We start from the raw sequence: 64,171 nt of genomic DNA, 5'->3' as shown, positions 1-64,171 counted from the left end.
ATATATACACCGTGGATTGCTATGCCCACACAGATAAACAGAAACAAAATAACATCTGCATCTAAAAGTGAGGCTATACATAAATATAAATTAGTATAAAGTAATACATTAGCAATTTAGATTAGAGATACACAGTAAAAAGTATAATAAAGCATGAAAATAAAGCTTCCCCACAGATCACCAGTGCTCTGTTCACTAATATAGGCTCTTTAGGATCTTGTACAGTATATCAAGGGTTTAAAACCGAATTTGCTCTATTTACCCCACTTCAAAATATGCTCCTAAGGGAACAGAGAACTGGAGATTTCCTTTCTGGCGAACTAAGGTAAATTCTATTTAATCTTTTAATCTTTGATAATATATAACTATAATGTGTTTTTTCTTTTAGTTTAGGGCCAAATAGAATTCACCACAGTGCACCAGAAAGTAACTTCCCAGCTTTATATTTACCTATTTAAGATTATGAAATATGTTCTATTTTAAACCTATGATAAATATGCCCATAAAAGTCCCAACAAGTGAATAAATAACTTGTGATCTGCTGAGCTCTGCCTTTAATCTTTGACAGAGGTTCCCAGTTTTATGTCAGCAAACAAAAGGTTATTTTTCACTTCATTTGGTGTTTGTACATTTGGTCATTAGTTTCAAAAGAAGATACATTGAACCATCAAAATGCAGGCAATTAAGGTCCGATTCACAGAAATGGCTGGTACAGCACTATGGCCCTTGGCATCTGCTCTCAGGGGGAAAACTCTGGTAGAAAAAAATGCCCCTCTTACCTGTCACTGCTACTTAAATGAAGGACAGGCCTGTGATTGAACACAGATGAGATGGAACAGTGACAGGTGGGCCTCCCCACCAAAACACTGACTTGACAGCTTCAGCACTGAGCTCTCTCTCTGCAACTGTTCTGTATGCATTCAATAGTAAACTAGTCCATCATTAGTATAATGAGCATGAAGTAGTCATAACTCACAAGTGGAGAAGGGCATTGCTCTCTGCCTCAGTTGCAAACAAAATGTCCTGTGTGCCAGGGGCCTAATGTGTAGGTACCTTAAATAGCCATTGATGCTGCCACTGATGCTTTGGGACCTGAAAACATTTTTAACAATTCCTACGTACCTGTCTGGGGCTTTGTCCTTTTCTTCTTGAATGAACCAGTCTTTCCTAGCCAAGCTTTGTTCAGCAGCAGCTGTAGGGGTAAAAAAAAAAAATTAGCACAAAAAATAAATATTATGGTAGAGGGGATTAACTATAAAAAAAGCATCACTGCATATTACAAATGGCAACCAATCAAAATGTTCCTTGTACTACACTGAACAGAACTATTTGCTTATTTTTCTCTATTGGTAACTGAACTTATGTTTATGCCACCCCCCTATATTCAGTGAACATACCATTTCCCCTAAAGAAACAAATGAAAAACAGGTGGAAACGTGCTGTACAGAGCAGACACACAAGAACTAGCTTTTATATACCTGACAGATTTTATAATTTATAAAACGTGACAGAGTTAAAAAAATGTCTTTTTCTGAAAGATGTGTGCTTTTCTTTAAAAGAAGACAAACGATACAATTATAACAACCAATCGCCACTTGCTGTTCCAAGTACAAAGCCCACCATCAACACATACCTACTGCTCTTAAAATAACCCAGCCATTTCTCATCTACTGTATATCATGCTATCTGAGTTTATTGGATTAAATGAAGTGCTATGACGGTAAAAGCTCATGAGATAAACTGACAGTAATAGGGATATTCATAACTATGTAAATATTTAAGCAATAAGGTAAACTGTTTTTGCCAACCCTTGCGGTTAAATAATTATGATAAGATAGTATATCACATTTCTGTCAGAATCAGGACACAGCCTAATGTCTGCTGGATACGAATAAGACCCCAGACTAATGATTCCTCCTTCCAATGCAAATAACTGCCATCACTATCTACACCTTGGCACCCTATAGATATCCCAGTTCACATATGCAGCAAGTAGCTTTACCAGTAACACATATTCACACACACAAGGAGAAATTTACCAACCTGACATATTCCCGTATCTCACTTTCCTGCCATTACTGGGTAGGTACTGTCTTATGCTGGATACTAGCCAGACCGCACAACCAGCAGCAATCCATCCTATTAATTCCTCCTTCCAACGAACTGTCATCATTAACTGCTAGGCAGTTCATCCCAGAATTCGGCACGATTTAGTTAAACTAAAAATTAGCCTTCTTGGTTATGTATCTGCTGCATACTAGCCAGACCTCACAACCTGCAGTCCTTCCAACTGATTTCCCCTTCCAACCGAATTAACTGTCACCAATATCACAAACAAAAACCTGGTGCTCTGAAACCTTGCAAAGTATTTTTATTGTTAGCCAATATAAGTATCACTTCTCCAATACTTTTTCTATATGTTTGTTTTTTATTTGTTATTTTTACTATGTGCTAAAAAGCATCTCACCTCCCTGCCAGTATTGGGGTCCAATCTGCCATCTGCTGGAACTGCAAAAACTCAGAAGCAAAAGTCTATCCTTCTTACTCCTCATTTCAACTGAAATAACTGTCATATTGATCAGCCAATAGAAATATGTGGGCGTGGCTTCAAGAGGGCTATGCCCATTGTTCAGTGTACTGCACGTGGGCAGAGACAGTTACTACCTTGTAAAAACCGGCACTCGCATTACTTACACCTCATGCCAACTGAAATAATTGTAAACACTAGCACCCAGCATTAATCCTTGGTCCCCATGTGCAGCAATACAAGTGAAGCACATTCACACATGGGGAGAAATGACTTGCCTGACATATTCGGCCCATCTCCGACACACACACCTCTACAGCTGTTATAAACACCCCAACAACCCGGCAATTTCTAACCCATAACCTGCAGCCCGACTGTGGATTATGGGATCAGATTTAGTATCAGATTTAGTCGCCTCAACTAAATGCAATGAACAGAGCAGTGCAACAGTAATATGCAAAGATATCAGCTGCCTGTCCGTATCAGTGGCTGCAACACATTATTACTCACCTCTGCAGAGAAGCCATCAGGGCGTTTGGTGCTACAGTTAGAAGGGACCCTGCTATGAAGCTTCACTTTCGAAGGTTCTGTATGTGGGAGGAGCACAAATGGACAGCTGTACTGTACCCCAAAACTGCCTCCTCTTTTCAGCAAACCCGGCTCAGCAACATTCTCACACACCTGCTTCATTCGTTGCTTGCTCCGCGAGCCAATAGAAAACAGGGGGCGTGGCTTCACATGCGGCAGGACCGTCCCCATAGGCAGGTACTGAAGCCGCTGTCCATGGTCCCTAAGTTACTCCTTCACTAGCAGCACTTTTCAACTACAACTTCCAGCTCTAATTAATTTGCTCTTTTACCCCCCCCCCCATGGGAATAGTGTCTGAGGTCTGCAAAACTATAGAGCGATCCGATCCATAGGGGAGCGCTATAAAGTGAATGGGAACTCCAGCCCAGCCCCAATGTCTCCTTGCTCAACTGTATAAAGCAGTACAGAGTCCTGCATGATATCTCCCTCTGTCAAAACTCCAGCGCTCTCATTCAGTTATCCAAACAGACTCACTTGCTCCATCCCTTCTTTTCACTCTCCGCCCTGAGCCCTCCCCTAACCCAGCCCTCCTCTATCTGCCCTCTCCACATGCTCCATACGCCTCCTCTATTCCCCCTTCTAACTCACTTGTCAGTCTTGGGGTCAAGTGTATTTATCCTACCTCCAGTATCCGCTATCAATGCTCCTTAGTGGCTCCTGTCATTTGAGCTGCAAGATAACGCTCCTCCTCTATTCTGTTTCCGGCAAAAAGGGCCAGCCCACCATGCGGCAGCCAATCAGAACTCGTAGAGAGCAATCACTTGTGATTGGCTCTTCTTAATAGCAATCATATAATTCTCGTTTCTGATTGGATTACATACATGTGCCCACCTTCTGTTGGGAAACCATTGGCTGAGACATGCTGGGGTGGGAAATCTGAGTGAAAAATCCCAGAAAGAGGCAGAATGGTGGAGAGCAGATATGATACTGCAATAAAGGTGCAGTGATTTTGAGTTTTGCAAGTAGCATGAGGGCTGACACCTGACTAAGAAGGGGAGATGGAGGACTCATGAAGGGGGAGGGATGGAAGAGGATGGATAGAAAAGGGCTAACAACACGGCAGTGAGTGGAGATAAGGAAATCTGAGAATCTGTGTGTCTCACTGAATGAAATAAAATAAGAAAAGCTTTTATAAATGTGTGTAAATTAGTTTGCTGTGTGTGAAAATAGGGTGTGTGTTAACTGGAGGGCTGCTGGCAGCTGGAGGGAGATCTCTGTAGAATACTTGCAGAGTATATGCAGCTGGAAGTCGTGGGGGTTTAGGGAGCAATTTGGGGGTTAATTGCACAGGCCCCTGGAGTTGTTCCCCAGGCCCCTCTGCTGAGGTAGAATTCCTACCCCCGCCAGCACTGATACCCCCACTGCCCAATTATCCTCTCCACACACCTCAAGTTTCCCAACACTCTCTCTTCAGCCTGAACTTGTACTATAATCCCCTCTGCACACCTCAAGTTTCCCCAACACCCCCCTTCCCCAGACTTGTACAACATTTCCCTCCCTAGCACTCCCCAAACTTGTACAGTTATCCCCGATGTGCAACTAAGTTTCCCCAGCAGCCCTGCTCTGTCTCTGTACCTTCTGCACCGCTCAAGGTTCTTCCCCCTCTCAACTTGACTCTTCCCTGCAGCCCAAACTTGTAACATTGTCTCTCTCTGCAGTTTCCCCAGCACATTGCTTGCACCCCCTAAACATGTTACATTAGGGCTATTTACATACACATTAAAGGGGTGGGTCACCTTTATAGTATGTTATAGAATTATCATTTTTAAGCAACTTTTCCATTGGTCATTTTGCTTCATTATTTTTTTATATTTTTCTTTTAAATTATTTGCCCATTTTATCTCTTTCCAGCTTTCAAATAGTGGTCACAGCTAAAAACAAATGCTCTGTAAACCTACAAATGTATTGTTAATGCTACTTTTTATTACTCATCTTTCTATTCAGATCCTCTGCTATTCATATTCCAGTCTATTATTCAAATCAGTGCATGGTTATTAGGGTAATTTGGACCCTAGCAACCAGATTGCTGAAACTGCAGACTAGAGAGTTGCTGAATAAAAAAATGAATAACTAAAAAGCCACAAATAATAAAAAATGAAAACCAATTGCAAATTTTATCAGAATATCACTCTCTACGTCATACTAAACTTTAATTTAAAGGTGAATAACCATTCAATATTTTTATGTATTTGTTTAAGATACATTATGCTTACTAAATGTAGGGTTGGATCTGTCCATTGTGTCTTTGTGTGGACCAAGATTTTATTAACTCTACGTTAGGTGGAATAAGGCAGAAGGACCCAGCTGAAGCAGGGCTTCCTAGTTATAGTCTGTGCCATAGCAAAGAATGACAAATTTTCAGCATTCCTTGAATGGCCATCTTATTCTGTAGCTTCTACACTTAAAACAAAAAGAGAAGCCTATACAGAAAGTGCATATACAAATATAATTAATGAGTCAATGATGGTGCCACAATCATCTTGCTGGGCCTGCACAAATACTTTTTTCAGTTTATAACCTTTCACTTGATATAACACTTTCTGCCCATATGCTGCTATTGAAGTTTACGTGCCATATACGTTTACCTCTCCCATACAATTATTATATATTTTTTATTTCAGATTTCACAAAGGCGATGCCCTTATTACCATGGCTGCTGGGCTTAAGACTAAAGGAGAAGGAGATAAAAAAGGTTTAGTTCCTCCACGTGCATATGCTATCTTTTACATAAGGGAAAAGTTTTTAGGGCTGCATGTGCCTTTAAGTAGTGCGTATACTCTAGGAAGCCATTGAGAAATACAGGTAGTACAACTATTAGGGGCCCTGCAGAACAATATGATGTACAGTTTAGTGTATCAGAAGGGGCCCCAGGTTTATACTGGGCAATAGAGGGAAAGTGTGTTCAAAATGGTGATTCCACATGCAGTATTTTGAACCAGGCAAGCCAGATACTTTTGTGATGTAGTTAGGTGTACTGTGGTTTGTATTGTAATGCAACCAGGGGTGCTCTGCCAATGAGGCCATTTGAGGCACTCGCCTCAGGCGGCATCGTCCCCCTGGTTTCCAGGGGCGGCAAAAATGCCGCTCCTGGTAACTAAGAGCCGAATTACCGGCAATTGCGCTCTCTGCACTAGTGATGTGGACCCTCCCGACCCCTGGCTGGTGCTGAAGGTGAGTGCCGTGGGGGGGCGGCAAAAATGAAAGCCCTTGGGCGGCATATTGGGCAGGATCGCCCCTGAATGCAACTATATCCTTCAGTGGCCTTTTTTTCTTACTTCAGACTATTTTATGTCTGCCTTTAAGGTTTCTTCAGCTAAAGAACCACTGGATCCATTTACAATGGAAAGGAAGATTCTGTGAGAAAGATGATAGAAGCTGGACTCCAGAATCCTTAAAATGTCAGCAACATAGACTAATTGTCTTTCTGGTTCGTCCATCTTCATATGGGTGCACATGCATAGTAGAGTGAAAAGCCGAACTTTAACAAAAAAGCCAGCTTTGACCATTGACCGTGGGCCATCGAAGAAAGAAGCAGAAGAAGGTAATCGCTTTAGGAGGATATTTGATCTATCTGACTGCTGCTTTTTTACTAGCACTTACCAGTATTGTAACCAGGTGCGAATATATATAGAGCAATGTGTAGTAATGTTTGGAGCAAAGTCACAAATTGTATTTTGCAGATTTTCATATTTTTCAGGATGATTTTGCAGTCGAGAGTCTGTTACATTGTTTTTTCACAAGAATAAAGACCAAAAAGTTTACTACAGCATATTCTCGATTTATTTCATCTTTATAAGGCAATTACACATGTGCCATAATTATAGTGGTTCCCATAAACTTCAAGGGAAAATAACCTAATCATCCTTTAACATCGCTAATAGCTTGTGCTCCGCAACATAGCACTTCTACATAACCTTCACAACTACTTGGTATGGCTCGTTTATAAACATTGGACAAATTTACACCCGGGCAGTAACCCATAGCAACCAATCAGTAACTAGCTATTTTTCAGCCAGCTGCAGGTTGAACGGTGAAAGCAAATATCTGATTGGTTGCTATGGGTTACTGCCGAGGTGTTAATTTGCAGAGTGTTTATAGATGACCCCCACTGATTTACCCTATGTGATGGAATCATGCATACCCATGCATTTACCTTGGTTTCCCAGTATGAGAGGGAGAACACACACCACTCTACACTTAGAGGCACATTTATCAAGGGTTGAATTTTGAATTCAAGTTTTTTAAAACTCCCATGAAATCAAAATTTATTTAAAAAAATCTAATTGAATTAGATTCGAATTTAAAAAACTTGATTCTAGTTTTTTTCTCTAAAAAAAAATCTCAATTGTCAGGAAGGCTGCAAACAACTCAAAATGTATCCCTGGACCACTCCCATTGACTTAAATAGCAATTCGGCAGGTTTTAGGTGGCAAATAGTCGAATTTGAGTTCTTAAAAGGCCAGAGTTTGATAAATCTCGAAAATCAAATTCAAATTTTTTGAAAAACTCGAATCGAATTTGAATAACTCCCTAGTCGAATTTGACAGTTTTGACCATAGAAAACTCGGAAATTAGAATTTTCAATTTCCACCCTTGATAAATCTGCCCCTTAGAGTAAGAGAAATATGAACACTTCTATACTATAGAATGATTACACTTATAAATACTCAGTGTCAGTGCTGCCCAACATCTGTGGTACTGAGGGCCAGATGTTGGCAGCCCCCTCAGTTCATAAAAATAACACTTAAAAATATAAACCATAATATATTCCTTGTTTGACATTCAAAAAGCATTAAAAGTACAAGTATGAATTGAAGCATTTTAAGTATGTATTTCCTGAAGGCTAAAAAGGTAGATTAAAGCATAGTATGTCCCCAGAAATCAAGGTTGATACTATCTAAAGAGATACTGACATCAGAAATTGAACCTTTTTTTTACATCTATCATAAAATTGACTTTGCATGCTTCTTATGATTTTGCCATAAAGTATTTGCCCAATGCTTTTACATTACCTATCTTGACTCCATGTGATCGCCATATTTGTGCAGCAGGAGTCCGTTAGCATTAGAAACTGCCTGCAATACTTCTTTTTTCATTAACTACTTACTGCCTCCTTTCTCCTGAGCTATTTTAACCCTTCCTAGACTTCCTCCTAAGTTTTCCTGGTTTTCAAGTATGTCCTCCTTATTTTATCCTTTTTTTCTATTCCCTGTCATCAGTCCTGGGAGTGTACTCCTGTGTTTCTGCCATTTATTTTTGTGTAAACAAATATTATAAACTATCTATATAAAATATTTTTTCCAGTGCCCAAAATGAATTGTGTGTTTATATATATATATATATATATATATATATTTTTTTTTTTTTTTTTTTGAAACGTAAGTGGGGGCAGTGATCACAGGACTATCTTATTTCAATCCTTTTGAAGTGGTGTCAGTGAGAGCTTATCTTGATTCCTGCCTGTTCAATTGACAGGCTCAGCAGACAAGGCTCTATTTACATTACAGCAGCTTGTATGAGGGAGGGGTAATGACATCACTCCAACTTGCAGTGCAGCAGTAAAGTGTGACTGAAGTATATCAGAGCACAAGTCACATGACCTGAGGGCAGCTGGGAAATGTCAAAATGTCTAGCCCCATAGCAAATTTTAAAATTAGATATAAAAAAATCCATTTCTTGTTTTGAAAAACGGATTTCAATGCAGGATTCTGCAGTAGTAGCACTATTAACTGATACATTTTGTAAAAAACAGTATCCCTTTAACTGACAGGCTGAGATGGGATAGTCAGGTTGGCATAACAGTCAGGTTTAGGAACTTCAACTAACAATTACTTACAAAAAACAAACCTCTAAGCAAAAAACAATCCACATGACCTTTAGGTAACTTTTAATTTACATTCATATTTTAAAAAGTTGTTTTTAGTATCACTTTAAGTAAATATTTTTGACCATTACATTCTCCCTGTAAAGAACGGATGGGGCTTGGGCAGCATGTAAGGCTGTACTGGCACACAGCAACCCATTCGCTGTTTACAGATTTAATTCTGCTGGCAGTGCATTTTAAAGCCTCTGATAGCTTCCATTGGCATATTACAGTTGGGGCAGTCTGAGTTGCCACCTAGGTCCCATGGCTGTGGGAGACCCAAGGCCTCCTGAACTACCTTTAAAGGGGATGTAAAATACTATTTTTTTTAATGAAAAAATTTATCTCCAATATACTTTAATCAAAAAATGTGTACCATTTTTATAATAAACCTGACTGTATTCAGTGAAATTCCCCCTTCGTTTTACTTGCTCTGACTGCTGCAGATAGGAAACTTCAAACAGTCCCTAACTGCTCTGCAGGGAAACTGATCATACTTTCAAAAGGCAGGGGGATCCCCCCAACGTACTTCCCAGAACTCAAGCAGCTTTGTTTGTTTCCCTGTAGAGCAGCCAGCGACCGTGTAGAGATTCGTTTCCACAGACCCAATGCAGTCTGTATATTCTGTAGGGATGCACCAAATCCACTATTTTGGATTTGGCCAAACCTCTGAATCCTTTGTAAAAGATTCAGCCATATACCAAACTGAATCCGAATCCTAATTTACATATGCAAATTAGGGGTGGGAAGGGGAAAACTTTTTTTATTCCCTTGTTTTGTGACAAAAAGTCACACTATTTCCCTCTCCACCCCTAATTTGCATATGCAAATTAGGATTCAACTCGGCCGGGCAGAAGGATTCGGCCAAATCCGAATCCTGCTGAAAAAGGCCGAACCCCGAACCGAATCCTGGATTCAGTGCATCCCTAATATTCTGATTATTAATCAGTCTTGCTGTATCAGCTTCTATGGCAGATATTATTTGACTTGTGCTGTTTTGATAATTTATGATGATCCATAAGCTTAGCCTCCCAACAGAAGCCCAGACTACACTGAGCATGTGCATAGTCTTGGTCTTGCAAAGATGTTTAAAGGAGAATTCATCCCGTAATAAAAAAAACCTCCCCGTTACCCCCTTGGGTAGACCCTTCTTCCCCCAGCCTACCTGCCTCCCCGGGCAAATGCCCCTAATTTTTTACTCACCCCTCCGTGCAGATTCTGGCCTCGGAGTTCAGGGCAGCCATCTTCTTCTTCTCTGGTAATCTTCATGTCTTGGTGGCATTTGCGGTACATGCTCAGTTGGAGTAAATTTCTGGTCCAAAACCAACTGCGCATGCGCCGAAAGTCACAGAATTTTTTCAAAATCTTCGTGACTTTCGGCGCATGCGCAGTTGGAGTAAATTTCCGGTCCCAAACCACTGCGCATGCGCCAAAAAAGACTGAAGAAAGATGAGGGCTGCCGTGACCTCCGAGGCCAGAATCTGCACGGAGGGGTGAGTAAAAAATTAGGGGCATTTGCCCGGGGGGGGGGGCAGGTAGGATGGGGGGAGGAGGGAGGGGATCTACCCAGGGGAGGGGTTTTTTTTTATTACAGGTTGAATTCTCCTTTAACAGTTACAAGATGATGACCACCTGTGGCCAACTTTGAAAGCATAAATTATTTGTTTTATTTGGCTTCTGGTGCAGCAAGTTCATGTTTATATTTTATATACAAAATACAGCATTTCTAGCATTATTCTATTTTAGACTTTAGTTCCCCTTTAATATAATATCTGTTGTATAACATACAGGGGACAAACACAAAAGTTAAAGAACCTAATGCAAGGGTAAGGGTTTATTGGTACAGATTTAAAATACCAAAAAGTAAAAAAGAATGTTGAAACGAGGAGCATTACCATATGGTCACAATTAATCACAGGCATACCAAACAGAAACACAAAACTTGACATTCCAGCAGGGGGGGTTACTACCCCCAGAGTTTACCCTCACCATGTACAGATTTGCCACAAACTTCCAGGTTCTGCCGCTCGCAAGAATGTTAAAATGTGAAGCTTGTTTTGTGCGACAAAAAGAAAAAGACGCACAACAAAAAAAAGGGAGCACACGTAATGGTTTATTCATTTAAATGTGGAATACAAAGCCTCGAAAATTGTTGGTGGTCAGATTTATTATAACTTGATCCTGTGTTTGTAATCTAGTAGTAATATATATATATATATATATATATATATATATATATATATATATATATATATATATATATATATATATATATATATATATGTATATATATATGTATATATAGATGTATATAGATGTATATATATATATATATATATATAGATAGATATATATATAGATATATATATATATAGATAGATATATATAGATATATATATATATAGATATATATATATAGATATAGATATATATATATATATATATATATGTATATACATGTGTAGCAGTATGTTGAGCATAAAATGCATGTGAATTTGCCTTCCAAAAGCATAAACATCAAAAAAAGCCCATAGACTCTAATGTAGTTTGCTACAAAAATGACATGCGTCCACAATTTGTCGCACAACAAAATATTCATGAAACAAAAAAGTTTCACAAATTATTCACAGTTTTGAGAATTTTTTTGCAAAACAGGACAAATTCAGTTATCAGTAGTGATTTTTACTTTGTCTAACCGTACTTTGATATCACCATAGAGGTTGTTGCCTTCCAAAGTGTTTTTTTTTTTTTTACCATACTAACTTATTTGAAGAAATGCAAATTTGAAGTTTACAAATCCACTTGGTTTCTATAACCTAAAGAACAATTTAAAAACGCCCCTGAACCGGTCGTAGCAATATTTTCCCACAAATACATTCATCCTAACCAATACACTTTCCTCTATTGCCACTTTTTCCCAATTATTAAAGCACAATTGCTAAAAATGACACATTCCAATTCAGGGAGGTTTAATTCGTATAGCAAATTATCTAAGCCAGAGTGGACAGCAATACAAACTTTGGATTCTGACAAAAATCTTACCAGAAAGCTTTGTTAAGTTTTAAACTCTTCATTTTGGTATTTACACTGCTAGTTCAGAAAAAAAACTGGTGTAACTATTGTTTATACTGACTGGGTTTGAAGTAGGGTAGTCAAATAAATTTGTCCCTAGTTTTGTGTGTTTTATCCAATACTTGAAATTAACTTTTTTTCTAATCACTTTTAGGGTTATTAGGGTGTTACCTTTTTTGTGCAATTCAGATAAATGTGTCCCTTTTTATATTTTGACAGTTATGTTCAGTTGTAGGTCTCTTACCTGCACATCCGCACTCTTCAGCTTCCTCGATCACACTGACACAACTTAAATCAAAGGGCTTTTTGTATCTGGAGTGAGCATTATGACATCATTGGTCACATGATCCATTAAAGAGTAAGCCAGATGGATAATGAAGGTGTTATCTAACCAGGTTTGGTATTTATAATAATAGTAATAGTGAGCATTATGACATCAGTGGTCATGTGATCAATTACAAAAAAAGACAGTTGGAAAATAATAAGGTTCTTGTGGCATATAAATATTATATATAAACTTACTAGCACAATACATAAATATATTAGACCACTAGGGTTAGTGGCGTAACTTGGGCTCAAAGTGCCCCCCGCAATACAATTTACTAGCAGCCAATATGTGACTTAAAGGAGAACTTTCTCGCTTGTCTTCTTTTCTCTAGGCATAGGCCTCCAAATGCGCACTAGAGTGAAAAGGCTGGCTTTTCCTTTCTAAGTTCAGCTGTTGCTCTGCTGAGCATGTGCTTGCCCCGACCTTGAAAAAAAGAAGATGGTGATAAGGATCTTTGCAGAAATACCCTGGGCTGGAACAATTTTTAACAAACAGGAGCATTGGCCTTGGGTATTAGGCAAACAATTATAATTACATTGGGGCATGCATAATTGTAATTTAAACTTAAGTTTTCCGATAAAATCCATTTATTTAATTCCCCTCTTTAAAATAAAATGCTGAGCTGAACATTGTTTTTATAAGAAAGTGAAATTAAATGTAAGCATGTTTTCAGTAAAATGCTTCTTTGCATTCAATATTATGAGCTTCTCTAATGCAGGCATTGCAGTGTTGGCTTTTAAGTCACTACAGTTTCAACTACAAGAGACCCCGGCCTTCTGGTTTTCAGAAAAAGAGCAATGGTGATTACAGCTAACTCCAATCCCTTTCCCCATTTATATATGCAAGTAATTCCAATCAGTGGTTTACGTTACACTGACACCTTAATGCACAGGCTACCCTAGGCCGTAGGGGCCCAGTGTGATCAGTGGCCAATTTCTATTTTCTTTTATTTTAATATCTATGCATACATAAAAATCCAGATTTTGCACCTGGGAAACTGACAATATGTCTAGCCCCATCTCAGATTACAAAATTAAATCTAAAAAATCAATTTGCACTTGGATAAGAAAAACACTGTTATACTTGTGGGTGGCAAAAGTTAGGCACCCCAAGTGATCCCATTTACTTACCTGACACCAGCGAGCACCATGGAGTGATCGTCTTCCGGCTTCTTCTTTCTTCTCGTGGCTCTCATGCTCAGTATAGCGAAAAGCCAAACTTTAATGGAGATTTCAACCCTAAAGTTAAAAAATCCCGACCCCCCTACCCGACATAGACCCCCCTCCCTCCTCCCCCCATCCTAAGTGTTACCCCGGGCAAATGCCTCTAATGTTTTATTTACCCCTCGGTGCAGATTCAGGCATCAGAGATCACGGGCGCCATCTTCTTCTCTTCAGAAATCTTCAGAATGAGACTGGCGTGTTGGCATTTGGTGCAATTTTCTGTTTCACGACAACTGCACATATGCCGAAACGCAAGAGAATTTTCAAAGCAGTTGAAGATGGCGCCTGTGAACTCCGATGCCTGAATCTATACCGAGGGTTAAAGAGATACTGACACCTGAAATTAAACTTTTTTTTTACATCTATTATAATATTGGCTTTGCAAGCTACTTCTAACTTTGCCATAAAGTATTTGCATGATGCTTTTACATTACCTGTCTGATCCCCCATGTTCCTGTATGAGGGGGCTGCCATATTTGTGCAGCAGGAGTCCGTTAGCATTAGAAACTGTAACTAACAGGCTGAGATGGGACAGTCAGGTTGGCAAAGTCAGAGTGTCAGAGAGTCAGGCTTAGGAACTTCAACTAACAATCATATACAAAAACAAACCTCTCAGCAAAAAATGATCAACATGACCTATAGGTAACATTTAATATACATTCATATGCTAAAATTCATTTTTTAGTGTCAGTATCACTTTAAGTAAAAGGTTAGAGGCATTTGCCCGGGGTAACACTTAGGCTGGGGGGAGGAGGGTCTATAATTTCAGAGTTTAATTCTCCTTTAACGGCTATTTCATTCTACTGCACATGCGTCTACCCCAGGAAATTTGAAGAAAGGAGAAGGTGTAAGACTATAGCTCCATAGTGCTCGCTGGAATAATCCCAGGCCAGTGCAGATTTCTCCTGATAGGTACACCAGCCCAGGGTGTCCGGTATGTAAATGCAATCACTTGGGGGTGCCTAACTTTTGGCACCCAAGTAAAAATGACTTTCCTTCTCCTTTAAAGGATAAGTAAACCTTTAAAATAAATGAATGGAAAAATGATGAGGGCCCTATTCTAAGATATTTTGCAATGTACATTCATTATTTATTTTGCTTTCATTCCAATATATTAAGGGATACATGTACTGATAATATGAATTAATTTTGTAAAACAGCGCCATCTGCTGGTCAATTTCCGACCAGTCTGACAGCACCACCAAGTGGTCAAGCAAGTTGTCAGGAGAAAGAAAGAGGCTGATGTTCTTCTGCTTAGGAAAAAAATAAAAACCTTTCTCAAACCTTTCCTAAGCAGAAGAACTTCAGAGCAGCCTCTTTATTTCTCCTGACAACTTGCTTGACTACTTGGTGGTTCTGTCAGACTGGTTGGAAATTGACCAGGTGGTGCTGTTCTAACAAAATTCATTCATGTTAACAGTACATGTATCCCTTAATATCTAGAAATAAAAAGAAAATACATAATGAATGTACATGCAAAATATCTCAGAAACCTTTTATTTTAAAGGTTTACTTATCCTTTAAGTAAGTGTAAGGTTAGCTAGTGCGGTGGGACGGGCCTCTCCAGCGGAAGATTTATCCAGGCCTGAACAACAGCCTCCCAATAGTGGCCCTGGTTGCAGACATTAATATGCTTATATGCCCTAGCAGCAAGGGCCTGCCCTGACCCAACGATGGTGTGTGCAAGTCGGCTCACCTGGATAAACCTGTGGGTTCCGCACAGTTACAGTTACAGTTGTAGTATTTCTGGTCAGCTGATCTCTGAGGCAGCACAGAGACCATCAGAAAATGGTGGTTCAAGGCAAGAGATGTAAAAGGTCAATATTTACTTAAATATATATATATCAGTATGACAAGATTCTTTAATTTACTGTTGCTCAAGTATTCATTTTGGGGGTATAGTTTTCCTTTAAAGTTTCTAATGTTAACAGACTCCTGCTGCACAAATATGGCAGCCCCCTCATACAGTAACATGGGACATCAGACAGATAATGTAAAAGCATCCTGCAAATACTTTATGGCAAAGGTATAAGTACCTTTCAAATGCAATATTATGATAGATGTAAAAAAGGAGTTTAATTTCTGGTGTCAGTATCTCTTTAATGGATGGAGATTGTGCAGATCATAGTGACTGCAGTGTTGTTAAAACCATATCCTACATAATATGAAGTTAGTTCCAAGGCTGGATTTACTTTGGGTACCATTCTGTGTATGTATTGTTGAATTGTGATTCCTTTACACTCGAAATTGAATTGATGACCTTTTTTTGCAATTTCAGGTTTGTTAGACATTCATTTTCACTTTTTTTCATGTTGCGGAGGAATGTATAATTACTGTTGCTCCAGCTCCTAACTCTACAGTGACTTTACAGACCCCTAACTGGTACGAGGGACTGCCAGAAACTGTATCTGTCTCATGGTGATGCCTTCTAAGCAATTTGGGAAGTTAGCATTTGCAAAAGACAGAATGGCCATTATATGTGAAACTGGACGTGCATTTATTAACATAAAGGAACAGAAGTCTGCTGGGCCAGATATTGTTTTGAAAGATTATGATACCCTTCCCAGCTCCATTAATCTTTTCTATCCTTTCTGGCTTAACATCTCTAACTGTAAGCCTAAGGTCTGGTCCAAGAAGCTTCAGATACAGTTTTCTGTTATGTTTATCCAAACTGAATCAGGTGAGCCATTGTTTAAAGGGAGATCTGGTATCTATTTTGCTGGGTGTGGGCCATTTATTGTTATGTTTTTACATCTATAATGAGCTATCTGCAGAAGTTTTTCCTGCTCAGCTAGAAGCATGTGAATACGTGAAGCTTCTTCCATTGGCAATTTTAAACGTTTTGTGTGGTATGTTGGTGTTATTGTATCTCGTTCTGTATTACAGACCATTGTGCCTTTACAACTAGAAGGAGCGATTATATTCTTAAAGTTGCCTTTCTTCCGAAAACAGGTTCAGCAGACAACAGGGTTAAAGGGTTAGTTCATCTTAAGTAACTTTGAATATCAATTCTTCAGTTGGTCTTCGTTTTCCTTTCTCTGTTGCCTCTTTCTAGCTTGAAATTTAAATAGCAATCTGGTTCTTGGGGGTCACTGACCCTGGCAGCTAAAATTCATTGTTTGTAAGGCTACAATGTTATTAATATTGATAAATTTTTTTACTTTATCTTCAAGACTCTTATTGAAATCAGTTCCTGGTTGCTAAGGTAAATTTGACCAGGACAGCCAAGTCATCTTCAAATTAAAGAGCTGCAAATAAAAAAGTTAAATTCTTCAGAAACCTCAAAAATGAAAACCAACTGCAAATTATTTCAGCATATCACAGTCTACTTCATAGGAAAAGTTAAAGGAGAAATAAAAGTAGGTCCAAAAATCAGCCAGATATCTGTTGGGTGAAGACCACACTGATGTACCTTTAATGTTCCTGTCGCTGGTGTTTCAGGATAGAATATCTGTAATCCAGGTGCAGAATCTGCAAACTGTTACAATTTGATACATTTCTCAGCAGCATCTGTGGAATATTAGAAACTATTGTATCAGTTCTCACAGTTGCCTTTATTTAAACTCAGGGATTCTGCTGAGCATCACCAAAAATAGGAAATGGAGCAACTAAAATTTAGAACAGTTACAGAGTCGGTTACCCCTTCCCCTTGGACTTAAAAATGAAGCATTACAATTGAATATTAGAAAACAGGTAAAAAAAATATAGAACAACGGAAAAAAGTCTTTATTTCTGACCACCTGAAAAGAAAAAAAAAGTGTTTGGAAGGCAAATAGCCCCTTTAAAACATATCTATGTCCAATAGATCATTAAGTTAAATAAAAGACTAAGATCATACAACATAAAAATCAATTATCAAAAATCAAAACTAGATAAAGGTATAACAATAACACAAAAATCTCTCTTTAATCTCGCTTAAAGTAGGAACAAATAGTCAATGAAATAATTTATTTATCACTAATGTAATTGACAATTGTCTTAAGAAACGGAATTATTAGCTGTATCACTTGTGGTATCCAATAATGTATATACCAACTGCCTTTCCTTTTCAACTTCTTAATATTACATTATAAGTAACTGCCTTCTTCCTTTATTTTAGACCTGACAACAATATTAATTGCAGCTTGTTCTGCTATTGCAGCAGTTATTTTCATTATTGGAGTAGCTGTTTACTGTGTCAGAAAAAAGTAAGTAGACGGCTATAACAATTAAAAATCAAAAAATGTCATTTGAAAACTATTGTCATTTATTTATAGATATATCACCAACACTTTCTGGCCTGGCCGCTGATTCCCCCCCCCTGCACATATCTAGCCAACAAAGGGGTGTAAGGATGGGCCATCATTCCTATTTAAAATGTGGAATTTCAGCTCTTAAATGAGAACTAAAGCTTAACAAAGAAGTAAGCTAGAAATGTTGTACATTATGTTTTGGGCTTCTTTACCAGCCCAAGGCAACCACAGCCCTTTAGCAGTAAAGATCGGTGTCTCTGAATATGCCCCAGTAGCTCTCCATCTTCTTTTCTGCTGATTCACTGCACATGCTCTATGCTGATGTCACTTACTGAGCTTCGGGACCAACTCATAATATACAGTACACATAGAATATAAATGTCACAATATAAAGCCGATTAGTAATTAATACAGATAATTACTACATGGCAGCACAGAAACCAGTGCAACTAGTATGGGAATTTAATAATCAGCCTTGTAGCATCAGCTTATATTACAATCCAACCTCGTTTTCTGCTAGATAATTTGCAACGACCCCTAAGCTTAGCTTCTCAACAGCTGCTCAGAGCCCACTGAGCATGTGAGTGTCGCAGACACTTTCCAAGATGGTGACCCCCTGTGACAAGTTTGATGTCCTGGATCATTGTTGAAACTTTAGGCTGGTGCATTAAGTGCGGTATATACAGTGCGGCATTTTTAGCCATATTCATTTTTAGGGTTTAGTTCTCCTTTAAAACTACCAGAAGTGGCTTTTTCTACCCCTGTTAACCTAGTGGATGCTGCTACTTGAGGCAAGAAATTCAACTTGCCCCATGGCAACAGTGTCCCTGAGCACTTACTACTACAATAATATAGCAAATGAAATGTGAAAACAAAAAGGTCAGGGGATGAGACAGGAGGATATGAAGACCCTACAATGTAAAGGTTATAAACATTCTTGCAAAAAGTGACTATGGTTATGCTATACACAGTCTCAAACAGCATAACAATGGCACCTTCCTCAGGAGCCACTCCCCTCTGTTGTAAACTTCTGTACCAGAGGATAGATTTATATAAGCGTGTTTTTGAAAAGCTAGTTTTTAAAATTACAGGTTCTTTCGCTAGCACCTTTTCTACTCGTCAAGCTTTTATTTGATTATGTTTTGATGGCTGCACCAAAGTTAAAGTTGGGTCTTGAAAGTCACGTGAAGAAGTTTGAACCAATGTTAAAAAATGGTGTTAATTTGAATTACATCCATTGAGACACATAGATGTGTGACGTGTGTCTGATTTCCTTGTGACTTTGTACTCAACAACCCCCTACAATTGCAGTTGAATCCAATTCTTTTGCACAATGAACTAAACCCTGATATTCTACATTGAACAAGCTCAGTTAATGAATTAAAATGAGATGTAATACTGTCAGTGAGCGGATCAGTTTGTTTGCTCTGCTTTTGACCATAATTCATTTTATTTGTGACTAATGGAGAAAAAAGCCCCAGTAGGGATATACAACTCTAAACCAAACATAGAAATTTCAAAGCGCCAACAGTTGCAGAGAAAAGGGAGGAAAAACAAAGAGTCCCATGTTTATCAGTGATGAAACAATGGTCTATTGTCATTTGTTAAGAGACACTTCTGGTTTGGCCAGTCCAGAGGCAAATGTGGATGTGTACCAGCCATTTCAAGGCCCTATGGGTGAACCTCCTCCTGTTCCACCACTTAATCGTATCAACAAAGATAAAGGTAATGAGGATCCACTTGCCTCTTCCAAGAGACTTGAATTTTACTCTTTTAATAAATCAGGGTTAAATGAACCTATAGGACACGAAGACACAAGTCTTGATATGGTAAATGGACAGAAAAATGGACCTGTGCCAATGGCATGATAGAGATACGATTAGTTATGGATGTCAGGGCTACAGGGGAGCAAACGAGCAGTATCTGCTTTAAAGGAGGTTCACTTGTAAACAGCATGATTTGTCAGCAATGTCAGTTCCTGTGAGCCACTATCAACACTACTGACCATTTGACAGTAAATAAAGATCAATAGAAAGTTAATTATAATGCAGTATAATAATTGTAATATTTTCAGTACGTTTCATGTTTTCCATATCATGCTTTAGTGAAAGCTTATGTGGCAGTTGTTGTTTGTTACAACTCTTCTTTGTGTCTTTTTTTTTGTTTTGTTTTATTTACTTGCCACTGTTTTTTCTTAAAGGAACAGTAACACCAAAAAATTTAAATGAGTAGTGTTGCCCTGTATTGGTACAACTGATCTTTTTGCTTCAGAAACACTACTATATTTCATATAAACAAGCTGCTTGTGTAGCAATGACAGATATTGAAAAAAGGCTATATGGCACAGGTTAAATAGTGGATTACAGATATACATTGTGTTCTACAGAGCTTATCTGCTGTGTAACCTGAGCCTTTTCTCCTTTGAATGGCTGCCCCCATTGCTACACAGCAGCTTATTTATATAAACAAAAGTAGTGTTTCTGAAGCAAACACAGCAATATTATCAGTGCATGGTAACACTGCATTATATTTTTATTACTTTAAAACATAATTTTTTTTGATGTTACTGTTCCTTTAATTTAGCAGAACATCCAAGACTCAGCAACAAGTATGTGGTGTTAGGATTTTTATTAGTTATACAGGTATGGGACCTGTTATCCAGAATGCTCGGGACTTGGGGTCTTCCGGATAACGGATCTTTCGTAATTTGGGTCTTCATGCCTTAAGTCTACTAGAAATTCATTTAAACATGAAATAAACCCAATAGGTTGATTTTGCTTCCAATAAGGATTAAGTATATCTTAGTTGGGATCAAGAAGAAGCTACTGTTGTATTATTACAGAGAAAAAGGAAATCATTTTTAAAAATTTGGATTATTTGGATAAAATGTAGTCTTTGGGAGACAGCCATTCCGTAATTTGGAGCTTTCTGGATATCGGGTTTCCGGATAAGGGATCCTATACCTTTAGTTCTATAAATACTGTTTAACAGTAGGAAAAGGATTCTTTATTCCTTTGAAGCCCAAAAAAAATAGCCTGTTAATGTTTTTTAAATTGTTTATCCTGGAATAACTAGCAGGACATACATACTGTAAGAGGGGATTTCTTGTTTAAACATAAGTTTGGAGCACTCATACAGGAGTAAATTTTAAATAAAGCCTTGCAGGGTATCACTGAAGAAATGAGAGACTTTGCGTTTTGTGCCAAAATTTACCAAGTGAATTTGCACCAAAGCTAACGTGTAGTAACTAAATGTTACTGAGCTCCACAGCAAATTAATTTTTTTATCCAGAGATTGTCCAGATTTAGCAATATATTTTGAAATTGCACATTATTTGGGCATCATGGGGCCCCTATACCTCCTGGGCCCCCCAGCAGCCGCAGGGTCTGCTTCCTCTGTAGTAATACCCCTGGACTGTTCCTTATGTGAACAGAAGCGAAGGCTACTGCTCTCATAGGGGCTGATTTTCAGCTTGTGCATTTCAGCAGCCTGATTTCAGCCCCTCATGTGGCACTTGCTTAAGTGTTAAAGAATGAATGCCATTATTTTACAGCATTAAAATGACTGTATGGACATTTAGGGGCAGATTTATCAAGGGTCGAGTTGAAAATTCAAATTTCGAGTTTATTTTAGTGTAAGTTGACTAGGGAATAGTCCAAATTCGATTCGAGTTTAAAAAAAAAAACTACATTAGAATTTTGAAATTTATCATGTGCTGTCCCTTTAAGAATTCAAATTCAACTATCCGTCATCTAAAACCTGATTAATTGGTTTTTTAGCCTATGGGGGACCTCCTGCAATCAATTTGTCATTTGGTGGACTTTTGAAAATCAAATTTTTTTTTTTTTTTTTAAAACAAATGAAATTCGATCAAATTCAATTCGATTTCGGGGTTGATCCTATTCACTTAAATTAATAAAATTTGAATTTTTTAATGTTTCGATTGGTCATTTTTTTCAGAATTTCTGAGAGTTTGTGTTTTTAGAAATGTACAATTTTGATAAATCTGCCCCTTAGAGATAGGGACAGCGGACTATAGTTCTTCATAGTTCGCTTCCTTTCTATAGCAATGGGAAGCTCCATGAGTAGCCAGAAATTTGAGCTATCTGAGCTACTCACATTTTGTTAAATTACTTACAGTGATCCATGGGGGTTTGTTTCTGTTACTAGTCTCTATTCACCAGTGTTTTTCATTATCATCCATTGTTCTTTTATGATTTCTGTAACGTTCCAATCACACATGGGCTTGTCTACTTTCTTTATTTTTAGGCAGTGCCTTTTGTCAAAATGTTGAAAATTTTAAAACAAATCAATTCCCCTGTATAATCAGTGGATAGTGACCATAATTAGGACACAACTGAAGGCACTTGGTTATGCTTAATAATGGCACTAGTGTGCTATACTTGTAGCCACTGATTATGCTAAGAATTGTTATAGATTGTTCCCTTGAGATTTTTTTCCTGTGATTATGCCTGCCCAAAGGTCAGATATTTGCTTTAAGCTTTATATGCCCACCACGTGTATGGCTAAATTGGAGAGACATCTAATTGACGGAGATGCATATCATGTGTAAACTTTATTGGAAATACATATTTTCAGTGTTGAAGACTAGGAATCTTATTAATAGATGTATTTGGCCATATTGGCCAATTAAACATGCAGTCTTCAGATATTCTGATTTTGTTTAGTTAATTTATTTACATTTAAACATATGTGATCTAGGTATCTCCAAAAAGTTGACAAAACCACCTAGAGGTAATGTAAAAATACATGCCATGCCAGGAATGAGCTAATATGTATTCCTTTTAGTTTAAAGGCTTGTACTTTGGTGAATTCTCAGAGCTTCACATGGATTCTTATGTAATATATCTTTTTATTGTAATTATTGCAAAATGTGTTTGAGAATAAATATATTTAGATTAATTTTAAAGGCTTTTTTTATATGTAAATTATTTTGACCCTTGACTAGTCGTGGAGCATGCTCCATAGACCCAAATCTAGAAATCCAACCCAGGATCTTTAAGGTTTGAGCAGTAACAAAAGAGATTTATGTGGATATCTTTGGGTAAGTTGAGATGGATAGAGCTTTGATCTGTTTACATAAGATATTGCATACACTCTTCTGTCTAGAATATTGTCTATGAATTTATATGGTGTCGCTAAATAAAGATTTTCACAGCTGTTTTGTACACAAGCTAGTCGTACAGTTGTGTTCAGAATAATAGCAGTGTGTTTAAAAAAGTGACTAAAGCTCAAAATCCTTACAATAGCTTTTATTTCCATACATACAAATTCATTGGGAACACTGTACATTGTATTCCAAATGTGTGTTATTCCTGTACAGAAAGTGAAGAAATGGGGATATCAGGCTGTTCCAAAAAATAGCAGTGTCTGCATTCTTCTTGACAAACTCATTTACTGTAAACTGAAACTGAAAATGTTTCAAGATTTTGCTTTCCTTTGAATCACTGAACTAATATTTAGTTGTATAACCAGTATTTCTGAGAACTGCAGCACATCTGTGTTACATAGAGTCGACTTCTGGCACCTGTTACATTCAGCGCCGGATTTAGTGGAAGGGTGGCCCCAGGCTGCATAGTCCTAGCACCCGCATACCCCCCTCCGGTGCGAGTGCACATGCCCAGCGGAGTTCACGGCAGCCGTCTTATTCTCATCGGTAATCTTCGGAATGAGACTTGCGTATCGGCAAATGCGCAGTTGGAGCAATTTTATGTTCCGCGACAACTGCACATGCGCCGAAACTCACTAAAATTGCCAAATAGTAAAGGCTAAGGTTAAAAATGTCCTGGGATGATTTTCTGGCAGATTAAAAGGTACACACCCATATCTGAATTGTGGACACTGTAATTGTACCATTCCAGGGAGAAATATAACTCATCTTTTGAAAGGTTCCAAACGTTTAAAACGTGGGTGTTTTACTTGTGACAACTCTAATGCCATATGCCACATTAAATGCGGGTGTGGGTTAGCCTATGTAGGGCAGACAAGTAGACCCATAAAGATATGTCTGAATGAACATAAATCTACTATCCATAATTACCAAGCACCCAAGGAAGAAGATAGAATAAAAAGGCACCAGGGCCAGGAACAGTAACAGAAAAGACACTACTCTGGCTATTTATTTCTTTCAAAAGTCATAGGGTGCCTCAATTATGTTGGCATATACTGGAAAAAAATTGGAATAAAAACGGACAGGATAAGAAAAAAACTTTAATACAATGTAAGTCTCTTTGGATTTGGGTTCTTCAAATCAAGGTCTCTGGTGGCCTAAATGAGGAGTTCAACTTGACATGTTATTTGTAACTGTATTGTGAATGTTTTGTACTAATTCCACTTACTTTTTTTTACAGAGTTGAATATTGAATTGAATATACCAGCGACACATTCTCCACCTCCCAACTAGCAGGGTGAAAGCAGGTTTTTTACATGTATGATTTGGTAGCAGGATCATAGCCATTTATTACACTTCAACTGTTACTTCGCTATGTTGCTTTGATATTTTTGTTGTCATTTGAGGCTTACAAACTAATATGGACTTTGGACTCTTCATCAGTGAAGGAGCTCGTTATATACCCCCCTTTGCTAAAGGGTACCCCCTCCACTGATGAGAATAGATACTACACTTGATCTTGGCCAAAAGGCAGAGAAGCAATAGAAATCGGTACACCCAAAAGATCCAACACCTAAGCACATGAAAATGAATGTGGTCTATACTGTCCATTGTAGTGAAGAGTGCTCAGATATATACATTGGGGAGACAAAACAACCATTCAGTAAGAGAATGGCCCAACATAGGACGGCAAACTCCCCAGGACAATACTCAGTAGTCGATCTATATCTAAAGTAAAAGGGACACTCCTTAGAGGACAAATTTTAGACCAAGATGGTTTGAAAGATATATGAATGGGGGCCATTTATGCCAAAGTGGAAAAACCATCCCTGAACAGAGGAAGAGGCCTGAGACAATGCTTGTCATCAACATACAATGTCGCTTTTACATCCTTACCCAGCGGTTTCATAACAATTCACGCCTTCCAGTCATGTACATTGAAAAATTAACACCTGATCAACGTACCATTGTGACTGGATCACACTTTCACACATCTGTGAGTTTCAGCCAACACCATCTAAATAAAGTTCAATGGAAGCATTGTGATTGGATGTCTGTGACATTACTACCCTTAAGGGTTTTTATTTCCCTACAACTTCAGAAACTCAGAAAGTCCAGTTGTTTTAGAGATTACTTTCCTGTAGGGTTATTTAAAAATGTGGTGTGCAAAGTACGTGTGCCATTACCCTTACTAACTAAGGCAAAACCTTCATGAAGAAGGAGTCAGGGATACTTGTGGATAATAAAGTCAGCTGCAGTGAGCAATGTCAGTCTGCAGGAGGAAGAGCAGCCAAGGTATTGGGGGGAAATGTACTGTAATAAAAGTTGCAAAGAGAAAACCAATTTCGCACAAACCAGAATAAAATCTTTGTAATTGATATTTTCCATGAGAATATTATTGCATTGAGAATTTTAATTGTGCATTATGCACATTTAAGAAGTGCTTGAAGGTGGCATACTCTTTTGGAACAAACATAAGTTTTTCAGTAAGAAGTTTTTCTACATACACTGCACACTGGTGCCAACTCACAAATCTGATTTAGTCTCACAAGCTATATTACATTCGTACAGAAGTAAATTTATTCACACAAATGCATACATTGTTGCATTACAAATTACATTTTACTGGCTTTTATCAAAAGCAATGTAGGTTTATGGAAGGGGTTGGTAATTTTTCCCTTCACATAGCAATGGGAAGGCCTTGTTTTAAGGGACAGTTAGTGAGATTCAATACACTCACAGTTTGTAGAGAATACTTTCCTGTTATTTCCTGTTAGCGCTGTCTGCTCCCAATCATGTGACTCAGCATGAACATTATCAAGGACCAGTGAAAAGAAAGACGCGTTCCTACATTCGCTGCGGTGTACCAAAGTACCTCCAAAAAGTTTTAATGTGCAGAGTACAAAAATCAAATGTTTCAGGAGCTTACTGCCGATGCGTTGTGTATGCTATCACTGACAAAGGGGGCAGTAAGCTGCTGAAATGTTTCATTTTTGTACTACGCACATTAAAACTTTTTGGGGGTACTTTAGTACACCAAAAACATTGTATCCAAAGGGTGTGAGGGTCTCCAAAAATAAAGAAACAGATGTAAAAAGTAGAAAAATTTATTAGGACATGAAGACCTAACGCGTTTCATGCCTATAGGGGCACTTACTCATAGGCCTATGAGAATCCCCAGTGACTCTCTGAACCAAATCCGGATCCTTAAAGTTACATGGCTTTCTGTCACACTAACAAGGAAGTAAAAATAATTGATACTTCCTCACACTATAAAGGAACAATAATGCCAAAAAAATTAAAGCGTTTGAAAGTAATGAAAATATATAGTATGTAGTGTTGCCCTGCACTGTTACAACTGGTGTGTTTGCTTCAAAAACTCTACTATACTTTATATAAACAAGCTGCTGTGAAGCCATAGGGCCAGCCATTCGAAGCTGAAAAAGGAGAAAAGGTACAAGATACACAGCAGATAATAGATAAATTCTGAAGAATCCCATTGTATAATATAGAGTTTATCTGTTATCTATTGTGTATCCTGTGCTTGAATGTCTGCCCCCATGGCTACACAGCAGCTTGATTATGTATAGTAGAGTTTCTGAAGCAAACACACAAATTTTACCAGCGCAGAGCAACAGTACATTATATTGTTATTCCTTTAAAAAACTTTTTGGTGTTACTGTTCCTTTAATATTACTGAATACAGAACTGAATTTGTTTTGCTTGTCTAAGCACAATGGGAAATTAAGCTCTTTAAAAACTCTATTATTGTGTCTGTACCCCACGTAATACATCCAGTGCTGCAACTAGGGATGCACCGAATCCAGGATTCCATTCGGGATTTGGCCAGGATTCTGCCTTTTTCAGCAGGATTCGGCCGAATGTATAGTAGAGTTTCTGAAGCAAACTCTAAAACTCAAAAGAGCTTCTGAACCGGAATCCTAATTTGCATATGCAAATTAGGGGCGGGGAGGGAATCCGTGTGGATTCGGTACATCCCTAGCTGCAACCCTTTCTGTATAGTCTGACAGAAGAAATATCATAATCACAGTGGGGCTCATTTATCAACACTGGGCAAATTTACCCATGGGCAGTAACCCATGGCAACCAATCAGATTGTTGCATTTATTGTTCTACATTCAGCTGGCTTTAAAAAGCGAATCACTTTTTGATTAGTGTTCATAAAGGTTCCTAGTGTTTTTTGTTTTTAAGTAGACAGTTATTTCAACATTATATAAACTATGTGCATTTTGATGGTAGAGCCAATCTAAGATATTGATAACTAAATATAATAGCACTTTAAGATCTAACATGACATCATTGCAAGAAGCAAAGAATAACACAATGAAGATTTTTGGTGTCCAAACATTTTAACTGAGATTGTTGGACCGATGCACAGGACTGGCCGCTCCCTGAATATTAGAACTTATTAACAGTGATTCAGCCAGGAGCATTTTCTTTGCAGTGATTCCATACAGAGCTGTGTCTGGGACAGTAATTCATTCTGCTGTTGGGCCTGTACCAGCACAATGTTCTCTCAACTCACCCGAGACAGGGAATGTCATTTCACAACTCGCAGGTACTAGGAAATACCATGTCCTACATTTACTGTAATATTCTCTTTACGGTATAGTTTAACTTACTCTGTGCAGCGAAAGTCCAGCTCTGGCAAAGAAATTTGCAGAACAATTCCAAGAAACTACTGGGAGGACAGTCAACTTGTAGAGTTCCCTGCAAAATTGACATTTTAGTCACTCCTTTCCAAGGGTAAATTATCCTAAAAGAGAATATAATGTTATGTGGCTAAACAGGCATGGCTATATTAAACATTTGTATCATAAGCACTGCTTTGCAATTTCAAATTAGAGCCCATACTGAGAATGGATTTCTTAAATATGTTCACCTGTTTTAAAAACATGGGCACATAACAAAGGATAGCAGATCCTGGGATAACCCACGCAATTAGGGGAAGATTTGTTACAATGTTAGGGCAATGGCACCAAAGTCAATTTAAAACATGAAAAAAGCAACTCTTTTCATTCACCTCTCCCTTTGGTAATGAAATAACACTAAAGCTTTACTGAACGGCCAACTGACTATGTTCCCAAGGAATTTTTCTTATTTGATTTTACCTGATTTAAGAAGCTCCAGCATGAAATAGGGATTTGGAAATAATATATATATGCCAAAATGTGTGATCCAGATTGTTGCAGCAGGAGAAAATATTAATACTAATAATACTAATACATTTTTACATTTTTTTTTATAAATTTTTACTTCAAAAGCTGTGAGAAATAGGAAAGCAAACAGATGTGGTAAATAAGTTGCCAAGTAAAGATTACAACAGAGGTTACGTTTTGCACTCAATGTCCTTTAGAGAACAAAATGAAAGGTCGTACAGGTAAACGCATTGAATTATCCATTATTGTGGAACAGCAGAATGAACCCCTATACTCTCAGTAATTGTATGAATGAGATACTTGCAGAAAGAGTGCTTATTCTCTCTGTGATGTGTAGTCTGGAAATAGAATAGGAGGTAGCAATCCAAATATTTTAAAGTTAAACGCCGATATTACGTTTCTATGGGACCAGAAAAAAATCAGTAGAGTACATAAAATCAAACCAGGTAACCTTTACAGACTTACTATATACTGCACTGTTAACAGAAAATAATTTAAAAAAATAGTAAAATCTGGGATAGATATATATATATATATATATATATATATATATATATATATATATATATATATATATATATATATATATATATAAAGGTTGGAAGGATCAGCACACTCCATTTTGCGATGAACAAAGTGTTTTTTATTAAACACACATAACTCCAACGTTTCGGTTCCGCCTGGGAACCTTTATCAAGGATGGTGTGCAGGATACAAACAGTGATTTATATACCCACCCCCCTAAGTGAATTTGGCGCCTTCATGACGTCACATGTCCATATACAGTCAGTAGTTTCAAAAAAAGTCTTTCTTTTCTGTGCTCATATGTGCCATTTCAACCTTTGACCACACGGTGTCAGTGTTGTGCCTCTCCAGAGGCTCTTATCTCCATATATTGTAACATAACACCCAGTCACATAATACATCCCTTGAAAAAATTGAAACATATTACTTACAAGTAGCGGAGACTAATCACATCAATCATAGCAGTATTAGATTGTTACAATTACCTAAAAAATGGAAAAGAGACTGTTACAACTTGGCACTTGGCATACATTTGTTGCAAATTAGGTTAGGAAACAGCTTAGCTGGAGTTGCCCATTGAGTCCTTTGGGCGATACACAATCCAACTCGTGTATCCAAAACGCTTCTCGTTTCAGCAATAAATTATCAATATCGCCACCTCTTGGTGGTCTTTTAATCTGGTCGATGGGCATACACTTAAACGTTGATGGATCGTGTCTAGCTTCTTTCCAGTGTTTGGCTACTGGTTGCTGGGCAATATCCTGCTTACCTGGTTCAACCTTTCTCTCCGTATCCAGAGCTGCCCTGATGCTTGCCCTGTGCATATTCATCCTTTCTTTCAACTGTCTAGTTGTTTTGCCACAATAAACCAAGCCACATGGGCATTTTATAATGTAGATAACCCCACTGGAAATACATGATAGGTTCTGTTTGAACACGCTGAAAGAAGGGAGAACTTCACATCCGAAGAGATACGTGGCATTTTGTTTAAAGAGACATTCACTGAAACCTTTGGCAGCCTAGGAGCCAAGGAAGCCTACTACGAATTATTGAGGCTTAAGAAAAAAGAGGTAGAGCTATTCCTGCATGGAATATCTCTATCCGACTACTACCACGAACAGAAAATCCCAAGGGGCTTCCGGATAGCTAATGTGCCTACCATTGGTAGGTCGAACCCGGAGTTCTGTAAGCGTTGGTGTAGTATTTTGGACCGTTGCTCCCTGGACCTAATCCTTTTGGTGACTGAAGAAGTTGGTCGGGAGCTCAGAATACTGCGAAGTGACCTGGAGGCATTCGAGCAGGCGCACAGTACAGCGATTGCAGCAGATACAGAGGCAAACTGGCTACATCGGTTACAAGATCAAGTAACAAAGTATAAGTCAGATATACTTGCCTTCAAGAATTCTAAGCGCCTACGAGTTGCACAGGATTACAAGGAGACGAGAGTGTATCGGTGGTTACAAGGTACTGTCCCCTTTAAGAGAAGGGGCGGAGCCAGAAGACCGCAAAGACCAGAGGGATACCACTCCAGCAGTGAAGGCTCGGACAGCGACCGGGGATTCAGCGCGCCAAGAGGAACAGCTACATCCGGTTCAGCACCACGCACGCCAGCACAAGGAGCTTTTTTAGAAGCAGCCGGGACTTCCAAGGACCCAGGAAAGCCGCCCGTAGAGGAGGGAGAAAACACCACAGCGCGCACAAGATCGCGGAAGCAGGACAGGCCTCCCCACAAAAAGAAATGATCTTCAACCTGTCGTCCCATCAACTCACTCCATCTGAGCGATCGCTACTGGAGAAAGGACTGAGTTTCGTTCCGATGGTGAGTAATCACCCTTTCAATCATGTTGTTAATAATTACAAGTTTGCCAGACAGTTGAGATTGAAAGATGCATTTGGTGGGGAGGTGGTGGAGGGATCAGAAGTACAAGAGCAGGCATTAGGAGCTGAAGCTCATATAATGGAAGATCATATGGACGTACACGAACGTGCCTTTAAGCCTAAAAGTACTTATGATCCCCCCAACAGCAATGCCTCAATAAGGATTTTTCATCGGCTTTTGAATAATGACTGTTTATCTATAAATCGCAATATGCGCAAATGGAGGGGCAATTTAACCCCTGCTGAGAAGGATGCCATTAAAAGTTTGAAAGAAAATAACAATATCATCATAAAAAAAGCCGATAAGGGAGGGGCCTTGGTGATCATGGACTATGCCTATTACAGAATGGAGATCATGTTGCAACTATCTAATACAGACAATTATGGGAAACTTACGTTTGACCCTACAGAGAAGTTCAAAATGGAGCTTAAGGCCTTGATTGATAAAGGGGTGTTCGAAGGTTGGCTCTCTAAGCAATTAGGGGACTATTTAATACCCAAATATCCTGTGTTGCCTGTAATCTACACCCTGCCTAAGATTCATAAGCACTCAGAGAGACCACCAGGGAGACCTATCATTTCGTCCACAGGTTCTCTTAACGAAAAAATTGCTCAATATTTGGACGTTCTTTTACAGCCTTGCATAACTACCACAAGTAGCTATTTAAAAGATACTACTGATTTTTTAAATGTAATAGCCAGCATTGATTTACCCATAGAGAGCTTGCTACTTGTTACAATGGACGTGCAAAGCCTTTACACTTGCATACCACACACTATGGGCATTGAAGGTGTGAGAAGGTTGATAACCGAAAATTCATCATACAATGGTCCTGATATAGAGTACATATTACAGCTATTGGAGTTTGTGCTCCGGAAAAACGATTTCAAATTTGAGAACAGTTTTTACATTCAACGCACGGGAACCGCGATGGGTTCGAAGGTCGCTCCAGTATATGCAAATGCGTTTATGTGTTGTTATGAGGATGAATGTATATATGGCCATGAACTGTTTAAACAATATGGGAGTTTCTACAGACGTTACATAGACGATCTGTTTTTTGTATGGTCAGGGACAGCAGATGTCCTAGAAAGCTATGTCAATAGCCTTAATACCTTAGACGCACCGGTTAGATTGACATTGAATTATGATGCCCATCACATTAACTTCTTAGATGTAGAAGTATACAAACATCATGGGAAATTACAGACACGAATCTACACTAAACCTACTGATAGAAACATGCTGCTACACTATAGCAGCCATCATCCCAAGCATTTGCTGGACTCTCTGCCCAAGTCTCAAATGATGCGGGTAGTGAGAATAGACAGTGTCCCTGAGCAGTGTGCAGAAGATTTATCCAAAATGGCGAACAAGTTTTTGGAAAGGGGATATCCCAGCAGTTTGATCCAAAACACTATAGATACAGTCAAACGTATTGAACGAACACAGTTGCTACAAAACAAAGCGCACGAGGCAAAAAACAGTGATACAGGGGACATATACTATGTCAGTAAATATAACCCCCAAAGCAAGGCAACAAAAGACATTGTAATGAAGTATTGGGATATTGTGGCAAAAGATGATGTTCTGGGCTCTAGAGTTTCCAACAGGCCAAAGTTCAGTTATGCAAGAAGCACAAACCTCAAAGAACATCTGAGTCCGTCCGATCCAGTAAGTAAATATACAAAGCCCAAGGTGCAGCATTTTTTAACAGCCAGGCCCCGGTGTCCATAGATGTACAGGCTGTGTAGTGTGTAGTACACTGATCCTGGGGAAAGAGTTTAGGCACCCCAGGACAGGTAAAAAATATGCCATCAAACAGAACCTATCATGTATTTCCAGTGGGGTTATCTACATTATAAAATGCCCATGTGGCTTGGTTTATTGTGGCAAAACAACTAGACAGTTGAAAGAAAGGATGAATATGCACAGGGCAAGCATCAGGGCAGCTCTGGATACGGAGAGAAAGGTTGAACCAGGTAAGCAGGATATTGCCCAGCAACCAGTAGCCAAACACTGGAAAGAAGCTAGACACGATCCATCAACGTTTAAGTGTATGCCCATCGACCAGATTAAAAGACCACCAAGAGGTGGCGATATTGATAATTTATTGCTGAAACGAGAAGCGTTTTGGATACACGAGTTGGATTGTGTATCGCCCAAAGGACTCAATGGGCAACTCCAGCTAAGCTGTTTCCTAACCTAATTTGCAACAAATGTATGCCAAGTGCCAAGTTGTAACAGTCTCTTTTCCATTTTTTAGGTAATTGTAACAATCTAATACTGCTATGATTGATGTGATTAGTCTCCGCTACTTGTAAGTAATATGTTTCCATTTTTTCAAGGGATGTATTATGTGACTGGGTGTTATGTTACAATATATGGAGATAAGAGCCTCTGGAGAGGCACAACACTGACACCGTGTGGTCAAAGTTTGAAATGGCACATATGAGCACAGAAAAGAAAGACTTTTTTTGAAACTACTGACTGTATATGGACATGTGACGTCATGAAGGCGCCAAATTCACTTAGGGGGGTGGGTATATAAATCAATGTTTGTATCCTGCACACCATCCTCGATAAAGGTTCCCAGGCGGAACCGAAACGTTGGAGTTATGTGTGTTTAATAAAAAACACTTTCTTCATCGCAAAATGGAGTGTGCTGATCCTTCCAACCTTTATCTATGATTTATTGATCGTGCACCTCGAACTCACAAGCTAAGGAGTGCGGACACCACAGACAATTTTATATATATATATATATATATATATATTTGGATCTGCATAGTGTTACTTTGTATCAACAGTCAGCTGGCCTTAGCCTGCATCCTCCAAACCCCACAATTCCCTGCACACATGATTTCAATAAAGAACAGTTGCATTGGGGGTTATGTAGTTCCTGCATGTTGTCTGTAAGCGGTGGAGAAGTTGTTACAATTTGTAACATCAGTGTTTTAGTCCCTTCTTCCCTGCCAGGATTTCAAATGATGCAGGAAGAGAAGAACTGTTAACCAGCTACATCTCAGCATAGAAAATTACATTTATTCATACTTTCTTGAAGAAACAGGTAACTGTGATAGGTATATTAGAGGTTTGTATGCTATGTGGGCCTCTTTATCATGTTTTGGTATGGAAGCCAGTTTCCCTTTATGAAACAGTTCTAATTAAACATGTGTCTGGCTATATTTCATTTCTGCTATGAATATTAAAGGGGCTCTCTTCCCAAAACATTTTTCTTTGCAAAATGAAAGAAAACGGAATTCTAATCAGTTTTCTAATATACATTTATTACATTTTTCCCCAATGGATTTATTTGTAAACACACTTGCAATTGAAAGCAGCGTTTCCCTTATATTAGCAGTTGAACCCCTAGCGGCATTAATACGGCAGGACTCTAATATTACGGGAATTTCCATTGGGTCACAAGACCATAAACAGATGTTGTTCTCGGATGATATGCTGGCAATTGTAACTAAACCGTTGTCTTCCTTACCCCACCTGTTTAATATACTTGACAAGTTTGGTGACCTTTCCGGTTTAAGAGTGAACCCGACAAAATCTGGAGCCCTATCATTAGGAATCTCCCAACAGCATAAAAAATTAATACAACTTAATTTTGACTTGCAATGGAATGATAAGTGTCTACACTACTTAGGGGTGAACATAACAACCACACTAGCAGGGTTATACCGAGTGAATTATCCCCAGCTTTGGAAAGAAATTGACTCCACACTTACCAAATGGTCCAAATTACGATTATCATGGTTCGGCAGAATAAATGTGGTTAAAATGGATCTTCTCCCCAAAATGTTATAATATTTTCGTGTGTTACCAATAGAGATTCCAACTCAACATTTAATTATGGTGCAACGGAAACTTATGAAATTTATATGGGGCAATAAGAAGGCTAGGCTGGCCCATAAGACGGTTTCAAATGTGAAAGGGAAAGGAGGCCTTAGTGTTCCTAATATAACATTTTATTATCAAGCAGCCCAGATTATGTCTATAATCCATTTCTACCGCCCCATACTTCCATTATGGGTGCAAATTGAAGCAGAACGTATTAAACCATTGACTCCTGCTGCCTTACCGTGGCTTTCTAAGCAAGAAAGGCCTCTATCTACTACCCCAATAATGAAAATGGCATTAGCAGTGTGGGACCAGGTTCGGAAAAAAATAGTTTTAAATTCCTCTTATTTTCCTGCAATGCCAATATGTGGTAACCCTGCCTTCCCCCCGGGCTTACAAAGATGTGATTTTGAATGGTGGCAAGATCATAACATGAGATTTATATACCAATTTATAGGACTTCAAGGTATTAAAAAATGGGACTCACTTAAGGAACAAAGTAACATTCCGGAAAATGAATATTTTCTGTATAAGCAAATTTACCATTACCTTAAGGAAGTGCTTCGAAACTCTACCAATATAGAAACTTTAACCCCTTGGGAACATGTTTGTTTGAAGTTTCCATGTAGTAATGGAGTGATTTCACTGTTATATAAGGAGATAGTAAAAAAGTCTAATTCTTCCCCTCCTTCCTATACCAAACAATGGGAAAAAGACTTAAATACCACTATAGATGAGGATACATGGCAGGAAATCTGGGTAAACACAGCTAAGAGTTCTATTAACATTTTGGCACAGGAAACGTTATATAAAGTAGTGAGTAGATGGTATTTGGTCCCTACCAAATTGAATACATACTATCCAAACTGTAGCCCTCTCTGTTTCAGGAACTGTGGGAATAGAGGGACAATGTTACATACATGGTGGGAATGTAGGGAAGCTATGAGACTTTTTTCCAGAATATTTACTTTAATAGACTTAATTACAGGGATTAGACTTCGGAAAGATCCCATCCAGGTACTTCTTAAGAAAACGATTCCAGTATCTGATAAATATCTGCGTAAATTGATTCAATGTATTTTCATTGCAGCAAAACAAACCATAGCTTCTTCCTGGAAAAAACGTTCACTCCCCATATCCATGTTTCGTACCAAAATGAACTGGATTATGGTGAATGAACGACTGTTAAGTATTATTTCAGACAAATATAATATTTATATGAAAATCTGGACCCCTTGGATTAGGTATACCAGTCAGTGATGGATATATCTGTTAATTGTGAAAGATGGGAGAACCCTTAACTAGAATAAGGTTGGAACCCTGAGACGATATGACTAAATGTAAGGAGGCATTTATTATTACATGACAAAATACACACGGAGACGAATACAAAGTAACAAATGACATTACAAGTTTATTTGTTTTTTGATATGCAAATGACATTATGTTTATTTACATGTCAATGTGGCAATGTAACTTTATGTAATATGTTTTCATGCAATGTAATAATTCTCCTCTGTGTAGGAGAGCACATACATTTTATAAAGGAAAATTCAAATGGTTTGTTAATATTGATGGATAATAAAAAAAGTTTTGAAAGAAAGCAGCGTTTCCCTTTTTATTCTGTGCACTACTAGTTCTGACTCTTGAAACAGTATAGTAGACAGAAGCTGACTGACAGACCTGAAGAAGAACGGACTTCTGTTGAATCAAAAAAATACAGCAATTACACTCTTCATGCTCGGCATTTGAGACAAAAAAAATGATTTCTCAACAACTCAACACCAGTTCAATACAAAGCTGGCTGTAGGGCTTAAAAGTCAGCCATTCCCTGTTTTGGTGATGTGAAAAAGACTTCAGGGTAGAAAATACATGAAATTATTACTGGGAATTATTGATGTTTTTCTCAACCCACACCCGACCTCTGCCTTTCTTTTATAGAACTGCACCAACACGCCCCACTGATGATTTCACAAAAGGGCGGGATGGACAGGAGCTCGCCTATAAAACCGGAAGCAATGTTAAGTTGAAGACAGAAGAGCTCAATCGATATCCGCCCGCGACCGCTAATGGGGCAGCTAGGTCGGCCCAATCCTGCCTGACCCCGGGTCCCGTGGGTATCGGCCTACCCGCACCTCACTACTGGAAATGAATCAAAGACATAGGGGTGTTGCACACAGTTTTTATTTAAAAGACATAAGACAAAAGCAAAAGGTGTTTTTTAGACATCAACAGGAAAAAAGCAACTAAGACTGGAAGGTGAATGATTATTTACTGCGCAGCAGTAAAGAGACTGAAGTTTATCACAGCACAAGTCACATGACTGGGGCACCTTGGCAATGTCTAGCCCCATGTCAGATTTCAAAATGATATATAAAAAAAATCTATTTGCTCTTTAGAAAAACTGATTTCAGTGCAGATTTCTGCTGGAGCAGCACTACTAACTGATGTGTTTTGTAAAAAAAAAAAAAACATGTTTTCCCGCTACAATATCCCTTTACAAAGAGCAAACTTTCCACCTTTCGCATATCAGCATTACAGTCATGGCTAAAGACTGAGAATCCTGATTTCCCAGCATAATGATTCATAATAGATTCTAGTGCTTTTAAGTAAATATATTTGTAAATGCAATTTGTGATTTGTTTGGCCCTTTCTGCACTGCTGTTTCAGACACTGAAACAACATAGCAATTCTTCTTCTTTACAGGTCTATTAATCAGCTGACTTTCATTAACCAGCAGTGCATGGATTAGAAAGGAAAGGCAAATAATGCTTTACTTTAACAGATAAATTAGTGTTGAGAATTTTTCGATTGAACATTTTACTATTTATTTCTGTGCCAATGAAATGTTTAAGTGGAGCTCTACTTTCGGTACAGGTTATGAACTGATTTAAAGAGCTGTACTATTGCTGCTGCCAGTGTCAGACTGGCCCACTGGGATACCAGGAAAACTCCCAGTGGGCCCAGGTGTCTGGCATTTGGTCTATTTCATGGCCATTCCCTATTTATATGTGAACAAAGAGGCTAAATAGATGGAATAATAGATTATAGTATGTATGAAAAACATTCACAAAATGCAAACATTTTGTGAAAAGGTGCAGAAAACCAATACAGAGTTTCATAACATGCTAGCTGGTTCCTACTAGTATTACTTGGTTGTTATATCTTTTTTGGTGAATGACCTAGAATGTGCAGCCTGAGGGTAATTATTTTTAAGTGAAACCTCAATGAGGTGATGGTGGGAGCAAATGACAAAGGCTAGGACAAATTGTGTTTGAGACTAGGAGAACTAGATAAGTGCTAAATAATCTAAAATAATGAGACAGGGAAGGAACATCTGAATAAATTCCTTCAGCAAAGGGGTCAATGTGATATTCGAATGAACACAAGATATTTGTTTTAACGATATTATTTCCCTGTTCATAGCCCTGCATGTGCACATGCTGCATCCTAATTGTAATATTGTTTTATTGTAATATTTTATTCTCAGTTGTATCTTTTAATGTATTTTTTAATGTGACACCAAACTTTAGCCCTTCTATTGCTAATTTATGTTTTAATGATTTCTTTATCTTTAGGAGAGTCAAAGAATATTAGCAGTTTGGAAGAAAGTATTTGGGAGTTTTACGGTTTTCTCTGGTGTGTTCTAAGTTGGTGAGATGTAGCAAAACATATGCTGTGTTAGCCATTGGTAGAGGCACTATTAAGTGGAATTAAAGTGATACCCTACAAAGAAAAATGTGCAAGGTCTATAAATTGCAGTACATGCAGTCCCTGGGTTAAGTACGAGATAGGGTATGTAGGTTTGTTCTTAAGTTGTATTTGTATGCAAGTTAAAACATTTACATTTACATATCAAATGCAACAAGACAGATGTTTGTCTTAAAATATTGTTTAGTTTTACCTTTCTGTGCATATGTATTTTTACCTTTCTGTGCTCTGCAGTAAACAACACATGCCAGAGGGGATTGGGGCAGGTGGTTTATTAAAACTAAATGCTAATAAAGGCCAAGCAAACCACAGTACATTACTGTAATAGCCTCTGTCTGTAAGTAGGAGTTGTTTGTAAGTCGGATGTATGTAACTCGAGGACTCCCTGTATACCATGTTGCTTAAAGTAGTTGAGAAAGTTTAAAACTGAAATCTAATTGTTAGTCAGTAAAGGGTATCAGTTTAATTTTGCTTATTATAAGATGGTGGAATTTGTTTCCATGAAATAATCAATATAATTGACTTTCACTCCAGCGACTCTCTCCTTAGATCAGAGCCAGGGTCTCACATGAAGACAGGCAGCAGCAACTTGTAGCTTATCCAGGCCCCAAAAAAACAAATTAAATTTACAAGTGGCAACTACTAATGTCTGTGTAATGACCTCAATCTTCTCTCTTGTCCAAGGGATCCAGTGTGAATTGCCAACAACTTTGGTCTGAGGTTAGCAGTTATAATCACTGGCATCAGTGCACTAGAAGTGCTTAAAGGGAGAGTTTTTATTTCTAAATTACATTTTAACTGCAATGTACTTTACCATATAAAATGTTATTCCTGATTATCCTTGTTTCCAAGAAGCCAAATATATACAATTATAGACATGTTGGGGCAGATTTACATAGGGTCAAATATTGAGGGTTAATTAACCCTCGATATTTGACTGGCGAATTGAAATCCTTCAACTTCGAACATCGAAGTCGATGGATTTAGCGCTATTCCTGCGATCGAACGAATATTCGTTTGATCGAACGATTAAATCCTTCGAATTGAACGATTCAAAGGATTTTAATCCATCGATCGAAGGATAGTCCTTCGAAGTATTCGAAATTCAAAGTATTTTTTCTTCTATTCCTTCACTCGAGCTAAGTAAATGGGCCCTGTTATGTTGCAATAAAGTGCTTTGAGAAATTAGTCTCAAATCAGCTCCATTATAGCATCCAATACAGAGCAACTGCATTTTGCATATAGGCCAAACACCTCTAAAGTTTGTTACTGCCTTGCACTTCACATGACTTATCAACTAACTAGGAACTTGTATATGTGTAACTTAATATGAACTAAAAGTTCATTAAAGGGGACCGGTCACCTAGATTCCCAATTCCCAAACTGAAGGAAACAAGATTCAAACAATTTATATAGTGTAATTAAAGTTGACTAATGTGATAAAATAGGATTTTGAACAATTTTTGGGGTGAAGGTTCCCCTTTAATATGTTAAAACTAGAAGTAAGACACCATCAAATGTGACAGATAGAAGCTTATCTCAGGGTGCTGCCTAAAGGTGGCCATACATGTAAATCGCCCAAATGAGCGGATCTCTCCCCAATATGCCCACAATGAGATGGGCGATAGGCTGATCCGATCGTGGGCCCTACGCAACCAATACTGGTGGTTGGATTGCGAGACCGCATCAACGAATAGATGTGGCCGCAATCCAGTGGGATTTTTAACCCTGCATGATCAAGATCTGACTGATTTACGGCCAGATATCAATCGGGGAAGCCCGTCAGAGGGCCCCACACACAGGCCAATAAGCTAACAAGTCTGTCGCCAGCTTAAGCCCAAAACTGTTCTCGGTATATATACGCATGGCCAGGTCCGCCATCAGAAAAAAGAAATTGGCGGTCATGCCCCCCTCCCCTGTACAAGTTAAAAAAAGAAAACATTGGTGGCCAGGGCCCCTACAGATTCAAAAAGACAAAAAAAAATAACTTAAATTCTTAATAACTTAAATTTCGGCAGGAGCCCTTGGTCCTCTTCGGCAAGCAATCTTCTTTGTTCTTTTCCCTTTGCATCTTCTTCATTCTTTTCCATTGCAGCTTCTTCTTTCTTTTCTGTCGCTGCTTCCTCATTCTTTTCTATCACGGCTTTTTCGTTCTTTTCATTTGAGGCTTTTTCGTTCCTTTCCGTTGCAGCTTTTTCGTTCATTTCCGTTGCAGCTTTTTCGCTCTTTTCCGTTGCAACTTTCATTCTTTCTGTTGCGGCTTCTTCATTTTTTTCCCCATTGCGGCTTGTTTGTTCTTTTCCTTCACGGCCTCTTCAATCTTCTACGGAGCGGTCTTCTACTTTCTTTTCCATCACGGCTTCTTCATTGTTTCCCACAGCTTCTTCTGCAACACGGCCAGGCCCCTCTTAGAACCCGAAATCAACCGGGACAACAGTCAACCCTGTGCCTCCCTGATGGCGGCCCTGCACATGCCTGATTACATCTATTTGACAAGTCTTAAATCAAGTTTGCACATGACACTGCAAAACTAGGTCTTAAACAAAGTAATAATAAGACAGTGAAAAATATTATCATGTAAGGAACAACAATAAATTCTTAACACTTTAAGTGCCAGCAGAATTTCACATTTTGGTTACGCGAAATGCCAGTTGTTTTTGAAACATTTGTGCTCTCTCACTTTAGGGGCATTTTCTGAGGGGAAACCTATAGTTTACCTAGGAAAACTATACATTGTTTTTTTCGGAAAAACTGAGCTTTCTAAATCTGCCTGAGTTTTCATGTATTTCCACCTCTGCAAAAAGATTTATAGCTCTAAATACAAAAATAAATGGAAAATTCCTATTTTTCACAATAATATACATTTACACCAGAAAAATATTTTATGCATGAAAATCCAACTGATTTGGAAAGCCTCATGTCTCTCGAACATGCCAATACCAGATATGTATAGTTTTAGGGAGATTTAGAACTTCTGTACAGCAAAAACTCCCGGCAGTATATTACTGCAGAAAATAAGGCAGAAAATGGCATACTTTAGATTCCAAGGCCAAAAAGTCCTGAAACATTAGGTTTACCCCAGAAAACCATATATTTTTGAAAAGTACACATTCTACTGATTCCAAAATGGGTAACTATGTCTCTCTACTCCTAACTACAAAACAGCAAAGCTTGTCTGAACGTAGCGGTTTTTATAAAAATGTATCAAAATTTTGAAAAATCACTTCAAAGGATTTATTTTGCTGGTCCGCATATTCCACACTGTATGAGGTACCAAGAAAAAGCACCCTGAATATGATTGCCAGGAGTCCACTGACCAGTTTGATGCCCATTGTGCATTGGTTTACCAAAATATCTGGCATTTAGAGGCCCCAAAATGAAGTTAGCGCATACAAATAGTCCTGTGGGTAACTTCAGCTAATGAAAAATGAACACATTGACTGCTTTTTTTGTGGGGTAAAAAAGCAAAAATATAGGTTTACCCCCCAAAACCATATATAGTTTTGGAAAGTACACATTCTACCGAATCTAAAATGGGTACCCATGCCCCATGAGTCGCAAGGCTTTCTCAAAATTGTTGGTTTTGGTGAAATATTTGAAAATTGCTTCAAAGCTTTTCAGCATCGTTAATGTCCATGTATCATAACCAGCATAAAGCATCCTAAATAGGAGCACGGGGTCTAATAAACAGTTTGATGTGCAAAATGCATAGATTTACCAAACTGGCATACAGAGACCCCCAAGTACAAATAGTGCATATGAATTTTCATGTATGTCACTCTGGCTACCTCAATTTCAGCACCTGGGTGTGTATTATGTGCCATGAGCCCCCCCCCCCTAACAGTACAGAGACCCTAGAAAACCATATATTTTCAGAAAGTACACATTCTGACGAATCCAATATGGGTAAATATGTGTTTCTACTGCAAACTGTCAAACTGTAAAGCAATGCTGAACGTAATGGTTTTTATCAAAATTTCTGAAAATTTTCACAAAGCTTCAATTTTACCCCATTATATGCCCCCACATTCTTACACGTTTCAGCAATGAAACAATACTAAACTCATGGAAGCACCAGGGTCTACCGAACACTTGATGGCCAATATGCCATATATATACCAAACTACTGTGGCGCACCATGGACAAACGCCCAAAAGACAATCAGTTATATACATTTCTCAACTGCACAGCATGCGCTGAGCCTGCTGCCAATATTAAGCACCTGGCTATACCTGATATACGCAACATAAGGCCCAAACCATAACAAAGATCAGCAGAACCCTAGGAAAAACCATATAATTTTCAGAAGTAACAAATTCTGACGAATCCAATATGGGAAATTATGTTGTTCTACTGCAAACTGCCAACTGCAAAAGCCATGCCTGAACGTCAAAGCCCTTCGAATTACTTACCCAATTATTGCCCACAATTTCGTAACGTATCAGCAACAAAGACAGTAACGCGACAGATGTCTAGCTGAACACTTTGATGGACCCAATATTGCATTAGATGATACCAAACTATGTGGCGACGGAGACACGCCCAACCAATGATATTATAAGTAGTAAAATTTACAAGGCAACCACAAATAGATCAGAAACAAGCTGCTGACAAACCGCTAAAATAAATACCAATAAAACCACAAAACATACAACGTATTTTCAGATAGTCTATCAATCGGCTGTTCGAAGCACCCGTCTTCAATATTTCTAAGTCGGAGACCAAATAGTAACGGACCAGAAAAAGCGAACACAACATATGCAATCCCAATCAAGTCATTCCCAAAAACACCGCACATTCCAAGATCACCAACCACTTCTCCTTCAAAAGCACACGGCACCAAAACAATACAATGTTAGAGGTACCACAGAACAGTTATCATCGAAAAACAAGACACTCATAAGGGTAATTTACAGAGACACCCACACACCAAGGACCACCAGCCACAGGGCACAAACAACAACAAGTTTCCTTGCAACAAAGTGCTGACACAAGAATTCGGAATGGCGCTCCCTACAAGCACTCACTTGAACTGATCCTACAACCGGTGTTAATTTAGGCATTTTAAAGCTCAAGTCATACAACTTATTATTACTATGAAGTTCCAGGAAATGGGGACACATCACGCATGCTCACGATTGTATGCGCAAGTTTACAAGTTTATATCTTCCAACAAGTTCTTGACCTCCATACAATGACATGCTAACCCACCACGGTCAAAGCTTTGGCTGTTAGATAGCACATCTCTGACACGGTTTCTAGGAGTCAGGCAGTCATTATGCCGATTTTACAGAAACTGTGTCTCATACTTGCACCATGAATTTTCAAATGGAATGCATAATAACCGAGTCCTTCACCTCCATTTGGGGGGGCCCCAAAACAGCTCCGCGTTTCACTGGATGGCTTTGTCAGGGCATTGAGCAAGACTTGGCAAGTATAAACTTTTAACTTGCATCTACAATCGGAGCTGCTTGAGTTCCCTCCATTCTGAACTTTGGATAATAAGCACATTGTTCTCTGCAGGAGCATTCCAAAGTCGCTTACTTGTTACTGTCGTAGCCTTGTATCCGCTACCGTGCTTTTATTCTATAATAACAGTACAGTTATGAATCGCCGCTACTGTTGACTTTCTATCCTTTCCTCAAGCTGAAATGGCAGATAAACAGGAACTGTGACTATTCACCAAGCGCTGAAGATTAACCACTAAAATATTGCTTCTTAAATAAAGCGAAAACTGCCTCAAATAACCCAAGCCATACATACCTCTCAGCTCCTTAAAATAATCGCCCTTGCCTTCTAAATTGCTGACTAAGTAATAAACTATCTAAATATATATCTATATTGAATTTGTTAAGTTGAAACTATTGACTGTGGATTTTTGCATTATTATGTCATCTGCCGTAATGAGTTTCTTGCACAAGTTTTTTGATACTTTATGTGAATTAATAAAAAACCTCAATTAATAAAAACTGAACTCAAAATCATTTGTATTAATTATAAATTTATTTCAATTAAGAAGAAATTACAGGAGTGAGACAAAAGGGACCATTTTTTTTAAACTTAATATTCTAAGTGTCTGTTCCCACGCCACCGCCTTAAAAGTCAAGTAATTCCTTCATGAATATTTAGTGAGTGTGCTGCCATTTCTTTCAAATAATTCAGGGGGACGTGTGATCAGAAAATGGCATGGTCAAAAAATTTAACATGTTTTCAAAATTACAAAAATTCAAATGTGTGAAAAAAAAAACTTCAGCAACTATAACTAGATCACTTCTTTTTGTTTCAGAGTTCTACACACTAACTTATAAATGTTTTTAGCTTAACTACAGAGCAGAAAGCCAAATCATCTTAAGTAATGAGGGCAAACATTACACCTTAAATGAACAGGGAGCTCCTTTCTGCAACTGGGGTTTTGCTCTTATATATTCTCCCTTATTACACTAGAAGGTTAACTAAATTCCAATGCATTGAGCCATGCCTGGGAAGCAACTGAAGGCACTAACAGAATTGGATAACGATCTAAAAGGCACCAGCTAACATTAAAAAAAAAAATGTCTTAAAAACAATTCGTTCAGCACCACAACAAAAAATTAACACCAAGCACAAATTGAAACTTTAACTTTAAAATAGCAAAGACTTTATATAAGAAATAACTTACAGAAGTCCCACTTCTGTCCTCTTCAGAAAAGGCGACCATTCCACACTGCAGCGTACCATCGAATTTATCCTGCCCTGGCCATTCCTGACATCTTCTACCCGCGCATCAGCAGCCAGCAGTGTTCTGCTACCAGAGCATCCTCTCTCTCCATTCACCGCTAGATACCGGCTTCCCTCCTCCGCTCTCCTCACCTCCCTCTTACAAAAGACGGTCTCGAAAGACAACATAGAACCATCCGCAGTGCGCATCACCACCTGCCTGCAGGGATCCTTGATCACGGTTAGCAGCGAATAGCGATTACACATCCCAGGCCAGTTCCCACTTGGAGTGCAGAGGGCCACAGACAAGGATCGCTCCACTGCCTCTCCGTGGGCTGCTTCGCTCACATTTGGAATATTCCTGCTGGTATGAAGGCAAATCTTGCTGAATAAGTCTAACCCCGAGTTATAGAACCCACTTGACCCATGTCCACGGAGGAGGGCAAGCTCTGATGCACGGTTAAAGGAGAGCCTCCTGAACCAATGCTGACTGGCTGGACGCCTGCTAAGCCTACCTGCGGCTTTCTGTTCTGCCTATTAACTGGAATGTAACCAGGCGCCGCAATGTCCTTCTCTGAGAGATAGGAGAGCAGGCAGGAGGTGATTGAGAGCGAGAGGGAAGCACCGATCTACGGTGAAGAGAGAGAGAGCACAGTGGACCAGACACTGCATTATGACTGGACGCGGCGAGGAAGAACTGTCCAGTGAATACGCCACGGAGGAAACAACATCCGATCACGTGCAGTGGGATGGTCGCCTTTTCGCCCGCTCTTCATGAAGAGGAACAGGAAGTGGACTTTCGTAAGTTATTTCTTAATTAACACGTCTTCTGCCTATCATTAAAAGTTAATTTGTCTCTGATGTTTCATTTTTGTTGTGCTCTACCACGAATTTTTAAACATCTTTTTTTTTTATTGTTACTGGTCCTTTTTAAAGCGGAAGCGATACGCCTCTATTCAATACTGGTTTCATCAAATAGGGCTTGTGCTTAAACATACCACTATATTAGTTATTCATTTAGTACTATAAGAGATATAGTATACGGTTCTCTGTTATTTTTTGTTACACCAAATAACCAGTGGGCAAATTCGTGACAGTTGTTCATACAAACTGCATCAAAACAACATCACCCAATTCCACTGAGAAACCTTGTCTGTCACAATGAGCGTGCACTTCATTATCTCGAAGCAAAGAAAGCTTAGGCAATGTTTTAGTTGGCAATATTATTTCACATTTGGTCTTACGTGCATAATATACACAGCGAAGTAGACGATTTGACCGGTTGGCAGGCCAAGCTAAAACAGGCACAGCCCCACCCCCCGCATGCACACTCGCCCTGCCAAGGCTGCACCAGGACTGCGGGGCCTGCCGGTCGATGACAATAGCCCATAGGCAGGACAAGCCCACGACAAGGCAATCAGAAGAGTACACACCCAGTACCTGAGCGGATACACTTTTTTCTGCAGAGAGCCCAGACAAATTTAAGCACTTGCACTTAAGATACATTTGTTACGTAATCATTTTAAATAAAACGATAAGCAAGAATACACTGCTAAAAGTAATAAGCAAGGTCTCTTGGGAGAACTGAACACTAGCAACCTCTAAGAGCAGCACACACATCGCTGCTATTTCGGGAGACTTAGAACCGAACAGGACAAAATGATTCTCTTCTTCAGCGCGACTATAATCTTCCCACAATGCCTTCCGGCCGGCTACATGTAAAATTGCCAGTGGGATGGCAATCGGATCAAAGCCATAAGTACAAAGTCCAATATGTGACAAGCCAAGGGATAAACAAGGATCGTGGTCAAGATCAGGCGAAGATTCACAGGCGTAGGCACAATGGACTTGTGGTCAGGTACAAGGCAGAAGGTCCAAAATGTTTCAGTAATTCAGCAAAATACAGAATTTTAGAACACCCAGAAAGACAAAGAAGTGCAAACTATTGTTTGGGCTTAAGAACTCAAGTAAATGTACATTCCTTTTATTTTTGACATCTTCACCTCCGTTTTCAGAAGTGATAATGTCACTTGCAAGGCTAAGCTCGATGACACTGGTGCGTGGCCCTTCCGGGCGACGCATTGCAATTCTGCAGACTCCTGCAACGGAGTGTCCTGACAGGAGGTGATGGCGAAATAAACTCCTGTACTTAGCTCCCTTATATAATATACATAAAACCACTACGGACATATATAGAATACTTTATAAGCAAAACTTAAACTGACATTACAACAGGAGGCACAACAAAAATACTTCTACCAAGGCTGAGAGCCTACGGGCACAGCATGGCTCTGCTGCCTCTGCAGTAGACAGTATTGCAGGTAGTGAACATACTGGGGCGGAGAGAGGTGGCGTTGGCGGGGGCGACGTGTGTGCCTTAGGCATTTGCTTTGCACACAGGTTGCCCCAGGCCCTTTTACTTTGCTCTAGGATCATTTTGGAGCAAGGTGAAGGGACCCGCTGACAATTTTGTTCACTTGTGTCTTGCAATAGTGTTGCACTAGGTCTACAGTCGCACAGTTTTTCAGAAGGCCAAAAATTTTCTAGATTTTCATTATTGTGTTTCCTTTATTGTTTTAGAAATTGCTGTTTTATGTGTTTGCAATTACTAGATTCTTATTTGCCTTGCTATGTTTTCATGTTGTTTTTTCAGAATATTGCTTAAGAACGTTATAGAGTTATAGTCGCTAAGAATGAATTTACATGCATCGGGTGTTTTATTGAGGTTTATATGGTGCTTTATGTTGTTGCGGTGGTCATCTGAAATTGATGCGGTGTGGAATTGGGTGCAGTAGACAGTATTGCAGGTAGTGAACATACTGGGGCGGAGAGAGGTGGCGTTGGCGGGGGCGACGTGTGTGCCTTAGGCATTTGCTTTGCACACAGGTTGCCCCACGGCCCTTTTACTTTGCTCTAGGATCATTTTGGAGCAAGGTGAAGGGACCCGCTGACAATTTTGTTCACTTGTGTCTTGCAATAGTGTTGCACTAGGTCTACAGTCGCACAATTTTTCAGAAGGCCAAAAATTTTCTAGATTTTCATTATTGTGTTTCCTTTATTGTTTTAGAAATTGCTGTTTTATGTGTTTGCAATTACTAGATTCTTATTTGCCTTGCTATGTTTTCATGTTGTTTTTCAGAATATTGCTTAAGAACGTTATAGAGTTATAGTCGCTAAGAATGAATTTACATGCATCGGGTGTTTTATTGAGGTTTATATAGTGCTTTATGTTGTTGCGGTGGTCATCTGAAATTGATGCGGTGTGGAATTGGGTGCAGTAGACAGTATTGCAGGTAGTGAACATACTGGGGCGGAGAGAGGTGGCGTTGGCGGGGGCGACGTGTGTGCCTTAGGCATTTGCTTTGCACACAGGTTGCCCCACGGCCCTTTTACTTTGCTCTAGGATCATTTTGGAGCAAGGTGAAGGGACCCGCTGACAATTTTGTTCACTTGTGTCTTGCAATAGTGTTGCACTAGGTCTACAGTCGCACAATTTTTCAGAAGGCCAAAAAGTTTCTAGATTTTCATTATTGTGTTTCCTTTATTGTTTTAGAAATTGCTGTTTTATGTGTTTGCAATTACTAGATTCTTATTTGCCTTGCTATGTTTTCATGTTGTTTTTCAGAATATTGCTTAAGAACGTTATAGAGTTATAGTCGCTAAGAATGAATTTACATGCATCGGGTGTTTTATTGAGGTTTATATAGTGCTTTATGTTGTTGCGGTGGTCATCTGAAATTGATGCGGTGTGGAATTGGGTGCAGTAGACAGTATTGCAGGTAGTGAACATACTGGGGCGGAGAGAGGTGGCGTTGGCGGGGGCGACGTGTGTGCCTTAGGCATTTGCTTTGCACACAGGTTGCCCCACGCCCTTTTACTTTGCTCTAGGATCATTTTGGAGCAAGGTGAAGGGACCCGCTGACAATTTTGTTCACTTGTGTCTTGCAATAGTGTTGCACTAGGTCTACAGTCGCACAATTTTTCAGAAGGCCAAAAATTTTCTAGATTTTCATTATTGTGTTTCCTTTATTGTTTTAGAAATTGCTGTTTTATGTGTTTGCAATTACTAGATTCTTATTTGCCTTGCTATGTTTTCATGTTGTTTTTCAGAATATTGCTTAAGAACGTTATAGAGTTATAGTCGCTAAGAATGAATTTACATGCATTGGGTGTTTTATTGAGGTTTATATGGTGCTTTATGTTGTTGCGGTGGTCATCTGAAATTGATGCGGTGTGGAATTGGGTGCAGTAGACAGTATTGCAGGTAGTGAACATACTGGGGCGGAGAGAGGTGGCGTTGGCGGGGGCGACGTGTGTGCCTTAGGCATTTGCTTTGCACACAGGTTGCCCCAGGCCCTTTTACTTTGCTCTAGGATCATTTTGGAGCAAGGTGAAGGGACCCGCTGACAATTTTGTTCACTTGTGTCTTGCAATAGTGTTGCACTAGGTCTACAGTCGCACAATTTTTCAGAAGGCCAAAAATTTCTAGATTTTCATTATTGTGTTTCCTTTATTGTTTTAGAAATTGCTGTTTTATGTGTTTGCAATTACTAGATTCTTATTTGCCTTGCTATGTTTTCATGTTGTTTTTCAGAATATTGCTTAAGAACGTTATAGAGTTATAGTCGCTAAGAATGAATTTACATGCATCGGGTGTTTTATTGAGGTTTATATAGTGCTTTATGTGGTTGCGGTGGTCATCTGAAATTGATGCGGTGTGGAATTGGGTGCAGTAGACAGTATTGCAGGTAGTGAACATACTGGGGCGGAGAGAGGTGGCGTTGGCGGGGGCGACGTGTGTGCCTTAGGCATTTGCTTTGCACACAGGTTGCCCCACGCCCTTTTACTTTGCTCTAGGATCATTTTGGAGCAAGGTGAAGGGACCCGCTGACAATTTTGTTCACTTGTGTCTTGCAATAGTGTTGCACTAGGTCTACAGTCGCGCACATTTTTCAGAAGGCCAAAAAGTTTCTAGATTTTCATTATTGTGTTTCCTTTATTGTTTTAGAAATTGCTGTTTTATGTGTTTGCAATTACTAGATTCTTATTTGCCTTGCTATGTTTTCATGTTGTTTTTCAGAATATTGCTTAAGAACGTTATAGAGTTATAGTCGCTAAGAATGAATTTACATGCATCGGGTGTTTTATTGAGGTTTATATAGTGCTTTATGTTGTTGCGGTGGTCATCTGAAATTGATGCGGTGTGGAATTGGGTGCAGTAGACAGTATTGCAGGTAGTGAACATACTGGGGCGGAGAGAGGTGGCGTTGGCGGGGGCGACGTGTGTGCCTTAGGCATTTGCTTTGCACACAGGTTGCCCCACGGCCCTTTTACTTTGCTCTAGGATCATTTTGGAGCAAGGTGAAGGGACCCGCTGACAATTTTGTTCACTTGTGTCTTGCAATAGTGTTGCACTAGGTCTACAGTCGCACAATTTTTCAGAAGGCCAAAAAGTTTCTAGATTTTCATTATTGTGTTTCCTTTATTGTTTTAGAAATTGCTGTTTTATGTGTTTGCAATTACTAGATTCTTATTTGCCTTGCTATGTTTTCATGTTGTTTTTCAGAATATTGCTTAAGAACGTTATAGAGTTATAGTCGCTAAGAATGAATTTACATGCATCGGGTGTTTTATTGAGGTTTATATAGTGCTTTATGTTGTTGCGGTGGTCATCTGAAATTGATGCGGTGTGGAATTGGGTGCAGTAGACAGTATTGCAGGTAGTGAACATACTGGGGCGGAGAGAGGTGGCGTTGGCGGGGGCGACGTGTGTGCCTTAGGCATTTGCTTTGCACACAGGTTGCCCCACGCCCTTTTACTTTGCTCTAGGATCATTTTGGAGCAAGGTGAAGGGACCCGCTGACAATTTTGTTCACTTGTGTCTTGCAATAGTGTTGCACTAGGTCTACAGTCGCACAATTTTTCAGAAGGCCAAAAAGTTTCTAGATTTTCATTATTGTGTTTCCTTTATTGTTTTAGAAATTGCTGTTTTATGTGTTTGCAATTACTAGATTCTTATTTGCCTTGCTATGTTTTCATGTTGTTTTTCAGAATATTGCTTAAGAACGTTATAGAGTTATAGTCGCTAAGAATGAATTTACATGCATCGGGTGTTTTATTGAGGTTTATATAGTGCTTTATGTTGTTGCGGTGGTCATCTGAAATTGATGCGGTGTGGAATTGGGTGCAGTAGACAGTATTGCAGGTAGTGAACATACTGGGGCGGAGAGAGGTGGCGTTGGCGGGGGCGACGTGTGTGCCTTAGGCATTTGCTTTGCACACAGGTTGCCCCACGCCCTTTTACTTTGCTCTAGGATCATTTTGGAGCAAGGTGAAGGGACCCGCTGACAATTTTGTTCACTTGTGTCTTGCAATAGTGTTGCACTAGGTCTACAGTCGCACAGTTTTTCAGAAGGCCAAAAATTTTCTAGATTTTCATTATTGTGTTTCCTTTATTGTTTTAGAAATTGCTGTTTTATGTGTTTGCAATTACTAGATTCTTATTTGCCTTGCTATGTTTTCATGTTGTTTTTCAGAATATTGCTTAAGAACGTTATAGAGTTATAGTCGCTAAGAATGAATTTACATGCATCGGGTGTTTTATTGAGGTTTATATAGTGCTTTATTGTTGCGGTGGTCATCTGAAATTGATGCGGTGTGGAATTGGGTGCAGTAGACAGTATTGCAGGTAGTGAACATACTGGGGCGGAGAGAGGTGGCGTTGGCGGGGGCGACGTGTGTGCCTTAGGCATTTGCTTTGCACACAGGTTGCCCCAAGGCCCTTTTACTTTGCTCTAGGATCATTTTGGAGCAAGGTGAAGGGACCCGCTGACAATTTTGTTCACTTGTGTCTTGCAATAGTGTTGCACTAGGTCTACAGTCGCACAATTTTTCAGAAGGCCAAAAATTTCTAGATTTTCATTATTGTGTTTCCTTTATTGTTTTAGAAATTGCTGTGTTTTATGTGTTTGCAATTACTAGATTCTTATTTGCCCTTGCTATGTTTTCATGTTGTTTTTCAGAATATTGCTTAAGAACGTTATAGAGTTATAGTCGCTAAGATGAATTTACATGCATTGGGTGTTTTATTGAGGTTTATAGTGCTTTATGTTGTTGCGGTGGTCATCTGAAATTGATGCGGTGTGGAATTGGGTGCAGTAGACAGTATTGCAGGTAGTGAACATACTGGGGCGGAGAGAGGTGGCGTTGGCGGGGGCGACGTGTGTGCCTTAGGCATTTGCTTTGCACAGCAGGTTGCCCCACGGCCCTTTTACTTTGCTCTAGGATCATTTTGGAGCAAGGTGAAGGGACCGCTGACAATTTTGTTCACTTGTGTCTTGCAATAGTGTTGCACTATGGTCTACAGTCGCACAATTTTTCAGAAGGCCAAAAGTTTCTAGATTTTCATTATTGTTGTTTCCTTTATTGTTTTAGAAATTGCTGTTTATGTGTTTGCAATTACTAGATTCTTATTTCCCTTGCTATGTTTCATGTCGTTTTTTTCAGAATATTGCTTAACGAACGTTATAGAGTTATAGTCGCTAAGAATGAATTTACATGCACGGGTGTTTTATTTGATGGTTTATATGGTGCTTTATGTTGCGGTGGTCATCTGAAATTGATGCGGTGTGGAATGGGTGCAGTAGAACAGTTATTGCAGGTAGGAACATACTGGGGCGGGAGAGAGGTGGCGTTGGCGGGGGCGACGTGTGTGCCTTAGGAGTTGGCTTTGCACCACAGGTTTGCCCCAAGGCCCTTTTACTTTGCTCTAGGATCATTTTGGAGGCAAGGTGAAGGGACCGCGCTGACAATTTTGTTCACTTGTGTCTTGCAATAGTGTTGCCTAGTCTACAGTCGCACAATTTTCAGAAGGCCAAAAAGTTTTCTAGATTTTCATTATTGTGTTTCTTTATTGTTTTAGAAATGCTGTTTTATGTGTTTGCAATTACTAGATTCTTATTTGCCTTGCTATGTTTTCATGTTGTTTTTTCAGAATATTGCTTAAGAACGTTATAGAGTTATAGTCGCTAAGAATGAATTTACATGCATTGGGTGTTTTTATTGAGGTTTATAGTGCTTTATGTTGTTGCGGTGGTCATCTGAAATTGATGCGGTGTGGAATTGGGTGCAGTAGACAGTATTGCAGGTAGTGAACATACTGGGGCGGAGAGAGGTGGCGTTGGCGGGGGCGACGTGTTGCCTAGGCATTTGCTTTGCACACAGGTTGCCCCACGGCCCTTTTACTTTGCTCAGGATCATTTTGGAGCAAGGTGAAGGGACCGCTGACAAATTTTGTTCACTTGTGTCTTGCAATAGTGTTGCACTATGTCTACAGTCGCACAGTTTTTCAGAAGGCCAAAAAATTCTCTAGATTTTCATTATTGTGTTTCCTTTATTGTTTTAGAAATTGCTGTTTTATGTGTTTGCAATTACTAGATTCTTATTTGCCTTGCTATGTTTTCATGTCGTTTTTCAGAATATTGCTTAAGAACGTTATAGAGTTATAGTCGCTAAGAATGAATTTACATGCATCGGGTGTTTTATTGAGGTTTATATGGTGCTTTATGTTGTTGCGTGGTCATCTGAAATTGATGCGGTGTGGAATTGGGTGCAGTAGACAGTATTGCAGGTAGTGAACATACTGGGGCGGAGAGAGGTGGCGTGGCGGGGGCGACGTGTGTGCCTTAGGCATTTGCTTTGCACACAGGTTGCCCCAAGGCCCTTTTACTTTGCTCTAGGATCATTTTGGAGCAAGGTGAAGGGACCCGCTGACAATTTTGTTCACTTGTGTCTTGCAATAGTGTTGCACTAGGTCTACAGTCGCACAATTTTCAGAAGGCCAAAAAGTTTCTAGATTTTCATTATTGTGTTTCCTTTATTGTTTTAGAAATTGCTGTTTTATGTGTTTGCCAATTACTAGATTCTTATTTGCCTTGCTATGTTTTCATGTTGTTTTTCAGAATATTGCTTAAAGAACGTTATAGAGTTATAGTCGCTAAGAATGAATTTACATGCATCGGGTGTTTTATTGAGGTTTATAGTGCTTTATGTTGTTGCGGTGGTCATCTGAAATTGATGCGGTGTGGAATTGGGTGCAGTAGACAGTATTGGCAGGTAGTGAACATACTGGGGCGGAGAGAGGTGGCGTTGGCGGGGGCGACGTGTGTGCCTTAGGGCATTTGCTTTGGCACACAGGTTGCCCCACGTCCCTTTTACTTTGCTCTAGGAATCATTTGGAGCAAGGTGAAGGGACCCGCTGACAATTTTGTTCACTTGTGTCTTGCAATAGTGTTGCACTATGTCTACAGTCGCACAGTTTTTTCAAGGCCAAAAATTCTCTAGATTTTCATTATTGTGTTTCCTTTATTGTTTTAGAAATTGCTGTTTTATGTGTTTGCAATTACTAGATTCTTATTGCCTTGCTATGTTTTCATGTCGTTTTTCAGAATATTGCTTAAGAACGTTATAGAGTTTATAGTCGCTAAGAATGAATTTACATGCATTCGGGTGTTTTATTGAGGTTTATATGTGCTTTATGTTGTTGCCGGTGGTCATCTGAAATTGATGCGGTGTGGAATTGGGTGCAGTAGACAGTATTGCAGGTAGTGAACATACTGGGGCGGAGAGAGGTGGCGTTGGCGGGGGCGACGTGTGTGCCTTAGGCATTTGCTTTGCACACAGGTTGCCCCACGGCCCTTTACTTTGCTCTAGGATCATTTTGGAGCAAGGTGAAGGGACCCGCTGACAATTTTGTTCACTTGTGTCTTGCAATAGTGTTGCACTAGTTCTACAGTCGCACAAGTTTTTCAGAAGGCCAAAAAATTTTCTAGATTTTCATTATTGTGTTTCCTTTATTGTTTTAGAAAATTGCTGTTTTATGTGTTTGCAATTACTAGATTCTTATTTGCCTTGCTAATTTTTCATGTTGTTTTTCAGAAATTGCTTAAGAACGTTATAGAGTTATAGTCGCTAAGAATGAAATTTACATGCATTGGGTGTTTTATTGAAGGTTTATAGGTGCTTTATGTTGTTGCGGTGGTCATCTGAAATTGATGCGGTGTGGAATTGGGTGCAGTAGACAGTATTGCAGGTAGTGAAACATACTGGGGCGGAGAGAGGTGGCGTTTGGCGGGGCGACTGTGTGCCTTAGGCATTTGCTTTGCACACAGGTTGCCCCAAGGCCCTTTTACTTTGCTCTAGGATCATTTTGGAGCAAGGTGAAGGGACCCGCTGACAATTTTGTTCACTTGTGTCTTGCAATAGTGGTTGCACTAGGTCTACAGTCGCACAGTTTTTCAGAAGGCCAAAAATTCTCTAGATTTCATTATTGTGTTTCCTTTATTGTTTTAGAAATTGCTGTTTATGTGTTTGCAATTACTAGATTCTTATTTGCCTTGCTATGTTTTCATGTTGTTTTTCAGAATATTGCTTAAGAACGTTATAGAGTTATAGTCGCTAAGAATGAATTTACATGCATCGGGTTGTTTTATTGAGGTTTTATATAGTGCTTTATGTTGTTGCGGTGGTCATCTGAAATTGATGCGGTGTGGAATTGGGTGCAGTAGACAGTATTGCAGGTAGTGAACATACTGGGGCGGAGAGAGGTGGCGTTGGCGGGGGCGACGTGTGTGCCTTAGGCATTTGCTTTGCACACAGGTTGCCCAAGGCCCTTTTACTTTGCTCTAGGATCATTTTGGAGCAAGGTGAAGGGACCCGCTGACAATTTTGTTCACTTGTGTCTTGCAATAGTGTTGCACTAGGTCTACAGTCGCACAGTTTTTCAGAAGGCCAAAAATTTCTAGATTTTCATTATTGTGTTTCCTTTATTGTTTTAGAAATTGCTGTTTTATGTGTTTGCAATTACTAGATTCTTATTTGCCTTGCTATGTTTTCATGTTGTTTTTCAGAATATTGCTTAAGAACGTTATAGAGTTATAGTCGCTAAGAATGAATTTACATGCATTGCGGTGTTTTATTGAGGTTTATATGGTGCTTTATGTTGTTGCGGTGGTCATCTGAAATTGATGCGGTGTGGAATTGGGTGCAGTAGACAGTATTGCAGGTAGTGAACATACTGGGGCGGAGAGAGGTGGCGTTGGCGGGGGCGACGTGTGTGCCTTAGGCATTTGCTTTGCACACAGGTTGCCCCACGGCCCTTTTACTTTGCTCTAGGATCATTTTGGAGCAAGGTGAAGGGACCCGCTGACAATTTTGTTCACTTGTGTCTTGCAATAGTGTTGCACTAGTCTACAGTCGCACAGTTTTCAGAAGGCCAAAAATTCTCTAGATTTTCATTATTGTGTTTCCTTTATTGTTTTAGAAATTGCTGTTTTATGTGTTTGCAATTACTAGATTCTTATTTGCCTTGCTATGTTTTCATGTTGTTTTTCAGAATATTGCTTAAGAACGTTATAGAGTTATAGTCGCTAAGAATGAATTTACATGCATTGGGTGTTTTATTGAGGTTTATAGTGCTTTATGTTGTTGCGGTGGTCATCTGAAATTGATGCGGTGTGGAATTGGGTGCAGTAGACAGTATTGCAGGTAGTGAACATACTGGGGCGGAGAGAGGTGGCGTTGGCGGGGGCGACGTGTGTGCCTTAGGCATTTGCTTTGCACACAGGTTGCCCCAAGGCCCTTTTACTTTGCTCTAGGATCATTTTGGAGCAAGGTGAAGGGACCCGCTGACAATTTTGTTCACTTGTGTCTTGCAATAGTGTTGCACTAGGTCTACAGTCGCACAGTTTTTCAGAAGGCCAAAAATTTTCTAGATTTTCATTATTGTGTTTCCTTTATTGTTTTAGAAATTGCTGTTTATGTGTTTGCAATTACTAGATTCTTATTTGCCTTGCTATGTTTTCATGTTGTTTTTCAGAATATTGCTAAGAACGTTATAAGAGTTATAGTCGCTAAGAATGAATTTACATGCATCGGGTGTTTTATTGAGGTTTATATAGTGCTTTATGTTGTTGCGGTGGTCATCTGAATTGATGCGGTGTGGAATTGGGTGCAGTAGACAGTATTGCAGGTAGTGAACATACTGGGGCGGAGAGAGGTGGCGTTGGCGGGGGCGACGTGTGTGCCTTAGGCATTTGCTTTGCACACAGGTTGCCCCACGGCCCTTTTACTTTGCTCTAGGATCATTTTGGAGCAAGGTGAAGGGACCCGCTGACAATTTTGTTCACTTGTGTCTTGCAATAGTGTTGCACTATGTCTACAGTCGCACAATTTTTCAGAAGGCCAAAAATTCTCTAGATTTTCATTATTGTGTTTCCTTTATTGTTTTAGAAATTGCTGTTTTATGTGTTTGCAATTACTAGATTCTTATTTGCCTTGCTATGTTTTCATGTTGTTTTTCAGAATATTGCTTAAGAACGTTATAGAGTTATAGTCGCTAAGAATGAATTTACATGCATTGGGTGTTTTATTGAGGTTTATATGGTGCTTTATGTTGTTGCGGTGGTCATCTGAAATTGATGCGGTGTGGAATTGGGTGCAGTAGACAGTATTGCAGGTAGTGAACATACTGGGGCGGAGAGAGGTGGCGTTGGCGGGGGCGACGTGTGTGCCTTAGGCATTTGCTTTGCACACAGGTTGCCCCACGGCCCTTTTACTTTGCTCTAGGATCATTTTGGAGCAAGGTGAAGGGACCCGCTGACAATTTTGTTCACTTGTGTCTTGCAATAGTGTTGCACTAGTTCTACAGTCGCACCAGTTTTTCAGAAGGCCAAAATTTTCTAGATTTTCATTATTGTGTTTCCTTTATTGTTTTAGAAATTGCTGTTTTATGTGTTTGCAATTACTAGATTCTTATTTGCCTTGCTATGTTTTCATGTTGTTTTTCAGAATATTGCTTAAGAACGTTATAGAGTTATAGTCGCTAAGAATGAATTTACATGCATCGGGTGTTTTATTGAGGTTTATATGGTGCTTTATGTTGTTGCGGTGGTCATCTGAAATTGATGCGGTGTGGAATTGGGTGCAGTAGACAGTATTGCAGGTAGTGAACATACTGGGGCGGAGAGAGGTGGCGTTGGCGGGGGCGACGTGTGTGCCTTAGGCATTTGCTTTGCACACAGGTTGCCCCACGGCCCTTTTACTTTGCTCTAGGATCATTTTGGAGCAAGGTGAAGGGACCCGCTGACAATTTTGTTCACTTGTGTCTTGCAATAGTGTTGCACTATGTCTACAGTCGCACAGTTTTTCAGAAGGCCAAAAATTTTCTAGATTTTCATTATTGTGTTTCCTTTATTGTTTTAGAAATTGCTGTTTTATGTGTTTGCAATTACTAGATTCTTATTTGCCTTGCTATGTTTTCATGTTGTTTTTCAGAATATTGCTTAAGAACGTTATAGAGTTATAGTCGCTAAGAATGAATTTACATGCATTGGGTGTTTTATTGAGGTTTATATGTGCTTTATGTTGTTGCGGTGGTCATCTGAAATTGATGCGGTGTGGAATTGGGTGCAGTAGACAGTATTGCAGGTAGTGAACATACTGGGGCGGAGAGAGGTGGCGTTGGCGGGGGCGACGTGTGTGCCTTAGGCATTTGCTTTGCACACAGGTTGCCCCAGGCCCTTTTACTTTGCTCTAGGATCATTTTGGAGCAAGGTGAAGGGACCCGCTGACAATTTTGTTCACTTGTGTCTTGCAATAGTGTTGCACTAGGTCTACAGTCGCACAAGTTTTTCAGAAGGCCAAAATTTTCTAGATTTTCATTATTGTGTTTCCTTTATTGTTTTAGAAATTGCTGTTTTATGTGTTTGCAATTACTAGATTCTTATTTGCCTTGCTATGTTTTCATGTTGTTTTTCAGAATATTGCTTAAGAACGTTATAGAGTTATAGTCGCTAAGAATGAATTTACATGCATCGGGTGTTTTATTGAGGTTTATATAGTGCTTTATGTTGTTGCGGTGGTCATCTGAAATTGATGCGGTGTGGAATTGGGTGCAGTAGACAGTATTGCAGGTAGTGAACATACTGGGGCGGAGAGAGGTGGCGTTGGCGGGGGCGACGTGTGTGCCTTAGGCATTTGCTTTGCACACAGGTTGCCCCACGGCCCTTTTACTTTGCTCTAGGATCATTTTGGAGCAAGGTGAAGGGACCCGCTGACAATTTTGTTCACTTGTGTCTTGCAATAGTGTTGCACTAGGTCTACAGTCGCACAGTTTTTCAGAAGGCCAAAAATTTCTAGATTTTCATTATTGTGTTTCCTTTATTGTTTTAGAAATTGCTGTTTTATGTGTTTGCAATTACTAGATTCTTATTTGCCTTGCTATGTTTTCATGTTGTTTTTCAGAATATTGCTTAAGAACGTTATAGAGTTATAGTCGCTAAGAATGAATTTACATGCATTGGGTGTTTTATTGAGGTTTATATAGTGCTTTATGTTGTTGCGGTGGTCATCTGAAATTGATGCGGTGTGGAATTGGGTGCAGTAGACAGTATTGCAGGTAGTGAACATACTGGGGCGGAGAGAGGTGGCGTTGGCGGGGGCGACGTGTGTGCCTTAGGCATTTGCTTTGCACACAGGTTGCCCCACGGCCCTTTTACTTTGCTCTAGGATCATTTTGGAGCAAGGTGAAGGGACCCGCTGACAATTTTGTTCACTTGTGTCTTGCAATAGTGTTGCACTAGGTCTACAGTCGCACAGTTTTTCAGAAGGCCAAAATTTTCTAGATTTTCATTATTGTGTTTCCTTTATTGTTTTAGAAATTGCTGTTTTATGTGTTTGCAATTACTAGATTCTTATTTGCCTTGCTATGTTTTCATGTTGTTTTTCAGAATATTGCTTAAGAACGTTATAGAGTTATAGTCGCTAAGAATGAATTTACATGCATCGGGTGTTTTATTGAGGTTTATATAGTGCTTTATGTTGGTTGCGGTGGTCATCTGAAATTGATGCGGTGTGGAATTGGGTGCAGTAGACAGTATTGCAGGTAGTGAACATACTGGGGCGGAGAGAGGTGGCGTTGGCGGGGGCGACGTGTGTGCCTTAGGCATTTGCTTTGCACACAGGTTGCCCCACGGCCCTTTTACTTTGCTCTAGGATCATTTTGGAGCAAGGTGAAGGGACCCGCTGACAATTTTGTTCACTTGTGTCTTGCAATAGTGTTGCACTAGGTCTACAGTCGCACAAGTTTTTCAGAAGGCCAAAAAGTTTCTAGATTTTCATTATTGTGTTTCCTTTATTGTTTTAGAAATTGCTGTTTTATGTGTTTGCAATTACTAGATTCTTATTTGCCTTGCTATGTTTTCATGTTGTTTTTCAGAATATTGCTTAAGAACGTTATAGAGTTATAGTCGCTAAGAATGAATTTACATGCATCGGGTGTTTTATTGAGGTTTATATGGTGCTTTATGTTGTTGCGGTGGTCATCTGAAATTGATGCGGTGTGGAATTGGGTGCAGTAGACAGTATTGCAGGTAGTGAACATACTGGGGCGGAGAGAGGTGGCGTTGGCGGGGGCGACGTGTGTGCCTTAGGCATTTGCTTTGCACACAGGTTGCCCCACGGCCCTTTTACTTTGCTCTAGGATCATTTTGGAGCAAGGTGAAGGGACCCGCTGACAATTTTGTTCACTTGTGTCTTGCAATAGTGTTGCACTAGGTCTACAGTCGCACAGTTTTTCAGAAGGCCAAAAATTTCTAGATTTTCATTATTGTGTTTCCTTTATTGTTTTAGAAATTGCTGTTTTATGTGTTTGCAATTACTAGATTCTTATTTGCCTTGCTATGTTTTCATGTTGTTTTTCAGAATATTGCTTAAGAACGTTATAGAGTTATAGTCGCTAAGAATGAATTTACATGCATCGGGTGTTTTATTGAGGTTTATATAGTGCTTTATGTTGTTGCGGTGGTCATCTGAAATTGATGCGGTGTGGAATTGGGTGCAGTAGACAGTATTGCAGGTAGTGAACATACTGGGGCGGAGAGAGGTGGCGTTGGCGGGGGCGACGTGTGTGCCTTAGGCATTTGCTTTGCACACAGGTTGCCCCAAGGCCCTTTTACTTTGCTCTAGGATCATTTTGGAGCAAGGTGAAGGGACCCGCTGACAATTTTGTTCACTTGTGTCTTGCAATAGTGTTGCACTAGGTCTACAGTCGCACAGTTTTTCAGAAGGCCAAAAGTTTCTAGATTTTCATTATTGTGTTTCCTTTATTGTTTTAGAAATTGCTGTTTTATGTGTTTGCAATTACTAGATTCTTATTTGCCTTGCTATGTTTTCATGTTGTTTTTCAGAATATTGCTTAAGAACGTTATAGAGTTATAGTCGCTAAGAATGAATTTACATGCATCGGGTGTTTTATTGAGGTTTATATGGTGCTTTATGTTGTTGCGGTGGTCATCTGAAATTGATGCGGTGTGGAATTGGGTGCAGTAGACAGTATTGCAGGTAGTGAACATACTGGGGCGGAGAGAGGTGGCGTTGGCGGGGGCGACGTGTGTGCCTTAGGCATTTGCTTTGCACACAGGTTGCCCCACGGCCCTTTTACTTTGCTCTAGGATCATTTTGGAGCAAGGTGAAGGGACCCGCTGACAATTTTGTTCACTTGTGTCTTGCAATAGTGTTGCACTAGGTCTACAGTCGCACAATTTTTCAGAAGGCCAAAAATTTCTAGATTTTCATTATTGTGTTTCCTTTATTGTTTTAGAAATTGCTGTTTTATGTGTTTGCAATTACTAGATTCTTATTTGCCTTGCTATGTTTTCATGTTGTTTTTCAGAATATTGCTTAAGAACGTTATAGAGTTATAGTCGCTAAGAATGAATTTACATGCATCGGGTGTTTTATTGAGGTTTATATAGTGCTTTATGTTGTTGCGGTGGTCATCTGAAATTGATGCGGTGTGGAATTGGGTGCAGTAGACAGTATTGCAGGTAGTGAACATACTGGGGCGGAGAGAGGTGGCGTTGGCGGGGGCGACGTGTGTGCCTTAGGCATTTGCTTTGCACACAGGTTGCCCCAAGGCCCTTTTACTTTGCTCTAGGATCATTTTGGAGCAAGGTGAAGGGACCCGCTGACAATTTTGTTCACTTGTGTCTTGCAATAGTGTTGCACTAGGTCTACAGTCGCACAAGTTTTTCAGAAGGCCAAAAATTTTCTAGATTTTCATTATTGTGTTTCCTTTATTGTTTTAGAAATTGCTGTTTTATGTGTTTGCAATTACTAGATTCTTATTTGCCTTGCTATGTTTTCATGTTGTTTTTCAGAATATTGCTTAAGAACGTTATAGAGTTATAGTCGCTAAGAATGAATTTACATGCATCGGGTGTTTTATTGAGGTTTATATAGTGCTTTATGTTGTTGCGGTGGTCATCTGAAATTGATGCGGTGTGGAATTGGGTGCAGTAGACAGTATTGCAGGTAGTGAACATACTGGGGCGGAGAGAGGTGGCGTTGGCGGGGGCGACGTGTGTGCCTTAGGCATTTGCTTTGCACACAGGTTGCCCCACGGCCCTTTTACTTTGCTCTAGGATCATTTTGGAGCAAGGTGAAGGGACCCGCTGACAATTTTGTTCACTTGTGTCTTGCAATAGTGTTGCACTAGGTCTACAGTCGCACAGTTTTTCAGAAGGCCAAAAATTTCTAGATTTTCATTATTGTGTTTCCTTTATTGTTTTAGAAATTGCTGTTTTATGTGTTTGCAATTACTAGATTCTTATTTGCCTTGCTATGTTTCATGTTGTTTTTCAGAATATTGCTTAAGAACGTTATAGAGTTATAGTCGCTAAGAATGAATTTACATGCATCGGGTGTTTTATTGAGGTTTATATAGTGCTTTATGTTGTTGCGGTGGTCATCTGAAATTGATGCGGTGTGGAATTGGGTGCAGTAGACAGTATTGCAGGTAGTGAACATACTGGGGCGGAGAGAGGTGGCGTTGGCGGGGGCGACGTGTGTGCCTTAGGCATTTGCTTTGCACACAGGTTGCCCCACGGCCCTTTTACTTTGCTCTAGGATCATTTTGGAGCAAGGTGAAGGGACCCGCTGACAATTTTGTTCACTTGTGTCTTGCAATAGTGTTGCACTAGGTCTACAGTCGCACAATTTTTCAGAAGGCCAAAAAGTTTCTAGATTTTCATTATTGTGTTTCCTTTATTGTTTTAGAAATTGCTGTTTTATGTGTTTGCAATTACTAGATTCTTATTTGCCTTGCTATGTTTTCATGTTGTTTTTCAGAATATTGCTTAAGAACGTTATAGAGTTATAGTCGCTAAGAATGAATTTACATGCATTGGGTGTTTTATTGAGGTTTATATAGTGCTTTATGTTGTTGCGGTGGTCATCTGAAATTGATGCGGTGTGGAATTGGGTGCAGTAGACAGTATTGCAGGTAGTGAACATACTGGGGCGGAGAGAGGTGGCGTTGGCGGGGGCGACGTGTGTGCCTTAGGCATTTGCTTTGCACACAGGTTGCCCCACGGCCCTTTTACTTTGCTCTAGGATCATTTTGGAGCAAGGTGAAGGGACCCGCTGACAATTTTGTTCACTTGTGTCTTGCAATAGTGTTGCACTATGTCTACAGTCGCACAGTTTTTCAGAAGGCCAAAAATTTTCTAGATTTTCATTATTGTGTTTCCTTTATTGTTTTAGAAATTGCTGTTTTATGTGTTTGCAATTACTAGATTCTTATTTGCCTTGCTATGTTTTCATGTTGTTTTTCAGAATATTGCTTAAGAACGTTATAGAGTTATAGTCGCTAAGAATGAATTTACATGCATCGGGTGTTTTATTGAGGTTTATATAGTGCTTTATGTTGTTGCGGTGGTCATCTGAAATTGATGCGGTGTGGAATTGGGTGCAGTAGACAGTATTGCAGGTAGTGAACATACTGGGGCGGAGAGAGGTGGCGTTGGCGGGGGCGACGTGTGTGCCTTAGGCATTTGCTTTGCACACAGGTTGCCCCAAGGGCCCTTTTACTTTGCTCTAGGATCATTTTGGAGCAAGGTGAAGGGACCCGCTGACAATTTTGTTCACTTGTGTCTTGCAATAGTGTTGCACTAGGTCTACAGTCGCACAATTTTTCAGAAGGCCAAAAAGTTTCTAGATTTTCATTATTGTGTTTCCTTTATTGTTTTAGAAATTGCTGTTTTATGTGTTTGCAATTACTAGATTCTTATTTGCCTTGCTATGTTTTCATGTTGTTTTTCAGAATATTGCTTAAGAACGTTATAGAGTTATAGTCGCTAAGAATGAATTTACATGCATCGGGTGTTTTATTGAGGTTTATATAGTGCTTTATGTGGTTGCGGTGGTCATCTGAAATTGATGCGGTGTGGAATTGGGTGCAGTAGACAGTATTGCAGGTAGTGAACATACTGGGGCGGAGAGAGGTGGCGTTGGCGGGGGCGACGTGT

At 39.4% G+C, this 64,171-nt stretch overlaps 1 protein-coding gene and 1 pseudogene across 2 annotated transcripts; one reads left to right on the top strand and one right to left on the bottom strand.

Annotated features, from left to right (window-relative positions):
* The first annotated feature begins 3,964 nt into the window (after positions 1–3,964).
* On the top strand, positions 3,965–25,342 carry LOC121400582 (CUB domain-containing protein 1-like). 2 transcript variants are annotated; one of them, XM_041583940.1, is made up of 7 exons: positions 3,966–4,053; positions 5,737–5,807; positions 6,419–6,656; positions 15,880–16,281; positions 17,701–17,788; positions 19,443–19,558; positions 24,205–25,342. In XM_041583940.1, the coding sequence occupies exons 4-7, from the start codon at positions 16,017–16,019 to the stop codon at positions 24,255–24,257; spliced, it is 522 nt and encodes a 173-aa protein (XP_041439874.1). In that variant the 5' UTR covers positions 3,966–4,053; positions 5,737–5,807; positions 6,419–6,656; positions 15,880–16,016; the 3' UTR covers positions 24,258–25,342. The 2 variants fall into 2 exon arrangements, 1 of the variants encoding a protein (XP_041439874.1); XR_005965834.1 differs by lacking the exon at positions 19,443–19,558 and having other exon boundaries at positions 3,965–4,053.
* Positions 24,367–24,507, bottom strand: LOC121400827 (annotated as a pseudogene).
* Positions 25,343–64,171: the final 38,829 nt, after the last annotated feature.

The sequence above is a fragment of the Xenopus laevis genome, chromosome 2S (assembly GCF_017654675.1).
Source record: "Xenopus laevis strain J_2021 chromosome 2S, Xenopus_laevis_v10.1, whole genome shotgun sequence".
Classification (NCBI taxonomy): domain Eukaryota; kingdom Metazoa; phylum Chordata; class Amphibia; order Anura; family Pipidae; genus Xenopus; species Xenopus laevis.
Note: the sequence above shows the minus strand (reverse complement) of the source record. Positions and strands in the feature narration are given on the sequence as shown.

Coding starts and splice junctions, on each gene's coding strand:
- LOC121400582 (XM_041583940.1), top strand. CDS start 16,017: ATGGTGATGCCTTCTAAGCAATTTGGGAAGTTAGCATTTGCAAAAGAC. Junction 16,282..17,700: donor GTTTATCCAAACTGAATCAG/GTGAGCCATTGT, acceptor CCTTTATTTTAG/ACCTGACAACAATATTAATT. Junction 19,559..24,204: donor TCGTATCAACAAAGATAAAG/GTAATGAGGATC, acceptor TTTTTTTTACAG/AGTTGAATATTGAATTGAAT.